This window comes from Coptis chinensis, chromosome 3 (assembly GCF_015680905.1).
Source record: "Coptis chinensis isolate HL-2020 chromosome 3, ASM1568090v1, whole genome shotgun sequence".
Taxonomy (NCBI): Eukaryota; Viridiplantae; Streptophyta; class Magnoliopsida; order Ranunculales; family Ranunculaceae; genus Coptis; species Coptis chinensis.
The window spans coordinates 70,587,762-70,659,850 of NC_141458.1; the positions used below are offsets into that span (position 1 = coordinate 70,587,762).

The 72,089-nt window shown below is 37.0% G+C and overlaps 3 protein-coding genes and 1 long non-coding RNA gene across 5 annotated transcripts; 1 reads left to right on the top strand and 3 right to left on the bottom strand.

The window, feature by feature from the left end:
- Positions 1–17,322: 17,322 nt before the first annotated feature.
- On the bottom strand, positions 17,323–22,643 carry LOC147510618 (uncharacterized). Of its 2 annotated transcripts, none has more exons than XM_086602548.1 (8): positions 22,175–22,643; positions 19,762–19,899; positions 19,582–19,650; positions 19,147–19,218; positions 18,849–18,931; positions 18,626–18,757; positions 18,111–18,324; positions 17,323–17,512 (listed from the first exon to the last, which is right to left on the bottom strand). In XM_086602548.1, the coding sequence occupies exons 1-8, from the start codon at positions 22,577–22,579 to the stop codon at positions 17,468–17,470; spliced, it is 1,158 nt and encodes a 385-aa protein (XP_086458674.1). In that variant the 5' UTR covers positions 22,580–22,643; the 3' UTR covers positions 17,323–17,467. The 2 variants fall into 2 exon arrangements, with proteins under 2 accessions (XP_086458674.1, XP_086458675.1); XM_086602549.1 differs by lacking the exon at positions 22,175–22,643 and adding an exon at positions 20,570–21,022.
- Positions 22,644–23,928: 1,285 nt separating this feature from the next.
- Positions 23,929–29,852, bottom strand: LOC147510619 (uncharacterized). Its single transcript, XM_086602547.1, has 7 exons — positions 29,375–29,852; positions 28,986–29,284; positions 27,691–28,431; positions 26,569–26,697; positions 26,191–26,394; positions 25,080–25,280; positions 23,929–24,386 (listed from the first exon to the last, which is right to left on the bottom strand). The coding sequence occupies exons 1-7, from the start codon at positions 29,643–29,645 to the stop codon at positions 24,252–24,254; spliced, it is 1,980 nt and encodes a 659-aa protein (XP_086458673.1). The 5' UTR covers positions 29,646–29,852; the 3' UTR covers positions 23,929–24,251.
- A 2,604-nt stretch (positions 29,853–32,456) lies between these two features.
- LOC147510620 (uncharacterized) lies at positions 32,457–34,665 on the bottom strand. Its single transcript, XR_015216821.1, has 2 exons — positions 34,474–34,665; positions 32,457–34,381 (listed from the first exon to the last, which is right to left on the bottom strand). It is a non-coding gene; the product is annotated as an uncharacterized LOC147510620 (long non-coding RNA).
- Positions 34,666–57,744: 23,079 nt separating this feature from the next.
- LOC147510621 (uncharacterized) lies at positions 57,745–60,943 on the top strand. The gene is made up of 6 exons (XM_086598198.1): positions 57,745–57,994; positions 58,332–58,891; positions 59,054–59,209; positions 59,341–59,439; positions 59,938–60,109; positions 60,369–60,943. Exons 1-6 carry the CDS (start codon positions 57,745–57,747, stop codon positions 60,941–60,943), a joined length of 1,812 nt encoding a protein of 603 aa, XP_086454324.1.
- Positions 60,944–72,089: the final 11,146 nt, after the last annotated feature.

The following is a 72,089-nucleotide window of genomic DNA, read 5'->3' on the forward strand; positions in this document are numbered from 1 at the left end:
TAAAATTGAAATTCTCGACTCGTTACTAGTCCGTTTTTTGTGAATGAGCTATGAAAACGATTAGGAGAGAATTTCCAATCCAATGATCCATAAAATACTTTATTCTAACTGTGGTTGACATATAAAAAGATGAAAAATGCCTCGAAGTGCGTGATTGACGTAAGTTATGTGAACAAATAAAATCTAAATTCACAGATAATGTTAACCCCAATTAAAATATGATTAAACGGCATAAGTAACAAAAAATGTAAAGTTGAGCAATCAAAGATGGAAAGACCAACACCCCACCCCCAAACAAATTTTATAGAACAGAGTTTAGAAAATTTGTTTTAACTGTGGGTCTTTTAAAGTCAGATTCCTGAAACTTCCTAGATTACTATTTTTATAGTTTTAATATTTTTTTACTCTTTATGAATAAGATTTAATATAAAGGAAAACAATAAGCAATAAAGACATAATTCACACCATAGAGAAACATGACTCAAAATCCGAAAAAACATGCAAGAGTGGAAAATGTGAATTATGTTAAACGTGGACTTAAGATCCGGTACTTACAACTACACACTCCAATAGGAAGGCCCGGTTACCTAAATGGTGCACTTATCAAAATATAAGAGTGGAATGGAGTACACCGAAGAATAAAATGAGCCGTTTATAGTCAGATACTCGAGACTTTAACAAATAACTAAATGTATATACATACCCTGCAGTTTGCCATATATCAACAACCGAAATAGTTGTGGATCTTGCCATAAATAATTTTTAGATAAAACACATCCAAACACCATCAAGCACCATGATTTCCCATGACATGGCATAACGGAATGAGAGAGAATAGTGATGAATGTAAAATCTAACCTAGCATGTAACGTCTTCTTATTTTTCCAACGAAAGGGTGGGAAAGTGAATGATTGTGAGAAAATGGATGGTTGTGAAAGATATGGTGGATATGGATGAATTGTAAAAGTAAGAAATGGAAGAAATAAGAGAGTGGGTTTATCATAACATGCATTGGTGAAGTGGGTTGGTATAATCACACAACTGAAAATGAAAGTATCTGGTTGCTTTATAGGTAGTAATTTTGTACTAGGAGAATTTAGAAAATCATGAAGCACAGGAGAAACAAGAGGGTTAAGTGCAAACTCAAGGTTCCTTTGAAAAGGTAGAGGGCAAGGAACATTGATGGAAGTTGAATGAGTGACAGGATAATGTGAGGTGGGTGAATGGTGTTCAGCTAAAGCTCGTAGGTCTATATCATCAGAAGTTTTTAGATATGCAAGACATCTTTCAATAGGTGGGTTAGAAGAATCACTGGGATATTGTGTGAAAAATTCTTCTTCTGTCATGGCATCAATGTTTGAACTTCTGAAGGAAAGAAATTGGTGCATCTGATTATCAGGAAACGTGTTGTCGAAATAATCTTGAGCTAAACTCTCGATCATGCTAACCTATCCATCGACAGTCATATTTGGGAACTGTTGCATCATTTTAAAAATATTTACCTCAACAGAAAGATGGCTGAAGGACAAGGACATCGAACCATCGCGGCAGTTTATGAGCGCATTGGCAGTAACCAAGAAGGGACGTCCTAAAATGATAGGAATAGAGTCGTTAGTGACTTCTGTGTCGAGGATCACGAAGTCGGCTGGATAGTAAAAATCCTGAACCTTAACAAGCACGTTTTCAACAATACCCTTAGGATACTTAATAGACCGATCAACTAATTGCAATGTCATTTTAGTAGGTTGCATCTCTTGTACACCTATTTGTTTATAGATATAATAAGGGAGTAAGTTAACACTCGCCCCCAAATCTAATAGAGCAGTTGTCATGTGAGTATGCCCTAAGGTGCATTGTACAGTAGGACGCCCAGGGTTCTTGTACTTAACAATTCCATTATGTTCAGATAACGTGGGAAACTGTTCAGTTAAAAAGGCGTCTTTAGGAATATTTGTTTTACACCTAGTAGTGCACAACTCTTTTAGAAACTTAGCATATTGTGGTAACTTTTTAATAGCTTCAAGAAAAGGTAGGTTTATCGTTAGATTTTTGAAAACTTCTCTAATCTCATCGAAATTCGTATCTTTGGTTAACATGGCTAATCTTTGGGGAAACGGTGGTTTTTCTCTATATTTAGCATATGGATCAACAGGATGTTTAACCTTAGCCTTTTGTTTCTTAGGTTGTGGTTTAACTAGTACCTCTACAAGGGTAGGATTTTCAGTTACTACGTCGGTATCTAGTAAAATATCCGGTGTAGGGACTACTGGTGGGGTAACTATAGGCGTAGTTACGGCGTTATCAACCACTCTGCTAGAACAAAGAGTGGTGATGGCATTTAGCTCACCTACGTTTCCATTTTCATTACTAGTATTACCATTTACCTCAAAGGCTGTGTTTGTTATTTTAGAATTAGGAATCACTTGACCTGGAAACACACCTTTTGGTTGTACTTTCTCTTGGATTAACTAATGTAAGGAAAGTTTGATGGACTGTAAAATATGTTGTTAGGTTTGCATAAAGGCGTCGAAACGTCCGGTTGTGGAGGAGTGTTTGTTACAGGTGGTGTGACAGGAACTATCTCACGTTGATTATTAACAGGTGGGTTGTGATAGTTATGATTAACCAGAACGATACCTCTATTAACATTATAATTATTATTGTTATAATTATTATAATTACCTTGTCCTTGTCTCAGTGGAGCTTGATTGTAATTGTTTGCTGGCCTAACATTTTGATTATTATACGCTAGAGGTGTAACTTGTTGAGTATTTCTCCAACTGAAGTTGGGATTTTGTCTCCAAGGTGCGTTAGGTTCGCTATTAATGGAACAAACATTGTCCTGTTGAGTGGATAGATTTTCATAGACTAAAGGACAATAGGAGTCGGGATGCGCAGGACTCAAACATAAATTACAGGGAATAAAGTTAACATTCATGACAGGGATTTGCCTTTGTTGAATAGAAATAGCTTCTACCTTTTTAGTGAAGGATTCAATAAGAGTTTTAAGCTTAGGATTGGATTTAACCTCAAACATACTGGTAGCCTTAACCTCAAACATACTGTTGAATAAGAACTAGCGGAGCAAGGGATATCGTCGCTACCCCCCCCCCCCCAGTTATTATTACGCTTTGTTTGATCTTCTAAAAACCTATAAGCCTCTGAGGCTCCTTTACTGAGGAAACTACCCTCATTCATTATATCAAGGACCTCTTTATGGTGGTGTAAAAATCCCTTGAAAAAGGCACGAACTAACGTGTCTTTCACAAGGTTATAATGTGGACACTCTATAAGAAGATCAGTGAAACGATTCCAGGCCTCTGAAAAGGATTCATGAGGATTCTAGCAGAAAAAATGAATTTTGGAAAGCATTTCATCTGTCTTCAGTGGTGGGTAAAAATATTCAATAAACAATTGAACAAGTTTGGCCCATGAGTCCATTGCAATTAGCGCAGGCTTTAACCAAGACGCCGCCTTATCAGCTAGGGTGAAAGGAAACACCCTCAGTTTAATTTGTTTCGCACCTACCGTAGGATGATGAAATGTGGTAAGAACTTGTTCAATCCTACGCATATGCTGATAAGGTTTTTCATGGTCTAACCCATGAAAAACTGGTAACAAATTAAATATATTCGAGGGGATTCGAAAATCCCCCACTAGGTCTGCAAGAACGATGCAAGATTTTGGGTTATCGTTTAGGGATTTGTAAAAGTCAAAGAGAGGAGTCTCTCTTTCTTCAGCCATTATTTCAGGTGTAGTGTGTGGTATACTAGATAGGTGTGTGTGTTGACGTTCACGATAAATTACGTTAGTCGTTTTTTCTCAACCTAACCTTAATCTCATGCAATGCTAAGTTCAATATTAAAGAAACACGACAACTTAACAGTTAAAACAACCTTGATATGCTAATATCAGGAGATGCGAGGAGTGGAAGAAAGAAGTACCTGAATGCCTCCTTGCTTTGCTTATGAATAGCGTCTTGTATACACGAGCTCAGTGTATTTAACAAGTTAGAAACACTGAATAACTTGAAGAAATAAAAGTTTGTACTAACCTGTTAAAATTGAGCTGTTCAGAAGAGGGCGTGAGGTGCGCTCGGAATTAGCCTAGGAAGGGCACCAGGTGCGCTCTTTTCTGACTCGATGTCTAGGCACTTCAGCGCGAGGTGCGCTCTGAATTTGCCTTGGGAAGGCACGTGTTGCGCTCTGGCTTTTTCTACGGAAAAAAAAAAAAAAAAAAAAAAAAAAAAAAAAAAAAAAAAAATCTGAACCAACAATCACAGTTAGAACCAAACAAGGGTAGGCGGGTGTAATGGGACTTTGGGAGGACTAACAATACGAATGAAAACAATTCTAAACAGAACTAAGATGGCAGCGACACCATTTGATAACTGTAAAAATGATAGTTTTTCCTACGAATAAGTAATTAAACTCAAATATAAGTAAAACTAAATGGATTTTTATTCTAATGTATCAAAGATTCTACTCTCGGTTATCAATGCAATATATGGAGTAGAAAATTCGTTCTACTCCTAGTTCTTTAGAATTAATGTTAACTACGTTTATCAGTTCCATCAAAGTTGATGAGAGTAATGATGGAAATTATACTACGATGGTGAATTAAACAATCAAGATGTTATAAATCAACTACGCCAATTCAATACTAAATTGACAATATGAGAAGGAATTAGGAGAATTTGATTCCACCTTGATTCGACTTAATAAACTAACATAAAATTGTTGTAATCCAAATTGCAATGTTTTCACATAACAATTGGGTCTTCTTAATCCCTAATTATTCATGGTAATCTCTACCAACTAACAATCAACATATGAAGCAATCAAACCCATTCTCATGGTGAACTAATTACTTTCTAGAATAGAATAGATTATTACAATCATTTCTACGCTAATACAATAAAGTTTTCATCAAGGCTTCCTTAAACCCCTCTAATTGAGGTTTTAGCCTTGATTCATTAAACTATCATTTTTAGAACAAGAACAATAAAAACAAGACATTATTTAATGAATAACAATTACTTTATTAATCTAATGGAATGATTCTAAGAATTAAACTGAATTTATGAATTGAAATTAAGACAAAACTAAAACTAAGTACTGAATTAGAAACTAAGTATTTGATAATTAACTTAGTAGAAATGTAAAGCTAATTCTTTATTATAAAACTAAATCTGATTCTAAAAACTCATTTTCTTGTTCTAAAACTAATTACTTGGATATAAAAACTAATTCCTTTATCTAAAAACTAATTTTTGGAATGTCAAACCAATTCTTAAGAGTTAAGTCTTAGTCCTCTTTATATAGAAGAGGCTAGATCCACAATTTCGTGCATGGGCTTAGGAGCCATGTTTTGGGTCGGAAAAATCGAGCCTAAAACCTCTTTACTTCAGTCCACAAAGGGGTTTTCAGCTAAAAATGACTTCAATAGCCTTTTCATCCACTTTTGCTCCTCTAATTTGGTCAAGGCTTGGACCATTAGAAAGCTCTTTCCGATCCGGTCGTTTTGACATATGGTAGGCCCAATTCCAAGGTCTGAGTCCAAATATATGGCCTATAGAAGTCCTGTTGATTTTTGTGTGCTATTTCTGCCCGCGTTGACTTTGACTTTTCAACTTTGACCGGGCATTAAAAAGGCTTTTTCTCCTTGAATCTTGGCCTTTAATCATAGAACTTCTTATCAACCAACATTTGCTCCTTTATCTCGCAAAAAAGACGCATTTATGCACATAATTGACTCCAATGCCTGAAATACACAAGAGCACGATAACAGTACTAACTCTTACTTATTAATCACATAAAAAGTAATATTGTTAAAAGGTTAAAACTACAATTTTGGGCTCTTATCATGTACTTGGAAGCCAAAGAACTGCAAGTGTGGAAGGGAACCAAATTCATGCAGAGGTGGATGGGAGCCAAGGACCTATAAGAGGGAGGAGGAAGAGCAGGAAGAGGAGCTCGTAGGGGTAGGGGTAGAACCAATGTTGAATATGAGCCTATGTCTTCAATGGAAGAGCCACTATTTGGAAATTCACAGGGTCCCCCATAGCCCAACCAGTCTACACCAATTCAAACTCAAGAAAGTGTGAGGCTAGTGTTGAATATACCTCCAATATGCCACTAATGGCACCTCCAAGAAAGAGATCAAGGTGGTCTTTCCAGGTTTCTTCTGTTGCAAAGTCTTGAATGCAGTTATTCTTGTCAGACTTAAGTTAGATTTTGTCATGTCAGATGATATTAGCTTTTTTTACTACGTTAGAGATTTGACTCTCTAATTTGGCGAAAGAGCGAATTCAAAGTTTTCCTTACTCACGATCTTTGTGTTCGTAAAATTGAAGTAAGGATTCGATCTAACCTAAAGTCTAGGGCAACTACAATTTGGTTTTTACTCTTAGGGAACTAGTGAGTAAGTTAATACAAATACTAAGTTTCTTTTTACACAAACATTAAAGAAAAACATTAAGATTAGAAATCATGAAACTAAGACAAAATACAAATTGCTAAAGAAAAGGTGGAGAGCCAATCCTCCTCATGTGAAACTAACTTTTTGATGTTGATTTGAACAAGTTTATTTGATTCTTCTTAGACTCATAGACAAGCCATAATGGAAGAAAACTTGATCCCTAGCATGTATGGCTCATCTCTAAGCTCATACATGTTAGCAAGTGGAACCAAGCAATGACTTATCTCTAAGCTCATCACTTTGATTCCTAACTAGACACTACACCAACTATCATTTTGGGATAGGATGTAGGTCTAGTTGTTCTTCTTAAACAACTTACCAACCCAACAACAAATATTTTCCCTCACATGAGTTGGATTAACTCCCCTAAGGGAAGTTAACTCATGATCCTTGGGACAAAAGATTACTTGTTAGAAATACAAGAAGAGAGAGAGAAAGAGGAAAAAGAAAACTAACTATCTAAACTCACTTGATTTTTATTTATTTCCTAGAAGAAAACCAAAGTTTCCTCCATTAAAACTATTACAAGCTTTTCTTCCAAAACTAAAACTAAATTATAAAAATGGCTAAGGAACTAAAATAATACAAGGTAAGGAAAATAAGTCAAGGGAGTAAATGGAGTGTCCCCCCCCCCCCTTGTTTTGTTTTCTTCTCCATTTGAGAGACATCTCATTTCCTCCCATGTGAAACATCAAACCACATTTACTTCATTTTTATCCACCACATTAAAACAAAGTGACACCTTGCCTTTTTTTTCACTATTAACACCTAATCTAATTAATTACATGCAAGGTGTCAACTTTGCACCAATAATTTGTCATTTTTGTCTTGACATGCTCCATGATTGATGACTCATCCAATCTTGTGGGCCCGTATAGTGGGTCCTATGTGTAGTCCAGTGGCGGTCCGGTCTTTGGGCAATTTTACAACTTCCCGCCTATGCGTAGAGTTCATCGCCCGACGATTGTCCGAGCGCAGCTCACTTGTCGATTCGAGTCCCGGTTTAAGAGGTAGGAGCTTCGGAAGTTTGATGCTTCGTAATGCGGTTTGGAAGAGTTCATATATATGTCGCTTCCTCGTGCTTTATCGCGAGGTTTAAACCATATTTCCATGTTTCATCTCGAATACACCGCAAAAAGTATGAAAACATATTTATTTCATGATTATTAAACACATAGTTTACCAAATTTATATGTCTCAACGGGGTTTCATAATACACTTTTGGGTGCTTATCATCAGACTTGAAGTGTTATGTTGCTATATATACTTAACTTGAAGTGTTATGCTTTGCTATGTCATGTGCTCTGTTATGTTGTTTTGTTAATTCATTTGGCTTCATATACTATGTTTTGTTGCAAATTTGTGAATTTCTATTAAATGTAGACTTGAATACAACAGGTAGAACATAACAACCACTCTAATTGTCATAAATCACATACTCAGTTTCCTTATAAGCTCAGCTACATCAGATACATTGCCTTCAATGTGCGTCTTTATAGGACCATCAATACATAACTTAAGTTTACTTTTCCCTTTTCTCTCATCCTCTTTTGGTTGATCTTTTTCTTTCACATCAACTTCCAAATCCATCCATTTGAAACCGCCACATCTTGGTACTCCTTTACATCTAATTAAGAAATCTCTGTCCAAAATTGCATTCTTTGGAACTCCAGCGAACAATCATAGTATCTCCACATCCCTTAAGATAAGGAAAGTCAAGCCAAGGGCATTCAAACTTCTAATGATGTTAGTATCGCTGAAGTGGATAATTGCACTAGTCTACAGCTGGCTTCCCCTATCACTGATGCAAAGATAAAAGAAGCTCTTTTTGATATGAATGATAATAAAGCTCCGGGGCCTGATGGGTTTAACGCTTTCTTTTTCAAGAAGTGTTGGGATGTTGTTGGCAATGATGTAATAAGAGCCATCCAGCACATTTTCCAACATAAGCAGATGCCTAGAGGTATAAACTCCACAATCCTCGGTCTTCTTCCGAAGAAGAGAATGTCTTCTAGTGTTGAGTCATTTAGACCTATAGCATGTTGCAACATTATTTACAAATGTGTATCTAAAGTTCTCACTAACAGAATGAAATTATGTATTTCTTCTTTGATTTCTTGTGCACAATCGGCTTTTGTGCCTGGGAGGACTATACAGGATAACTTGTTGCTTGCTCATGAACTTTTGCGAGGTTATGGCCGGAAGAGAGGACCAAAGAGGTGTGCAATAAAGCTGGACATCAAGAAGGCCTACGACTCTATAAGCTGGAATTCCCTCTTGGTGATCCTACAGAGATTTAAGTTCCCCCCGTTGTTTGTCGAATGGCTGAAGATGTGCTTCTCATCTCCGTTTTACTCCGTTCTAGTTAATGGGACACCTGAAGGATATTTTGAAGGAAAGAGAGGGCTAAGGCAAGGTGACCCGGTCTCTCCGTATCTTTTTGTTCTTGTGATGGAGGTGTTAAGTGCTATGCTGCAAAAAGGGCTTAGGTCTAAGTCTATCCATGTTCACTCCAAGTGTAGAAAGATTGGTATCTCGCGACCTTTGTTTTGCCGATGATGTTATGCTCTTACCTCAGAAGGTGATATGGAGTCACTTCGGTGATAAAAGAAATTTTGGCGCATTTTTCTAATGCAACAGCGGGACTCTACAGCTTCGATGTCGCAAAACTACCCTCCTCACGGGTAGTATGTCCGAGGAAAGAAGGGCTACAACTTGCGAAGTTCTAGGAATCTCCACGGTTACTCCTCCGGTCTCCTACCTCGGCTTACCTCTCCACGGCCACCGATTGGGTATTAAGGAATGCCTCCCACTCATTGAGAAAATAACGGGGGAGAATTTCAAATTGGAAAAATGCAGCTCTTAGCCGCGTCGAAGAAGGGTGCGGCTTGTTGGTCGGTCCTCTCCTCTTTCCAAACGTATTGGCTTAAAACCTTTGTTTTGCAAAAAACGGTCTTTGGATAAGGTAGCAAAACTATGTAACATGTTTATCCGGGTGGACCTTCCATGGAGAGGAAGATGCATCATCGCGAGTCATGAAACCATGAGAGTGGCCAAAGACCAAGGTGGGCTTGGGCTGCTAGATCCTAGAACTTGGAACAAAGCGCATACCGTGGACTCGTTGTCAAGATTGCTTTCGAAAATATGACTTGTGGGTGAAATGGACATGGGAGCATCATATAAAGGGGGACATTTCGGACTATGAAAGAACCCAAGGATGTTCACGGGTGTGGATAGGCATCCTTAGGCAATGCGGAGGCTGCCCGAAAGAGTGTGAGATCTGATATTGGCGATGGTTTAAAAACGAGCCTCGGCATGATCCGTGGTGTTCGGCCCTTTGATCTTCAACGCCTGAGCTAAGGAACCGCTAGCGACTTCTATTCCCGATGATGCTTGTGTTGGATCGATTATTGAAAATGGGAGTTGGTCAAATACCATTTGTCAATTACCAAGCTACTTAAACTGAAAAAAGTGTATCATGGAAACGGAGGTAAACGACTTTTTTTGCGGAGGATCGAAATCATCCGGACTCCAACAAGCACCGGTCGCGCTTCTCCCTTGCATCGGCTTATCTCTCGCTCAAGAATATTCGAGGAAAAGTGAAATGGTTCAAGCTTGTTTGGGGTAAGTTATCGGTGCCCAAACACTCTTTTATCTTGTATGGCAGCTCTTCTCGGATCCCCGCCCACCCAAAATCGACTTATGTTCAAGAAAGTCATAAATGTATCCAGCTGTTGCTTATGCACTGGTCACGCGGAATGTTCTTCGCATCTTTTTTTTTACTGTGTGTTCTCAACGCAAGTTTGGGCGAGGATAAAGCTAGCTTTGGGCTTGTCTGGGCAGGTGAAGAGATCGCATGAAGAGTGGTACTTCTTAATGAGACTATGTAGAGCGAACTCAATGCAAAATGAAATTCTGCGGGCCTTCACGTGTGCAACAGTCCATGCGATTTGGAATGAGAGGAACTGGCGTCTAAAGAAAGGCAGGAAAAGATTACCGAGTTTCTTGAGCATGCAGATTCTAAATGATATGAAGGTTTATCTTGGCAAAACACTGCAGTCTATAAAGGAGAGCTATGCGCTGCGGGTGCTGCTAGAAAGACTAGGCATAGAAGGAAACTACCAGCCAGTTGAGGAACAGTGGGTGCGCTGGTCAAAGCCGAATGATCAGGTACCGGTGCTGAATACCGATGGGTCGCTGAAACTCGGCAAGGCAGGGCATGGGGGGCTAATGCGAAACGCAGATGGCGTGGTCCTCTTTGGGTTTATCGATCGTCCCACATCTCCTCGCTTTCGGCGAACCGCTAGGAGTTATGAGAGTACTACAAGGAGCTGCCCAGCTGAGAGTAAAGTGACTGCATGTACATTCTGACTCCATGAGGGCTGTACGTATTCTAAACTTGAAGAAGGAGCCACCTTGGACGGAGAGGAATAGCGTAGCCCAGATAAAGCGCATTATGGACGAGTTTGAATTGGTGGACTTTGTACATGTTTACAGAGAAGGGAATCAGGCTGCAGATTATTTATCTAAGCTTAGTGATTCTATAGACGATAGTGTTTTGTATTTCATTCCCCCTTTAGACCAAAGTCTGCATGTTTTGGTCAAAGAGGATGAAGAGGGTAAGTTGTACTTGAGATCATGATCAAATAAAGGTTGGGGCATCCTTAACCCCTAGCTTTTTCCAAAAAAAAAAAAAAAAAAAAAACTTCTAATGATCAGCATCCCCACACAGAAAGCATGATCATCCTTTGTTAGTTGATGACATTGTAGTTGGTACCTGAAAAAACAACGGAAAACTTAAAACATCTGCTTTGTATAAACCTCATTTTTCAACACATGTTTTGTATAAACCCCCATTGTTTGCATAAGTCTTTGATCATTAAACATACTTATTTACGCTAGTGAAACAAATTAGATGAAGGCATGGAGGGAAGATGAATTAGAAGGACCAAACCTTTTCAGAGCCCGAACTACCACCCATGAGAGCAAAAAAATTGGTTTAGGGAAGAATCGCGTTGGAGAAGACAAGTTTTTCGCGAGTCCAAGTTTGGTCTTAAATAAGCCAGGAAAATGAAAAATACAAAAAAATACAACGACTATTTTGTAAGGGTAAAATGGCCAATATGGAAAATAGCAATTGGCAATACTCACAAAACAGACAAAGTGGGGGGGCAATCAGTAATGATTTCCAAAATAAGGGGTTATCTCAAAAGGAGGGTCTACTTTTGGGGGGTTAAGTCAAAAAACCCTTTTTTCTTATGAGTTGATAAGAAGTCACGAGTAGAGATTAATATTAATAATGCACAATGGTTAGTGGTAAGAGGAATGTCACAATATAGGGCTTCTACAAGCAATGAGAGGTCTAGGTCTAAGTGAAAGAAGTCGTTGAAACATGTGAAGTACTACAATTGTAGTGAAAATGGACATTACGCAAGTGATTGTCCTAAACCGAAAAAAAGTAATAAGAAGAATGACAAAAATAAAGGTAAGGGTAATGATGAGGCAAGTTTTGCTTTGAGCTCTGAAGTGGAAGATGTAAATCTTTGTGTGTTCACACAAGAAGACTATATGGCCAATTGGTGGATTCTTGATTCCGGGTGTTCCTACCATGTGATACCCGAATAGAAAGTGCAGTGGTTTACTTTTTATGAAAGCATCAATGACAGTTTCGTTTTGATGGGTAATGACCATGCGTGTAAGTCGGTTGGGGTAGGAACTATAAGGGTCAAGATGCATGATGGTATTATGAGGACTCTAAATGATGTGAAATATGTTCCCAAGCTAAAGAACAAATTTATTTATCTTGGTACTTTGGATTCCAAATGCCACAAGTTTATGAAATTAAGTAGAGTCCTAAAGATTGTTACTAGCTCTTTAGTTGTTATGAAAGGCCAAAGACATGGAACCTTGTATACTTTGATAGGTAATACAGTGACAGGCAATGTAGTCATGATTCTGAGCGCACTAATATGTGACATATGTGTCTAAGGCATATGAGTAAGAGTGGTTTGTCTAAGTTGTGCAAGCGAGGGTTATTGAAGGAATTGAAGAAGCCAAGCATGAGATTTTGTGAGTGATAAGCATCCAAAACTGTAATATAAAACCCCATAGAGAAATAACATTTTGGTTAATTATGTGTTTAATAATCATGAAATAATCGTATTTTTGTGCTTTTGCAGGTTTAAACAATCAACATGAAAATGAGTATAAAAGCTAGTATTTAAGCACGGAATAGGGTGTCCACATGAAGTTTCCAATTTAGTCCACGTGAAGCCCAACTAAAGCCCAGGAAAGCAAAAATAACAAATTCAAGTCAGTACAAGATGAACGTGTCGAAAAGCTTCAAACTCCAGAATCCCATATCTTCTGAACCCAGACTCCAATGACTGAAAATGAACCATCAGAACGATCAGTGCGGCGAGCTCTACACATAGGCAGGACTTTGTAAAAAGTCAACTTTTGGACCCGCCACTGGTCGAAACATGAGGGACCCACTATGCAGACCCACAGAAATTGGTGATCAAGCTCACACGTCAAGCTTTAGCATAAGTCAATTTGCATGAAAGATTTTTGTGCACTTTGGCATAAAAGTCTTAATTGGTGGCATGATTAGGTGGCAAATAAAAGTTATTAAAGGCACAAAAGTCTTGATTAGTTGGAAAACAAATCAAGATTAAATTAAGATGGCACAAAAGTCTTGTTGGATTAGGTGGAAATTGATTTGGTAGCACAAAGTCTTTATGGATGTAAAGTTTTGACACAAAACTTTGATTAGGTGGCACACAAAGAAAAAAATCTTGATCAAGAAAATCAAATGGAACAGTAAATGATCCAGTTGAGTGGTGGAAATTCACGTGATGGATGAAGAAAAAGAGCATTCTCATTTGCTTTAAAAGGATGTCTTCACAGGCAAGACACAACTTTTGCTCCGTAGTTTAGTTTTGTTCTGGAGTTTAAAAGTTTCCATGTATTGTTAGTTTTAGGTAAGCTTGTAATATGTTTTCAATTCTATGTAGTTAATTAAAAATCTTTTCTAAGTCATAAGTAGAATTTCCTTTGTTATTGTATTTTCTTTATAATCAAGTTAAGTTGTTGTAATTTGTAGAATTTAAGGATCATAAGAAAATTGGTTTTTACTTTTGTAAGTTTTAATAATTTAAATTCCAAACACCATAGAGTAGTTCGATTAATTAACCACAAATCCTTCTCACGAATTCCCTAGGTAGAAATTCTAGTGAAGTAACTACAAACAAGTGCCTTAGACTTTAGGTATGGAACTATTTCCTTACTCGAAATGTATTCCAACGTACACGTGAGCAGGTGTTTGAACAAGTGTACTCGAGTGTGTGTGAGATTCGGTTTCTTACACGTGCAAAAGTGCAGATATCAGTGAACATCGTGTCCATGTGAAACAGTGTAGAGTCAAGTTTAGTTCAAACAAGCACACAACTTCAGGCATCCTGGATTATGTGCATACATACGGATGTGTGGGGACCCTCCAAAGGGGCTTCTAAAGGAGGTAACCGTTATTATGTCTCATTCATTGATGATCGTAATGTGGGTATATATGCAAGACACCTTATGAGGTGTGATCAAGAAAACCAGTTGATTATAGTATTTTACGTGTGTTTGGATCTACAACTTACTACAATGTAATTATGTAATTAAGGGAAAACAAGCTTGATCTAAGAGCTAAGAAAACAATATTCATGGGCTTCGCAAATGGGTAGGGATACAGATTGTGGTGTTTTGAAGACAACAAGTTTCTGGTCAGCAGGGATGTTACCTTTGTTGAGACTTCGGTGCTATCTTTTAGCAAGTTGGATAGAGTGGTGATTCTATAGAATCTCAAGCTACTGAGCTTGAGACGTCTAATGTAGTAGACGGTTGGTTGGTTCATGATGATGTATAAGATCATGGAACTTCAAAGAAACATGAAGAAGAGCATGAGTATCCACAACTTGATTTGGCTAGCACTAGGCAAAAGAGACAAGTTAAGGAAGTGCACAAGTATGGAAACAATAAGCTGGTGAAACATTGTAATCAGGTGGATTTAATAGCATATGTACTTAATATTGAGGGTGACGAGCCAGATAGTTTCAAAGAAACTGTTAGAGATGCACACACAGAGATTGGTTGGTTCGTAGTTATGCAAGAAGAGATGGAATCTCTTGATAAAAATCACACATGGGACCTTGTTTTGTTGCCTAAGGGCAAGAAGACTATTGGTAGCAAATGGGTGTTCAGAAAGAAAGAGATCATTCTTGAGTCGAGTGGTACTGGGTATAAGACAAGAGTGGTAGTAAAGGGTTTCTCACAAAAAGGAGTTGACTACAATGAGGTTTTCTCACCGTTGGTCAAGCATACTTCTATTTGTGTGTTATTGAGTTTGGTAGCTCACTTCGATTTGGAGTTAGAGCAACATGATGTGAAAACCGCTTTCTTGCATGGAGACTTGGAGGAAGAGATCTATATGAGACAACCAGAATATTTTGTCGTTGTTGAGAAAGAAGATCATGTGTGCAAGCTCAACAGGTCATTGTATGATTTAAAGCAATCACCCAGACAATAGTACAAGTGTTTTGACACGTTCATGATAAAACATAAATATACTAAAAATAAGCATGATTGTTGTGTTTACTTTTGTAGGCTTCGTGGTGATGACTTTGTTTATCTCTTGCTTTATGTGGATGACATACTTACTGCTTCCAAAAACATAGTGGAGATAGAAAAGTTGAAATCTCAACTTAGCTCTGAGTTTGAGATGAAAGATTTGGGTGGAGCCAAGAATATATTGGGCATGGAGATTGAGAGAGATAAGAAGAAGCGAAGGCTAGTTGTATCTCAAAAGAAATACCTTCAAAAGTGATTTCTAGATTTGGTATAGAGAATGCAAAGTCAATTTCTATTCCTTTGGCTGACTAGGCATTTTAGGTTTTCAGCTAGGTTATCTCCTAGCTAGGTGGAGGAGCAAAAACATATGACTCGAGTTCCTTATGTTGGTGCAGTGGGCAGTTTGGTGTATGTTATGGTGTGCACACGCCCAAACATTTCACCGTCAGTCAGTGTTGTGAGTAGGTAAATGACAAATCCTGGGAAGCAGCATTGGGAGGCAATGAAATGGGTCTTGAGGTACTTGAAGCTAAGGATACCTTGGATGACGGAATTAGTTTATGGTGGAGATACATGTCATATCAGTAGTTATGTGGACTCATATTATGCAATTGATTTACACATACGAGTATTTACTATTGGTTATGTGTTTATGATATATGGTGCACCGGTTAGTTGGAGGTCTATGCTACATGCTACAGTGGTGCTATTTACTACAATGACAGAGTATATGGTAGTGGCAGAGGCAGTGAAAGAAGCTTTGTGGCTTTGAGGTCTTCTAGATAACATGGGTATTGAGCAGGACAGTGTTGATTTGTATTGTGATAGTCAGAGTGCTATTCATTTGGCAAAGAATCAAGTCCATCATGCTAGAACTAAATATATTGATGTCCATTATCACTTTGTGTGAGATGTGGTTCAGGATGGTGATGTAGCACTTGAGAAAGTGCACCAAGGACAACCCGGCTGATATGTTGACAAAGGTTGTCCCCAGAGTTAAGTTCCAACATTGTTTGGATTTACTCCAAATCCTACATGTTTGATGATAGCCCTTTGTGGGCATGGCCCTTCAGGGCGGTTGACGACGAGTTCGAGATATGGTTTAAAGACTAGTTTTTTGGTGGATAGTGTTGATGTATTCGGCTTGGTTCTATGTGTTAAAACCTCGCCGAGGTGGAGAATGTTGAGAAATGGGTTGATTTGGCACTAAGAATGACATAGTGGAAATATGTCAAGATAATAATGTATTATTGATCCGTAAGTTAAGTTTGTACTTACTATATAAATGATTATTGAAAGAGAGTGAAATAACTTTTCATTTGTGAGAGAGTGAGATAACTTTTTATAGGGTTTATTTGAGAGAGAACTTGAGAGTGCATTCTTTGTGAGTGTTGAGAGATTCACTCTTTATGAGTGACTGAGAGCTCCTCTTATAATCTTTTTGTTCATCTAGTAAAACTATCGATCTCACCATGTGTGGACATATACATCAAAATCCGAACCACCTTAAATCACTGTGATGTGTGTTATTTATTTTCTCTTTACTTGTTTTATGTTTTGCTAATTGATATTGTTATTTGGGTTGTACATGGTTATTGTTGACACACTTGACCAACTAGGTCACACACATTTGTAGTTTATGTGTACACCTTTGTTGAAACCACCTTTGTGTTGTTTGACCACGTTTCTGCATGTAGTCACGCAACATGTTATTTCACCTCCGAGTCTCACACAAGTCAGTCCCATTGGTGCAACATTCAGGAAAAGCGTCATCGTTTGCCATGATGCAGATTTTCACATAAAACAATGTAAGAAACCCTAGACAATGTAAATCTGAAAAAGAAAATGTGAATGTGCAAAGGAGGGCATTGTGCAGGTGCCACAAGTTCAGTTGGTAAAGGACTGAGTTCTGACCACTGACCTGCACCATTGCACGCGCTAGAGAGAGTGAGAGAGTACACTTTTAACTTGGGGACTTTTAAGCTTGTAATTGCAAATAATTACATTTGTGCCCGATTAGGATAGTCAAATGACTAACAAAATCTTGGGTTAACCAGTATTACCCTCCACTAGATGAGCCAATTAGGATTTCCCCCCATAGATGGGAAATTGGGGTCTCCCCCCCAATACACACAAAAAAATCCCGAATTTCCCATCTAGGGGGGAATCCTAATTGGCTCATCTAGTGGGGGGTTAATACTCGTTAACCCCAAAATCTTCAAAAACACATTTACTTGTTCTGAGATCTGAATTATACTTACATACATAATTACATTTGTGCACAATCCGGATACTCAGACAACTCACAAAATCTTCGAACATACATGTACTTTTTTAGGTAAAGAAACATACATGTACTTGTTCTGAATTATCACTACTCCAATGTGAAGTCTTCAAGCCATACGAGCACCTCGTTCCTCTTCAAGAGCAACAAATACATGAAAATTAAGCCAGATAATAATTTCAGATGACAGAATTTGGTTTCCAAAACTAGATACAAAGAATCTACATTTGTTGAGACATGTAGTCCTAATTCGATCATTTGAGGGTCGCTCCAAATTGGATTTGGACTTTTAGTTGGATGCTCAAAATAACTGAGTTCTAGTTTACTCTACCTACTCACTTTGGTTGAGCTCATAAGTCCATGAATTCTTGGGTACAACTCTCTGGAAATTGCAACTTCTACATTTCTTGAGAACTATGACATTTAACCATTTTTTTCCCCGGAAGTTCCAAATTTGTTAAAATGTTGAAGTTGAACCTAATGGTGGAGCTGTAAGCACGAAAAACTCCAGTACCAGAAGACGCCAGCTTCCCACACCAATTGTTGAGTTGGTTCCACCGTTAAAGACACACACACAAACACAGACAGACACATAGACAGTGTTCACACTATGCATCACGCACTGCTATCTGGCTGTATACTCTATTTTTGAGTCACTTGACATCTATTCTTCCAGCTTTTGTCCACATCCACCAACACTAAATAAATCAAGGAAAGAATCAGATCAACGTACCATTATGAAACTCCATGTCCTGCCTGGATCATTGTAACGAGCAAGCATGCATCCTTCTTTAGGCTTGAGACCATCTCTAATAAGTGCAGAGCGCAATGCCCTTTCTTTCTGCCGAACAACATCCTCAAGCGGTTTTCCACTGAATTTTGATACTGCAGCAATGCCTCCTTCCATCTTCCTTAAGCCAAGTGTATCTTGATTGGGATTTGGTAAACTGATCCACATGCATAACTAAAGGTTAAAAAGACAAACTATGTATGAAGCTGAAGAACTCAGTTATATTTTCTGACATTTATAATCCTTTTTGTCTCCCATTCAAATTAAATTAGTGACAAAAATAAACCATTCCTTTTTTTTATTCAATCTGATTTCTCCTTACAACTACTTCTATTTTCTGACATGTCCCTCACATTAAAAACTTGGTATTGCAAAATGCAAATTCTAGTCTTTTGTCATGACTAAGCCACATTAGATGAAGTTGTATTGTTAGACCAAATCAATATAGAAAACCTCACCTGTTCATGTTTTTCTCCATTGGTAAAACTATTTGGATGGCTATTTTGGATTTTTCAGCGTCAAATGCCTGGGTGAAGACCGGAGTGGTCATTGGGATTTTCTCTGCCCCCGAGTTCTTGCCAAATATATATCTAGATATACACAGATAACAATCGTAATTACCCTTGTAGCCATATGCGCATGAAACCATGAAACATCAACTGAACTAGGAAAGGAACTTACCCAGCAACATCATTAAATCCAGTTGACCCAGATAGCTTGTCTCCTGTTGTTTCTACAACCACGAAGGGATGGTATTTCCGAACCTGTGATTTTTTGTAAATCTAGTAAAGGCTGATGATCTCTTTCAAATAGACTTTTGAGTCTTTGACACCAATACACCTCTACACCATCTGATATAATCTCTACATTACCAATTTTATGAAAAAGATACTAGACCTTCATTCAACATAATGTTTAAGATGATATCATAGGGCAAGTTTGAGTAGTGTTGCTACAATCGTTTCGGAAAAGAATGTACCTCATAATTTGCAGTTCTTTTCAGTATTTGATACTTTGGTGATTCCAATTCTGGAGTCTTGTAAAATCTCAGCTACAAGAAACCAGGACAACACAATTTAGAAGGCAAAAGGACTATAAAGAGACAACTTCAACATCTTAATGGAGTCATTTTGTAAATGTGAACCCTTAAAAACATTTTCGATAGTGTGGCTGCACATTAAGGGGAATTGTTATGTCTCGGTAACTTGCACAAGTAGATAACACAGCAAGATGAAGGCAGAATGTTGTCAACTGTTCGGCATCACAAAATAAGGTGCGGAAATTTAGATTTTATGTATATCTGTTTTCTCTCTCCCTCTCTTGCTCCTATGCATATATCCTAAAGTTTGTGCCTGTAAGAGGTTTGCAGTCCATATTATTTTTCATTGAACCAAATGGCTCTAAATGTCAGTACCTGCCGCACAACATCCAACAAACCTTCCAGAGAAAAATAATCATTTTTCTCAATGGAATCCCAGAAATCCTACAACAGAATAAGAGAAGTCCAGTGTTATATATTCACCATCAAATTCAAAGATGCAACACATTATGTATGCATGAAAATAGAAGTGTACACTTTCAACTATAATCTTACAACATGGCTGCAGAACTTTTGAGTCTTTGGGTTGATGCCCATGACTGAGGTTCCGGTGAAGACCAACTCTGGTTTCCATGGTAGAAGGACGAACTTCATCACCATTGTCCACCTCGTTGTAATTTCATAAGGTCCTGTCTATACATCAATTAATTACAGTTGATTGTAAGCGTGTAAGTAAAGAACATACGTAACTCGTTATGATAACTAAATTAAAGTTTATATGAAGAAAACAGACTCTGTGTTCCGAAAATTGAGCAATCCATGGAGCTTATGAAAACATCTTTTATCAAGAATATGATGTCATTATGTACAATATAATTAGCTATATCCACGAAGGAAATGGAAGCAATGGTTATAAGCATTTTCAGTATTCTCGTAACCTTCTTGATCTTCAAGAGCTTGATAATCACTGTCTATAATATAAGAAACATGATACCAAATGCATGAACACAATTCTAAGTGGGGCAACATAATATTTACCCTGTAGTCAACAAAATTCAACAATTGAAGTGACACAAATGATTGCAAGAAAGGAACAATTCTTATTCTGAACTGTTCAGCATAAAAGTTTTTTCTTTTTCTTGTTTTTCAATCAACCAATTATGAGATTTAGGGATCTATGTAAGGCATCTCCACTGACATATCTGTTATATACTTCTTGCTAGACCATGTTACTATACACCAAGTAAATGATCATAAATACTCTTCTACATTATGTAACTAACGAAAGCCTAATAACGTTATTTTCTTACAGAATAATGAAGACTAAGAGAACAAGATGGCACTAGAAATTGAAAACATGTACCTCTTTCACATAATGCAACTGCATATTGTTTTGACATAATAGCCTAAGGGTATCAAAGTAGAGCACCAACCCCCGTAAAGAAGTAACTCTAGTAACAGGATCGCTAAACTTGACACACTTATCATACAGTATTGAAATGATTCCTCGCTCTTCAAGTACACGAGGAATAAATTGAAGCAGATTATGTGAAATCACATTTGCATCAATTATAGGCATTTCTTGTTTTTTCTCTTTGTTATGCAGTCTTAAATTGCATCTTAATCTAGAACTGGTTCTTCTTAAAGTGATGTTGGATTTGTCAGTTCCCAACGGAACGCAAGGAAATGTAATGGTTTTTGTTTTGAATGAACATTGGGAAGAAACAATGGACACCATGTTCTGTTGAGAAAATGAAACAGTGAAATTAACTCATATAAGAATATCTGTAACATAAGCTACCAGTATCATTGCCACTATATATGCCTGTATCACATGTTATTAATAAATTAGGTGTAGGTGTTTAACTATTAAACAAGAAAGATGAAAACTGCAAGACTAGGTAAGAGCATTTTTTCTAAATGCAACAACTCGAAATAAACTAAAGTCAACAGGGTACATTACAAAAAAGACAAAGAGAGGATGCATTTTTTTTCACGATGAAAGTTATAGAAAATGTCCATACCGTTTGTTAGATGCAAGCCCTCGTTTGAGGCTTTTGTGCCCAACTAAGCGAGACGCTAGAAATACTCCTTTTACAATTAGATATCGCACAAGCGATTATATTATTTCATTTTTCACATTGATCACACTGCAAATTGCATTCATGCTTTGTTTTTTTCTGTAAGGATATATCTGTACACCTTATTCAATCCTATCTATAAATAGCTGAAATTATACTAAAACTAATAACCTATTTATGACACTTAAATTTAAGCTTTAAAATAATTAACAAAGTATCTTATGATGTGTTGCAAACATCTTGATACTTAGTTTTGCCAAAATTTCAACGTTGAAACAATTGCCCCTAAGAAAGAAAATGAGTGAGGATGACATATGATTGTGAGATTGTACCTGACTTCCTGTCCCAGTCAAAAGGATTGAAAAGTTTCTATACCTACTAAGCCGAAAAAAGGGGACCGGGACTTGGTTTCTATCCACTCATAATATAACCCCCACCGTGCCACCACTTCTGCAGCATGCCATGGTGACCACCACCTCTTAGTTTACGCTTCACATAGATTTTATACACTCTTCAGTCCTCAGAGCGATAAAAACATGTGAGGATACATCATTGGCCAGTACTTTTGCATTCGTCATATCAAAGTTTAGATGAAATCGTACGACAAAAAGTGCATTCTCATGGGGCGGTTTTTGTGAGAAATCCTTATTCAACTCTTGTTCATTTTATAGTACAGATGTCATTCATTTTTAAACTCTCACAACATTATTTAATCCTCGACTCATGTACCTATAATCTATTTGTACAATAGTAGTATAGTGCACGACAAACTTTAAGAGAGACATGGAATGCTCTTCTACACCAGAAGTGTTTTGAAAAAGACTGGAGAATTAACAAGTTACAGTCAACCACTAGAATGGTAGTGGTTAAAAAAATAGTAATAGTACCTGTTTCACGTGGTGCAACACAAAATCTGGGTTGAACAGTTTCTTCAAAAGGTTAATGTTGAAGAGATACCCACTTATCGTATCATGTTTAGTTATTGGGTCCAGAAACTTGACTTGATCATCATACATGGTTCGATCAATCCCTTGATCATCAAATAAATGTGGAAGGTCTTCATACAAGAAATCTACCATTTGCTTCAGTTCAACCTTTGAACTTTGTTGGCTTTGGTCCACTACACTCAACTTAACACCCCAGTTGAATTTTTGGTTAGTTTTATGGACTACACTTCCTTTTCTGAAGGGACGGAAAGAAGCTCCGGTAGGCTTTTGGGGCAGTGAACGTTTGGAACTGACACATAGGTGGGAAATGGACCGCAAGTTCTGGTCAGAAAGATGTCTGGCCATTTTGGTGTTTGTATTTGCGCTATTGGTGAAAGTATGGTTGGACTTCAGAGTTTATAAACCTTAGCCAGATATGAATGGCTCGTGTTTATTTATTTTAAATGTGGATCCTGTAGTCCCAGACTCCCAGGGATGTGTTCTATTTGTTCTAAGATATTTTGAGCTCACTGTGATTTGTCAGATTCAATGCCTCAAAATTTCAAAATAGTACTTTGGGGAATTTGGATGCCTATGATATGACCGCAAGTGGGGAATTTGCTCCCCACCCCACCCAGACCGAGCATCCCGATGGCAGCATACTATCATCCATGTGGTTGCCACACCATAGCGATATGGGTATAAAAATTACCCGAGCTCTTTTAAGTGTTTTTTTCCAATCGGATTGCTCCCTCCAGTACTCTAAGCCATGGCCTTTAAATGAGACGTGCGATGAACACCAAACTCCCATAAATCGAATAAGGATATATTCTATGCTTCTCGAGTGTGCGGCACATCGAATCGTGCAAAACAAAATTGCGTTCAAGCGCGCATTGGAAGTTCATCTGGCCGTGTGAAGTCGCACACCACAATATGACCACTTTGTCCAATCTCATCATGTGTGTGTGTGTGGTGTGGGGGGTGGTTGGCATCTTCGGATCAACTTTTCTGTTGCTGTAGAAAAATTGGGTGTTGTTATGTAGCTATGGGGCTGACGAGTAAAAGGGTTTTCGAATTGGGTTTTTTGGCGAATAGAAGCTAGATGAGCTCTCTACTTGTATCAGAGTTGACAAAAAACACCAATCATCAAGAATTCAAGAGTAAAGGTTTGCCATGTCAGAGTTTTGCTGCTGTATATTTTGCAGGAGGGGTTAACGGAAGGACAGAGAAGGGAAGCCAAGAGAATAGTAACTTGTTGGTTATAGTGCCCCAAACTAGGGCTGTCAATGAGCAAAACAAAGTCCAAGCCCCGCCCTAAATGACAATCACAGAGTCGTAGGAATTCCTTGATCTTGAGTCAAGATCACTATACTTTTTAACTGTTGACTTTGAACCTCTTAGATTGAGTTTGGGTGTTGACTTGCAAATCTTGATTTTCAAAACTTGCCGTCTTTTTATTTGTTTTTAAAAGGCTAGGTAACCTCATTGAAAAAACACTATGCAACAGTGTCTCCTAAAACGTCCTAAATGACTCTTTCTGAAACATTGAGCAAATCCTTTAAAAAAAAGAACAGAGAAAAAAAGCTTTCCCATGCCACCCAATATTTGATAAACGTAAGAATGTATATACGCACTGTGTAATCGGAGAACCTAAAAGAAAATCTGTATATTGGAGAACCTAAAAGAAAATCTGTATATTTGAACGGCAAAGGAGCTTGGCAAACTTAGGTCAAATCAAACAAGCATGACATGAATGCACACATTATCATTCTGCAAATGTACAAATATATGGCCCTTCCACCCCCTCGGTGGAAACTACCACTATCAAAGCAAACATAAAACGAAATAAATCTAAGAACAGATAAAAATAGAAAAATACACGAGGGAGCTCTAAACCCTGAGAGAATTAGGGTCTGGCTCCATTCTAACACTCAAAACTACCCAGGAGAGAGATATTGCCCCAACTCCCGAAGTAAATTAAACAAGAGGAAAAAAAGGGATAACTTACAACCCTAGTATAACTGATTAGAGAATGTCTCTATTGTCTTTGTAAGATATGGTGATGGTGGGGCAATGATACGATTTTAGCTAAGAAGGGCAATAAAGCTGCGAGTAATGCATTTGGACACTCCTCATGTGGAAGATGACCACACCCTGATACTGCAACTAGTCTCTGCACAAAAGTAAAGAATAAAAGATATATTACATAAATCATTAATCAATTTGTGCTATTATTCCATCAATTGTAGAAATAAAATGGTCAGGAAAATTGTATTTATTTGGAATGTAAGGAGCTCAAAAGTCAAACGACTTCAAAAGGTGCGTGTGGTTGTTCTGGGTACTTAGAACTAAAATCAACTGAATAGAACTTAGTGAAGCATCGACTTAAAGCATAAATCCCACTTGAAAGTATCAGATCTTAATCAAATCCTAGATTGTCAACCGTAGGCTCCAGTTGCCATGACCCAAAGATCCTAACCAATCCTAGAATATTGCATAACTTTTGATTCATTATCGTCGTCTTCGTCGATATGACTATAATTATTGCTATTTCTCTTAATGTCATTTTACTTACTATATATCCTCCTAGTCACAAATGTGAACCAAAAAGAACAGGACTGTGAACTGTGAACTGTGAACTGTGAACTGTGAACTGTGAACTGTGTCTAACCCTAACAGACAATTTACGGATTCACTTGTTAGACAATTTATCCTATGCTTCAGAAACTCTAGTTTAATTTTTAACCCAATATTTTTAGGTCTTTTAAGACTGAAAGAAAACAGGAAAGTCAGTAAATCAGTTCTGGTCGCATCATAACTTTCAGAGAGAGAACTAGAACAAGAAAAGTAACCAAAGAAGACTTACAGAATTTACAAGCTTTGAAGCCATAACTTGAGCTGATTTTAATGAGACAAGCCCATCTTCAGCACCTGCAATGACCAAAACCGGAAGCTCTTTCATCGACTTCAATAAAGCTTCTGCAGTTTGTGACGAGAGGATAGTTTCATACGACAGCCTGCCTATTTCGTGAAGTGCTTCATCCCAACCTTCAACACAAAGTGGTGCCTGATTTCAAGCGAAAGACTTCAGTAACCCAACAGAGTAGGACACTCTCGCAAACCAAAAATTACAAAATTTCTTAACATTAAGTGATAACTGTTACAATGCGGTACCACAATTCAGCAAGTAGGTCACAGATCTAAGAAAAAGAATTAAATTCTCCCTCTCTCAATTGGAAAATTGAAAATTCCTTCCATAATTATTTTATGTCATCACTAACAGCGGTGCAATGTAAAAACTGGATTAAATACACCAATTAAACAATCCCAATCATTTCAAAACCTTTGATTTTTAAATTACTAGTCTGAGAACATCCAAGCATGGAGTCCCCCTTTCTTTTTAAATCAAAACTTTTATCAATGTGGAAATTCAAGTACTGGCCAATACAAATGTAAGTACTGCACCTTTTAAGAAGTCGGTAAGGGAAAAAGATTAAAACAATCACAAAGGTATGCAATTATAGAATCCAAGTCACATATAAGCTCCCCAAAATGAAGGCAAACCCTTGACAAATGAAAAAGAATCTTTCACATTGAAAATGAAGTTTTCATGTAAGCACTATTGCTTAAATCTCAACTTCCCACACAAATAATTGTGTGCTAGAAGTTGCCGAATAAAGCAATGTCAACCTTACTGAAGTTGAGATCTCCATGTCTCTATTTTGAAACTAAACCACTTGTTTTAAGAAATTCAGATTACTTATTATACCAAGAAACAAAGCTTTGTATGCTAGAGGTTGCTGAATACACGAAATGCCAAGCTTAATGAGGTTAAGATTTCGATGAGCCTATTTTGAGAATAAATTACTTGTTTTGTTAATTGCAGATTACTTTATATACTCATGAAACAAAGTAATGCACTTCTGTTCATCAACAAAACAGTTAAGCAACTGAGAGTGGTGTGGAGTGTGGGCTACCTTGTACAGGTTCAAAACCTCTGTCGTTAGCTTGGTAGCATCATGCCACGCTCTTCTATTTACCACTTGGGTAATCTCAGTCCGCAGCAGAGGGCGAACCAAGTGCTTCTTTCCCAGCGAAGTCCGTAGGAGGATCCTAGCAAAGGCAGGTACTACTTCTCTTGACAAGCTGACACTGAGCAATACCACCCCCTTGATATCAACCTAAAATTACATCAGATTCTAGAGTCAGCACTGTATGACCACAAATTTTACACTCCAATAAACTAATTTGACATTATTAAGCCATAAATTTCAACATATTTGAACAAATAAATTCATTCTATACTAAAGATCCAAACATGAGTTATTAACACATAATAATAGCAAACTACTTACATGTACAGGATTTACAGATTCCTGTGCTCTTTGTGCAGCCTTCAAAGCAAGCACACCTCCATCATCATGGCCAACGAGGACTACTGAAGAAAACCCCATTTCCAAACAGAAAGAAAGGAGAAGATCAACCTGGGTATAGAGCATAACGATCGTATGTTACAATCTTAGACAAGTCCCAAAATAATAGCAACAAAAAACTATCTGAATAAAGAATGTGTAATCATCACATTGCTATTTAGGTCGGACTTGCTTTTCCTCAAACCTCAAAATCATGCATAACGCAAAAATATAGGACATTTCTGACATTTGTTGATCAACTTCAGAATGCTAGGTAACCCCAGAAGAGAGTTTAATTTGTATCATTCCAAGTATGCTTTACACAACCGGCTAAATTCCACACATAGATCCTAGAAGAAAACTTTTCTTTGATAATTAGACCTTATTCCCTAAAGCGGATTAATTTCCCTCTTCCCCAAAATCTTGACCATACCATCAATGTGTTGTCCCAAAAATGATGTCAATTTAGTTTTTTATATCATAATCTTCAGTCAATGAATTACCGCTAGTATTCTACACATCATTTTTAGTACTTCTACATGTCTATATGTTCAGTTGTTATCTTTACCTCAACGTCTACAATCTTTTCCCCTTTATTATTGGAATTTCAAATGTTAGATGTAAAACCATAAACACTGTCACCAAATCACTTAGTAGGAATTGAACTTTTCACTTCCGCTTTCGAAGGATAGTAGGAACACATAGTTCATGGAACTCGTACAAGAATAATAAACTACAAATATTACAGTAGTGATTATAATTATCCTAAATCACAGGATCAATGATCGCAAACCATATTTTGGAAGTATGACCGACTTCTTAAGACCCCTCTCCCCACCTTCCTTACAGTTGTACAATAGTCAAGCAGCACATTCCAAACTTGTTTATTTCTTTTAATTAGTAAAGTGTAAAATTTACACATTTGAACATTTGATTTTTAATCTTAACCCACCGGTGAAGACACTCTCTCTCTCAATAAAACAGGTATCGTGTCTCGTCATAAAACAGGTGACAGACAAACAGGGGAAATAAGAATATTGAATGAATAAAAAAAATGACAACCACCTGAGTCTCAAGCTTATAAGGATTAGGCATTTGGCTATCTTCCCAATCCTTTCTCTGTGGTCGAGAAGTTAAACCCCAACCTGGACGATCAAAAGCAGCAACTGAGCACCCAAACTGTCGTGCCAACACTCCCATCACATGCCTCCAAGAGAACACTCCACCTCCAAATCCATGGACCAGAACGATACCGAAATTTCCAGTTCCATTTACATCTCCAATCAAACTTTCTGAATTCATCATATCGATTTTACTATCTCCACCCTCTAGACTCAAAACAGGGATCTCATCAGAAAAATAGACAGGGGGTGTTGCAGAAGACTCCAATAGTGGAGCATATAGAGAGGAACTATGAAACTGATTACTAAAGCTCCTGTGAAGATGATTAAAGTGGGTTTTGGATTGAACAGTCGCAAGCGGCCTCTCAAGTGCAAACCTTCCGCCTGAGGTCATTCGTGGTGAGCTACAACTGTGATTGTGTTCATAAAAGGCAGTGGAGGCTAGAGACCGAGCAGGAGGTGATTCAGAGGGACTGAGCTTATAATGGATAGTAAGGCCTTGGCAAGAAATGAACAAGCTGTCACTATCTGTAAGTAGTCTAATTGGAAGTTCCCCTTCATCACGAACAGTAGCAGAAGGTTTTCGCCTTGTTTCACTATCACTTTTTGGGGTTTTCCCTGCAGAAGGTGTGGGAGATCGTGGAACCTTCTGGTAGCTAGAAAATACATTCTTGCAAGATAGAACCTGAGATACACAAATAAAGAGAAATATAAGAGAACAATGTGTAGGTCTACCATTTGATATGTGAACTTCTGGAGCTCTGAATCAGAAAAATGCAAGCAAGATGAAAAGAGCATCCCAGAATCTGATAAATGTTTTACCAATTCAAATGGTAAATATTGTCTTCTGGAGTCTATAAAGGACTTACAATATACTGCTGAATATCCAAAGGTTTCTTATTAAGCTACCATCTTATTAAAAAGATGAGCAAAGCATTACATGGGGTCTCTTCAACTAAAAGTCTGATACAAACATCGCCGAAAAAGATAGGAGGGAGTCTCTGCTTTGGAGGCCTCTAATGTCCCACCAAAATTCGTACAATAAAATTTACTACTAAAAGTTCTTCTCCACTAAAACTGTGATACAGACATTCCCCAAAACTATAAAATGGTAGTCTCCCAATTCAGATCCAACAAAATACAATTAAACGACTTCTAGTGCACCTAGGGAAACAAGCAAACATATAATAATTCCTTCTAATGGATAAAAAGTAAAGTCTAAAGTTCAAATAACCTTACAGCTTCAGGGTCGACGCGGTGAAACATGAGCTTCCTCCGAGCTCTACAGCTAGTTCTATAAGCAATAACAATATGTCCAAGGGCAAACACAAGAGAAGACAAAAACAAAACAGGCATCCCCCATGACTTGTTCAAATGAAGCTTCTGTCTAGCCAAAGAAGTTGCTTCGGCATTCCCATTGGCCGAAAACAAACAAGCCTTCACCGACAATATCAAAATGGAAACAAAAGAACAGAAACTCGTCGTCCCCAAATACGGTCCATGAGATAACCCAGGTCCATCACACAAAGAATAAACACCTACCAAAAGCATAACCCAATACAAATAAATGAACAGTACAAGTAGAAGAATAGAATGCAAGATACAAGATAACATATAAACATACATACATGTAATGACAAGAGATCTGATAAGTGAAACAAGTGGAATATCCATGAACGAAGTTCGAAACCCATATCTTCTCAAATGTTGTTTAAATCCATGACAACTAACACAAGTAAAATGAGGTAGTAAAACAAAGGGGACCATTATATCACCAATAGCAACAATAACAGGTGCTGATAATATCAATAATGATGCTACCATTGTTAACATAAAAAATACTGTTCTTATAAATCTTTTCACTCTCTCTAAATTCCCTTTCCCTCCTCCTGATGCCATTATATTAAACCACTAGCCCACTTCAAATTAAACTCTTGTTATATGCCTGCTACTTTTAGGGACTTGTTTGTAACGATGCTTGTCATTTTTTAAGCTGAACGATTCAATGAGGAGGAGGAGATTTTTTTTTATGAATTTTTTGAGTTTGGGAATGGACGGTTATTGAAGAAGTTGTGTGTGTTTATTTTATTTTATTTTGAAAAACCTAATATTTTATTCTTTGGAGTCATCGTTAATAATTAATTAATTAACTATCTGAACGGTGTGCTTATAAATTACACCTGTTATGTCTCTGGCAACCTTTTTGAATTCATTATGACAATTTTACCCATATGATGTTGGCCTACCAAGGCAACGTTTTCAAGTTATTTTGATTTGAAGTTTGAACAAGTTTATAGTTGACATTTAGGGTGTGTTTGTTAAATTTTAACTCATGGAAAAGAAATGAAATAAAATGGGTGGTTCGCTATAAAATGGAATGGAAATAAAATAATTTTAAATGGTATGGAGAAAAAAATAATCACGTTTATTTGCAAAAGCTATGGAAATGAATAATTGTATTGTTGGGTGGGGTGTATTAGTAGTAAGTCCGTATCTATCTATTTCATTTCCTTTCCACAAAATTTGCAGAAATTAATTTGGACATGAAACGCTTTTCCATTTGTTTAGTATGGAAAAGCGTTTTTTTCATTGGGTAAAAAACAAACGCCTTAAAAACTATAGAAAAGGTGGACCACTCTTATTTTTCTTTCATTTTCATAGTGTTTCCATCATAACAAACACACATTTAGAATCGTGAGTGTAATGCAACTCCAATTTAACATACAATAAGCCTGTGCTCATGAAAATACAAATGAAACGCAGTCCTTGGACTGGAAATGACTCAAGAAAGCAGCGAGTAATATATCATGTGTTTCGTGATTCGTGAAATTTATTATTGGTTCTTCCTGAATATTAGACGTGTACTTTTGAATTGAGACCAATATGACTTGCATTTTTTCGGATTGAGAAGACTTTAACACACCAATACCTTGCCCAACAGTATCCATAAACAAAAAAAATTCTCAATTTTGACATGATGTTGTTATCTTTGAGGAAGATCAACTAGAATTATCGAAAAAATAAAGTAGGAAAATCAAATAGTGGGTCGCATGACATTTAGGACCTCTTCGTGGTTTGTTTTTCAAATATTCTACTGAAAGCGGCCCAGTCACTCATATCACGGGACAAAGTGAGTGTGTAATTTATTCGACCATGGTTCATTGAATCCAAGTGTGTTATCCGGGGGATATTTTGGGAAACCATCACAAAATAGGGTAAACATGGGCGGTGAGAACTGAAAATGGTTAATTGGAGCAGTTCCCAAGAACGTGACCGTTAGATGAGAGAGAGTGAAAAATGAAGAGCAGAGTATCGTGGTCGGGACCAATGCTCCAAAACCACGAACTGTCACGCTTGGTTATTATACATGGGTCCCACATTCGGCCACCTCAATAATCAACTCATTATTTGCCACGTGGAGTGTATGCAGGGAACCTAACATGCATGAAAGGGATGGTGCGAAGTAACGGTCAGATTTTCAAGATTCGTACGGCGATTCTTGATTCTTTTTGCAGACGCCCGTATCGGTTTGCTCGTGCATCCAATACGTATCGGTATCGGACTTTAGTGTTTGTTTAATATAAACATTCTCTGGCTTTCACGGACGCTGCTAAAGTCCATTTCTAGTGTACGTCCAAAGTTAATTTTTTTTTTTTTTAAATGATTCTGATTCCTTAAATTTGTATAATAACACTGGTAATATATATTTATATGAGAAGTCAAAGTAGGAATCAAACTTTTCTACCAAAGTATAAGACAAAATGAAAGGTATGTATGCAAGGGGGGACCTAAAAAGGGAGTATGGGATACTCAGTCACCTTGTCATTCCAATTCAGATGCTGAGGTGTTGTGGGCCTTTTCAGTTTCTTCTGAAATAGATAATATCAGGACCCAAATTGTCAAATGGGATACTATTGGACGTGATCACACTCATTCCAATGCTTTTATTTGTTGGAAAGTAGAGCATGACACCTACTTACTGCTTGCATGAAATAATGTGTCTGATTTTAGTCCCCATTTTTTCAAGTGGAAAAGAGCATTTTACACTTAAAATTATAGCAACTTAGCTACCAAATATTCTTCCTTTTCTAATTGTTTCCCTTAAAGGGGTTTTAAGGACCATCAATATGTCTTCTCCAACTTTTTATTAGTTTGGTAGCAAATAACATTCTGAATTTGTGATAAAAGAAGGATTTGGTTGAGAAGGAATGGTAGAATTGGGTTTCACATGGTTACACTATTCACGGCATAACATGATGCGAAGTGCTATGTTTATATGTTTGTACATTGACTTGCATTATCACCCTTTATAATACAAGCCGGTTATATTAACTCCACTTTATATAAATTTCAAATGAATTTCACCACTAAAAGTGAATTTATAAGATGAATTAAGGACTGATTTTTGGTGAAGATAGTATTTTCATAATGGAAAATTTTCTTACAAAAAATCAGCCATCCTAAAATAATAATTGTAAGTGTTTTTTCATTTTGTCCAAATTTTATCCGAGCATTTACCACATTTTAACTTCGAAAAGTAAAATTTCCGATTCCAATACCACATTCAAACTATATATATATATAGTCCTGCTCTCAAACGGATGTAGGTATACGGACTTAATTTTAAAAACAAAATATCACGTGAGAAAGAAAAAAAAAACCCATCGCACTGCAACTTAAAACTATGAAAAGAGAAAAAAAAAAGGAAATAACCAAATAAGTGAATAACTCACTTTAATATTCTCTCGATTCTCTCCCACTCTCTCTTCCGTTATTTTTTCTCTTACCCTGTTCTCTGTCTCTCTCTTTAGTTTAAAAAACAAATGAACAATTCAAGGCCAGTTGTTGATTTGTTCTATAGTCCTGTTACTCCTGATGGATTCTTTCTCATCAGTGCCAGCAAAGATTCAAGTCCGATGCTGAGGAATGGAGAGACGGGAGATTGGATTTTACTGCGAAAATATGGGATGCATTGATTGGTGATGAGAATCGTCCAGATGCAACTCCAAGAGAAGTCGATTATTCTGCTGGGTCAATTGCGTGCGTTTTTCTCCTGGAAGGGAATCTTATGCTTCAGGATCAGAAGATGGTACCATTAGAATATGGCAGACAGGTCCTATGAAGTATGAACCATGATGATGGCGAGATTCCAGCAAATGGGTCAGTTGGGAAATTAAAGATTGCTGTGGATGAGGTGACACGGAAGATTGAGGGTTTTCAGGTTGCCAAGGACAAAAAGGCCGAAGAAAAAGAAGAGTCATCAGATGTCTGAAGATTTAGTTTATGCAGTGTGAGCTGCGATAATACCTTGTGTGTATGGGTATGCACATCTTCTTCCTGATATTGCAACACCCTTTTGTTATTTAGTCTTGACCCATACATTTTTTGTAAGCTTTACTCTACCTTTTTCTGCATTAGTGAATACCAAACGTAAAGATCCCCAACGTGTCGAATTTTTTTTTAGTTCAAGGTATCTGGCAAAAGTCAACTATTCTTCAAAAAAAAAACTTACCAAAGCTCTAATCTGGATCCAGTACTGCGTGCAGTTAAGTAGCTATAATCCGCCATGGAGGTGTAAATGGTCTAACAATCCTTTCAAGATCCTATCATATAGTCTCAACTGTTGGCGTATTAGACCATTTTGCGGTCCTATTAACCTTACTCTATAGTATGCACCATTATGGGTCGATCCAAGGATTTTTTTTGATGATCTATGTATTTGGTTCTTCATCTGAACAAGAGAATTGTGCTTTTCTTATGGTTGGCATGACAACTTTGAAAAAATGATTCTAGCCTCTAATAGTGTTAAATATGATAAGTGTAGTTCAAGTGGTCATTTCCACGCAGTATGAGAACGAAAAGTTGTTGTAGGGCATCTCACCAAAAAACAAGACAAAGTGACCATGCAGTCCAGTAAAGAATTCAGGTGGATGACTGTTAGCCTTACATGTAACCCCAAATTAAATGCAAAGAGGAAAAACTGGAGGAAGACTGGTGATGTTAGGCAGGCATGAGGACAATAGAATACTGCCAAGTAGGATGAACATGATCTCTGCAACTGAGCTTCAATCTCGTTCTTCAACTAAAAAGGATGAAAGAGCTCCTCAATAGAGTAATGTACTATTCAACCAAGGACGAAAGACCTCCTCAACAGAGTAATGTACTACTGTGCAGTGCAACAATTGTGCTGATCACATTACTGCAGTTATTAACAAGGTCTACAAATTTCAAACACAAGTTTCCCTATTGACAATAATAGGAATTCTTCATTTCATACAAGATAACAAATCTTACGACAAGGATAAATCATACAGGCACACACAGCTTTATATCCATATGTTCACAACCATATCTATTACAACGGGCATTCGTTTATGACCCTCCTTGAAGCCCTTGTAACGAGTCAGCCATTCTTCCTGAACATGGTTATTCCAGCTTGCGATGTCCAAGCAACAAGCACAATAAAAAAGAAACAAAATACTTAAAAGAAGATCTATGCACTCTTCAAAATACACCCCTCCCAGTATCCTTTAACATGTAAACTTCAAAACTCATCCACTAATTGTTCACCCAAAGAATCATCATCTGTTGCATCCTCATCTATTGCATCATCGTTGTATAAGGAAGATTGTTCACTGGTAGTCAATTAACACTATAATAAGTATGTGGTTGCTTTACAAAACAATAACAACAACATCCAGCGAATAATGCAAATTTAATTTCTTACTGATTTATGAGCTTTGGACAATTCCTTGCATCTTTGTCGCATAAGGAAGACTGTGCATTGCAAGTCAATTACCACTATAATTATAAGCATTTGGTTGCTTTACTAAAAAAACAAACAAATAATGCGAATTTCTTACCGATTTATGAACTCTGGACAATTTCTTTTATCATGAGTCACTCCAACCTGGTTACAACCATTGCATCATCTGGCTTTATTTGTTTCCCCTTCTTGAGTGCTTTCTCTTTTCCCCTCTTAAGCCTTTTTCCGCACCCTTTTGTCCTCGCTTGACTTGGTTCACAGTAATTATTTTTTTCAGGTACTCCTAAACATGTACCAGAACCAAAATTATGACTACTTTTATCCAGCGGTGCTGTTGCACTTGTACCACAACTAACCAAGCTGTTAATATTTTTAAGTGCACTACTTAAAGTATCAGTAAATACTTTAGTTGCTTCCTTACTTCTAAGGGCTTTATCAACTACAAGTGTAGACATGTGAATTAATTCACTCCGCTTCATAAGATACGATTTATCGTCTGTTATCTCAGTTCCACCCTCATTAATGACTATCCCTGTCTTTGTTGTTTTACACCAACGCGTTAAAATGTACTGGTCCGGCAACTTATCAAAATCATGCATCCTGTTCAAATATGATAAAATGTGCCTGCAAGGGATCCCTGAGCTCTCAAAAATTTTGCAAGTACATGAAGCAAAATCCAAATCCTTTTTATACATAATTTCCCGCACCCTAGACTTTTCTGCCATTTTTCTTTGAACTTTATAAACTCGACAACTTTCATTCTCACTAAGAAGCTCAAATCTATAACTCAAACTCTCCCACAACTCGTCTTGAAATTTTAAAAACATCTTATGTGTATAAACTTCAACCATGTGTACCAAAAAATTGTGGAGCATTTTCATTTTTGGTTTTTCAACCATATCTTTATTATCCGCCATTAGCTCTTCATGGCGTTGGCGCACAAGTCCCCTACCAAACTGAACCATAAAATCTACCAATGAATTTTCTTTTGAAACATACCTTTTGAATAATGAATGGGCACTTTCTGCTTTCGTTAGCTCTTGGACATGCCAAAGAAAAAATATGATTCACATATCACGGGCACCCATTTGGATCGGATATCATACATTGAAAGTAGCCACTTATTTTCATGTAAGCCACTCCTCTTAACTAGATCCGTCCCACTTCAAATCAAACACTTCCTTCGTCCTCGGATCCCCATATGCAGTTTGAGAACCCCCATAGTACTCAATCGTATTTAGGCGTATCTATTTAATTTCTCTGAAAACTTCATTAGTATGTGCCAACTACAATACCTGTGATAGAATATACAAAGGCTTTCAGATAATGCGAGTTTCAAAGCATTCAGATATTTAAACAAAATGCATGCATAGTCTATATATACTCTCCACAAGATTCAAATATCACAATATCAACAATTCTTACAAAATGGTTCAAACTAATGCAAAATACAAAATGCATGCATATTCCTTCGTCTTGAACTTTTTGTTCATTTTCTTTGAAGTATCAGATCATGGAGTAGCATGTTGTTTTGTTCAAATTGTTTAACGAGTGCACGCTTCTCTTCCCAAAAACTGAGTCCTTTACTCGATCTTTGCAGTTGTTGCATTAAAATAAATGTAGTCGCTTATCTCAAATTAATAAAGCTCAGTTAGGGAATCAGTTTTTGGAAGTCGGCATATAATTGTTGTTCTTTAAAATTGCTGGAAGCGGCAGCATCAATGGTACCGTCATCTGTGAATTTCAATGCAGAAGTCTCAAAAACCCAATCAAGATCAGTGTTTGAACTTTAAAGGGCAATTTAAATGACTTCTAACTAAAGATCAATGTAGAAATGTCAGAGCATTATACATCCCCAAATCAGACATTGTGTCCAAGCAAGATCTTGAAGCGAAAATAGGGAGAATATAGAAATCAAAACAAACTTAAATAACAAAGTGCAAGGACGAGGAAGTTTACATCATCAAATTGTTTTATTTCATTGACGCAAAAAGCTACCGCAGAAAGCTTATTTCAATAACTCTGCTGGTATACAAATTGTTGGAATCAATTTGTTATAAAGCAAAATTCATTTACTGGTCTGATCAGTAGCATAGTTCTTGAAATTTATTAGAACTTTAATAGGGTAGGCTGGCCTAGCCATCCTGCTTTCAATGTCTTGATCACGATCTGCCTTCAGATTTCGGGGTGCATTTTGTATCTTAGTAATTAGTTTCCACCAAGCAAAAAAAAAAAAAAACAAGAGAAAGTCACACGCTTTTGTTTTACGGTATATGTTGTCATCACTATTTATTGCTTCACCTATTTGCACTAATGATCAATTGAGATAAATGAAAACTGGATCATCTTATGATCATGTAGCAATGGTCACCTAAGCTAAATGACTCAAAAAGTCATGGGACATAAAATCTTGTTGGCAAACACACAATCGGTCAAAAAGTTCATCAAGAAAGGTTGTATATCTTAGCGCCAAGACCGATAGTTTTACTTCTTATCTTGTTCCTTGCTTCCTTTATTATACTTCAAAAGATTATTGCAGCATATGTTTTAATCTTTAAGAAGAACAAACATTTTGCTAGTAGATACTGAACTTTCATAAAAAATAAATGCATACAAATAAGTTTCCATGTTATACCTCCTTCTAACCTCATATCTACCTAATACTTTATTTGCAATTTCATCCAAACAGTAGGTAACTCACAAGAAGTAACTATACATAGATACACCACAACGTCACAAACACATAGGAAAGAGGGAGAAAGACAGTATACCCTACATCAATGAATCCCAAGATCAATGAATTCCAAGATCCCAAGTTCCACAAGATACAAAATGCATGCATAGTCTATAGATATGACCTAGATGGACATGCTTTAACACGTGAATAACTATAAGCATGTACCAGTACAGTTATGAAATTCTGAATATCAAAACCCTATAACATGAATCCAATGACTTCACATCATTCAAAATACTAATTTAAACTTGCTAACAACATAACTTTATAATACCTGTGAAAAGTAGTTTGACGCGTCTGAGAAATTGCTTTTGTCATTGCTGGATCTTGATCTGTTATAATCATCTTCGGGGCCTCACCGGGAATAGCTTCTAAAAATTTGTTGAATAACCAAACAAAAGATTCCGTAGTCTCATCGCAGAGAAAAGAGCAAGCAAAAAGAATGGTCTGACCGTGATTATTAACCCCGAATAATGGTGCAAGTATCAACCCATACCGATTGGTATTGTACGTAGTATCAAAGATGACAACATCACCATAAAATTGGTATGCTCGTCTAGAGGTCGCATCTGCCAAAAAACAATGAGTAATTCTCTGTTCATCATCTGCCTCAATTTTATAAGTGAAAGAAGGATTCTTTCCATGCTCCAATTTCATATACTCATGAAACATATCTCCATCATGGCCCTTCTTCTTCTTACGCCTATCCCTTTTCTTATTGTTTAAATATTTTTGCGTGAAACCGATATGTTCTATCCCTCCAGATTGCACTCCAAGAAGGCTAAATTGTTGATGCTGCGGTATATTTACCATGTCAAACTGTTGTGTTAAGCACTTTTGGGCATCAGAAACACCACGATGAGATCTTAGAAATTGTACTCTACTAGGGGTTGACAACGAGTGAGTATGCCCCTCAAAGAATACACTAACTGCAAATAGACCAGAATTTAATTTCACCACTGCAATTCTTGCTTTACAGTCTTCTTTTATAATGCCCCGACGCCTTTTTGCCGCAATGTCTGCTATCACTGTACTTTTTCCTTCTTTAAAACAAACATACTCCTTCCTTACGATTTCGTCATTCGTTTTTCTCTAAGACCAACTTTGAATACTAAACCCAGCTACTTTTGCATATGTATTGTAAAAATTCTTAACAGCATCAAGTGATTCAAACTTTTGACCCTTTTTAGGCTTGAGATCATGTGGGACTTCAGGACAGTAAATCTCAACACATTCCGCAGGCGCACTAATAGTCTCCATATCAAAATCTTCATTCTCCATTTCAATATCGTCTGACAAAATTCTACCAACATCAACATCAACATTAACATTAGAAGCTTACAAACAATTAAAGCACAAAATAGAACTGCACATAGTCCATTTTTACGTGAAATTTATATGGCGGAATCCTCTATTCAAATTATTGAATATGATATGACCGTGATATTAGTTTTGTGAAATCAGTTGTATGTCACAATGTTCACGGGTCAAAAGAAAATTAACGGTTAATGACTATTTTATTTGAACTTGGCACAATGTAGCGCCAAATATTACGTGTAATGAGAACACAAAAGAAAATAACTAGAAAGTTTATAGATACTTACAATTGAAATAAGTCCTTAAAACTAATTTAGTAAAGGCTGTAAAGCGGTAGTAACATGCCAAGTTCTTCGGCAACTCGGCAAGTAACAGTAATTTTTTTTTTTTTTTTTTTTTAAAAGGATGTGAAGAAAAAAATAAATAAAATGGAGGTAAGAGAACCATGAGAGGACGTGAGGGAAAAGAGAGAAAATTGGAGGGAGAGAAAAGCGTGGGAAAGAGAGTCACATATGAGTTGAGGAAATATAGGATATTTATTATCTTTTTGGTTATTTCATTTTTTTTCTCTTTTCATTTATGGGGTTTTAAGTTGTAGTGCGATGGGGGTTTTTTTTTTCTTTCTCATGTGATATTTTGTTTTTAAAATTAAGTCCGTATACGTACGTATGTGCCTACAATGCATATATATATCATGCTTGGCATATATACATGTAGTTATAATAAAACACAATAGATCATAATGCTATCATTGTAGGCGTGTGCCTCTAACTCCTATTAGTGTCTGCTGGTATCTAATATAAATATGCATTGTTCTTCAAAAAATGTTGAATGTTGGGGAGCCATAAGAAAAAAGAGTTAGCATGCATAGAGCTAATAGATAGCCTAATAATACCATCTGCCGTTAAGGGCATCTCCAATGGAGCAAGGGTGTAAAATTGCACCTCCACATAGGTGCCACTAAGATTTTACAACTCTAATTACACACTAATGTATAGACTATAAATATCCACACTTCAATGTGGCATCATTTCTAGAATTAAAGAGGGACCTCACTTGGAGTGACGCCCGAGTTTCAAAATTACAAATGATAACTTATATATTTAAGAACTAAATAGGGACGTCTGGACAATTTTTAAACTCATATATGGGTCATTCCAAGTGACACCCTAGCCTTTTACCAATAGGTTGAGAATTTCCCACTCCTTCGGCTCCATTATTTATTAGCTATTATCTACAGTTTACAACCCCCATTGAAAGGGGGTTTTTTTTTTTTTGCATTGGGGGTGTAAACTTTACCTCGGCTCTTATATAGTTTATACCCCCATTGGAGATGCCCTAGGAGTTGAGACTCCAAAACTAATGAAATGAACAGGAAGAGATCGACTCGCTAGATGCAAAGTTCTATATATCCATTAATATTAAAGGAAGCTCCGTGCACAGGCTTATTGAGAGTAGACGTAGAAACCTGTTCTCATTCAAAAAGAAGTCTATCCAAGTTACTTAAATGTTCAATTTCCATTAGTTTGAACCCGTACCTTGATCTCTTTTGCTTTCATGTCCCTTGTACTTTGAAACCTATGCATTGGCCTAGCTAGGAATCGGACGTACATATTATCCCAAACCAACTACTCGTTAAGAAAATAACTCACATTGAAGTGTATTTATACACACATGATTCTAAACAAAATGTTCATGGACCAAAAAGTGGAGTACACTGAAGCTAATGATAGTTAGATATTGCAACACTGCCAACTTGCTTATGCCTTGGGTTTGCTCCCCATTGGTCACTAGTTCGATTCCCCTCAAGGCCACCGGCAAGGCAGTAAGTACCCAGTCGAATTTCCAACCATAGCCCCCGGATTAGTCGAGGTGCGCATAAGCTGGGCCAAAGCCTTATGCTAGTTAACAAACATTTACTCAGAATCAGAGAAATATGCAAGTCGATCACTTATCTCCAAACGATCTGTATATATAGCATATTTGCTGTCATTATTAAGTTATGCTTGTCTCAATCATAGGTAGAAGTTAAATGAATAAGGAATTTACCCTTTTTAAAAGGGTTATTTAGCTTTAGGTCCTCCCAATAATAAGGGTATTTCCGTTGGATTCAAAGTTTTTCGTTTATTAGCTTTAGGTCTCCCTACTGTTAGTTGACCGTTGTTGACCAGGTTTGACCATCTATTGTTGTGTGTCTGGCATCGTGTATTTTCAAAATGGCAAAACTACCCCTCGCATGTTTTGCTCGTGCCCACACCAAAAAACTCAAAATACAAATTTCAATTTACCCGACACATGTTGATATCCTGGCTCCCCAATCCAACAACTGTTGTAAGATAGTCATTGAGCACCCCATCCCCAACGGTCATATGCTACTTCTATGAGAATGTACTTGATTTCTCCATTTATACACACAAGTTTTGTTAAATTTCTTCCTTTTGAGCATCAACATGGGTGGAAGTGAAGCTCTTATTGTTGTTGCACAAAAGGTGTTATTGTTTATGAAGTTTCCATGTTATGTTCATTAATGGCGGTAGAAAGACCTGAAGCAAAACTAATGTGTATATGGAAGGACCATATGCTAATATTTTCAATTATAGTTTTTCTTTATTATTTTAATTTTTTTTCCAGATTTGATTTGGTTTTGACCATTTGTTTTATTTTCTCTCATTATATTGATTATAGGTTTGTCAACTTTGTTATGACGAAGGTCACTATGCTTCAATATGTCCATATCTTAGCGTGCACTGCCCTCGTTCTTGGTGTTGTGGATTTATGAGAGTGGTACTAGGTCATATGAAAGAAGGCATTTTGCAGTTCAAGTACTTCAAGTGTTCTATGGAAGGTTGTAATGCAGTGGAATAGATTTACTTTGACAAGAAGGTTGACTTAGAAGTGTGTAACCTGTGTAAGGAAGAAGATGAACTCTGTGAAGTTTGTAAGTTATGTAAAGGTTGTCATGTCCCTAATTCTTGTATAAAGAGCAATTGAGTTGCTATGTATGGAGTTTAGTTCTCTAATATCATAATGTCAGTTATCTAGTGATCAAGAAAGTGTTATGGAGCAACAATAAACAAGGGTCCCAATAAACAATTTGTACACTTTAACTGGCCAAAATAACATATTCATTCCCCAAATCAGAGTCATACCTACATAGTCATTCCCATTGTCAACTACATACCACAAAATACAAAATGAACCACACACAAAAGGGTAAACAAAACACATAATGACATCTGACATCCCAGAAGAACAACTTCAACACAAAAACTATAACACCCAATATCTAAGTATACAATGATTTCTGACATCCTATAAGCAAAAGTTGATAGGGTTATATACTAAAAACATTACTTTTGTATTAACTCTAATTCTTTATATTTTGAATAAGAATTATATGGGCAAATATTATGCATATTATATATGTTATTAGTTATATACATGTGTCTAATACTTTATGTTGTAGATGATATGGTGTGAACACACAGAATATCATATCATCAGTACCTTATAAAGTATAAGTAATCGTTCACAACCTAGATGGATTTGGACAAACCATTAGTACGGTTGTAGTATAATCTGGTTTTAGTCTATCTTGACTATAGGATTACACTAGTACACTTTGTGTGTATTGAACAAGACCAAGTGAGGTTGTTTCTCCTTATACTGACTATATAAGAGAACAAACGCCTCTGTTATTATGGATGCTTGTCCTCTTAATTCGGATATAATAACTGGCACTTACATGCATTGTATATTACTTTAAATCATCAATGAGTGAGATTCATTTGTGACTCAACAAACTCGATTGATTGGGTAATGACATTGTATGTAAGGCGTGCTGTTGATTATAGAAGGAATCCGTGTCCTGCAAGACGTCAGGTTGATGATGTCCTCTTGAGGAGCTCAAAAAGATTGTCATGTAAACCCTGCAGGTGGATTTATTCCGACATGACAATAAGGTTGAGTGGTACTACTCAAGGACATAAGAAGTTGATTAATGTAGTTGTCAGTAACTTGACTTAATTAACGGACATTCGATATCTTAAACACGGGGAGATCAACGAGCATATAATATGGAACCCATAAACGTTGACACGTAATTTGGGATTAGGGCGGTAGTGCAACAATGACCTTTAGTAAAATAAGCCATTTGTTGACGGACTTGGGCCGTGTGTTCGGGGCGAACATGGGAAGCCCAAGCCTGTTAGGAGGCCCAACCCTAATTTTTCCTCATGGTCCCTGTTGTAGCCTATAAATAAAATACTCTTTTTCTCTGGCCGAAATTCACCATTCACTGGTTCTGAAAAAGAGGCAAGAAAAGTAGATCTGAATTCGTTTCTGATCTTGAGAGAAAGAAGGGGATTGGTAGATCGTTGTCCACACAACATCCAATCTATTCTAAAGGAATACAACAGAAGATCAAGGGGTTGATTGTTGATTTCGGATTTGATAAAGCTTGGATTCTCAGAGTTATCTAAATCAGATTCAAAGGTATGTTTTCCAATCACAAATCGTGGACACCCATTAATTCTGCTGCGTGTGGTGTTCGCAATTTGTAGAAATAGTCATTCTGAAATAACGGTTCCTACAAAAGCAGTATTCTTCAATCTGTCATAGGTTAACTACTGAAACAAGAAAAATAATGACATTAATTTACATAATCTTAGCAAGATAAATAAAGACAGATACATAAAGAAAATAAAATCCAAAGAAATAAAGACCAACTAACATCATTTTTTTTTTCTTCATCGAATTCTTAAAATCTTCATAGCTATGAGGACACATCAAAGCTTGCACCACTGGCCAGTCTAGGTTGAGTTGAACATTGGCTTCCCTCCCCAGCTTGCCTTTCCTCCCCAACATAACCTCTCTCCCTAGCTAACCTAGCTTGTTCAAGTTTCCAACACTCCTGCATAAGCTCCTCTTCCTCAATTTCTTCTGGATATGTAGTAGGAATTGAAGTCCCCTAGCCACCAAAGCAGCATCTCTTGCATCTCTCCATTTCATCACATGAGTAAGTACTACATCATGTGAAACTTCATCACGATGCTCATCAACATACGCTCTAGCAACTATCACTTTTTCCCGAGCCATATTGTTATATCCAAATCTTACACAAGACATTAGATGATCTGGATATTCCTTACCCCTTCTAGAATTCTCACCTTTATTCACTTGCTCCTTATCTTTACATTTGTTCTTCCCCGACCATTTGAGATTATGTGTGAGAAAGTTGAGAGATGTCAAAGAGATATTTTTATAGTATTGTTGAAGGTAATAATAAGTCAATTTCTTGAAAAAGTAAATTGTGATATGCTAAATTGTGTCCCAATACATTAAGTATTGGGAAGAGAAGTTCATACCTGACTTTGACCAGTTACAAAAGACTCATTTGTATCCCTTAAAGCAGGTTGATGTGTATATGAAGTTGGATTCCCAAAATAGTTGTACATATGTCTTCTGCTTTGACCACCTCTAAAGCCTTTAGTGTACCTCTACCCCTTGTAGGTGGTCTTCCAAATGCTTGACTTTCGTTCAATGGTCCTTCAGATGCTTGACTTGCATTGACTTGTTGATCGAGAAACTTGGCTTTCACTGACTTCTGCTAATCCAACTGTACTACTTCTTCCACCTCGATCTACTACCCCTGCCACAGCCTCTTCCACCTCTAGTACCACTTGTAGTTGGCACTTGGACTTCATTAACAGCTTGAGGTGGCACTTGGATTCAGGTGCTTGAGGTGGCACTTAGCCTTGAGCTGCTTGACCTTCATTCTCAGCTACATCCCCTATAATACAACAATTAAGATGATTAAGACAATGAAATTAAAAATTCATTAAACATGACTAAAATAATAGTACCTGTATCTTTTGATTTTGATTTCCTTTTCCTCTTCTTGCTCTGTTTGTCAGGTTTCTCAGGGCAAGTCCTCTAATTATGTCATGGCTTATTACACAATGTGTATTTCCTTATATTACTAGCTCTCTCCTCATCTTCATCTCTGATTATCTGTTTTTTTTTTGTCTCCCAGCTTTTCTTTCAATAGGTGGTGGTAGATATTGATCTTCATAACTTAATTGTAACAAAAAAACATGATCACATTAGTGTCACATTAAAATATAATCTAATAAAACATAATACAACATAACTAACCTTTCCCCATTCTTCCTCATTATTAAAGGGATAGATATTACCGGCCATCATAAGTGGCTTTGAATGTCTCAGCATGAAAGTAAGAGATGCACCATCTATAAACCCAAATATATATATATGAAATGAGTTAATTATTACATATTTATAATATATTATATAGACTTAAGTATCAAATTTGTACTTATTTGCTCCAAGATTCTCTACTTGGCCTCAAAGGTCTGATGACTGCAATAACATGAATACATGGTATGCCACCCAATTGCTATACCGTACAAGAGCATGCATGCCTTGGCAATTAAATCAACTACAAAATATTTCCCAGATTTTGGATTGGGAGCACAATATTTGTCAGTATCATTATATCTATTATGTTTCTTCTCTAGCTTGGTAATGACCTTAATATGTAGCAGATGTTACAAGGTCACCCTCTTTCATCTCCTTGGAAAGTACTCATTCTCTCATGTATAAGAGACATTATAACTTTGGTATATTTATATATAAACTGTAACATCAAGTGGTCACCCTTAAATTCTTTCTTAAAATTCTTGTACATATGTCTAAAACAAAACCTGTAAAAAATACATGTAAATATATAAAGTAAACGTTAAAGTAAATTAGGAAAATTAGAGAAATTAGTGAATACACAAACAACTTATACTTGTGGTCGGCATCTAGAAATCTAGTCTCCACAACATGAACAAGTCTTTTCTGTCTGTCAGATAAGTGAGTTGTTCTGGGTGCTTGTTAAGATATTGTTGAAACAGTCCTAATATCATGCACCAAGATTTTGTGTTCTCACCCCTACACATATAGATTGCAAGTGGAAACAATCCATTCATTGTAACTAGCCCCATAACACTTAAAACATAACCACCATATTTACCCTTCAGAAAAGCACCATCTAAACCCATAACAGGCCTACACCCATTAATAAAACCATCTAATGAAGTAAGCAAGGAAAAATTCGATCATTTGAATTGAATTTTTTTGTCCCTAACACATTTCACTCTACTCCCTTCATTTCTTTTCAAAATTTGTCTTTTTAACTCCTTCACAATGTTGTAGTTATGCTCATAATTGCTATTATTTCTCTAAGATAAATCTCAATGTAGATATCAACAGACTTACTATTTGGATGATCTCTAACATATTTTTCCAGCTTATTATCAACAACCCAAGGAGCTCTAGCCTGCCTATACTTATCATCTTTGTCAGCTTCACAGGGGTGAATGTCATTGAACTTCCTCAATTTCACAATGTGGTGATCCAAGCATACCAAACCGACACTCCTCTCCCATTGTTCCTTCATTACAACACCAAATTATGTACCTCTTTTTGTCATTTTTGTTATGCTTAAAACTAAATCTATTCTCAATTTCATATGCTTTGAAGAACTTCCCACACTCTTCCATGGTTCTCCACTCCATTTTTTTCACCAGCTGCCCAACTTTGGAAATATTATCTTCATCTTCATTTTGTTCATTTTCAAACAAATTTGAACCTATTTTCCCCAAACTGTCAATAAGGTCTCCCTCATCAATTTCATTGAAGTGCTTCTCTTCATCAACCAAACCAGTTACAAAACCTTCAGAGTCCTTATCCATGACATTTTCTTCAGGGTAAAAATCCTTATCTTCTTTATCAGATGAATCATAAATGTTGTACCCTACATTAGTGATAAAACATAAAATGTAGTATAGTTTACCTATGAAATGAACGATAAAACTCAAAACGTAAGTAAACTACAACTAATCTTATGGTCGTGTATGTTTATCAAAGTTTCTACTCTCAATTCTATCGAAATAGAGTGGAGTAACAAATTCGTTCCACTCCTAGTTCTCTAGCATGTGATATTTTCTAGTTAACTAATCGGTCTTAAGTCTAATGAGAGGTTTACGAGGGAGAATTATACTACGATGCAATATGAAATTGATTATGTTGAATTTAAACTACGAATGCTATGGAAATATGATTGTTTTTGAATCTAGAATAAGGATTAGAGGGGGATTGAATCCACCTCGAATCCAACTTAATAACCTAGTATAGATTCTTGTATCTCAATTCTTACGTTCTTACGGCGAGAATTTCGAGTTCTAATCCCTAGTGTTCATGACATTTCTACCAAATACTAACTAGCATGTGAGGTCGTCCACCCATTCTCATGGCGAATCACGACCTTCTAGAGTGGAATTGATTCTACAATGCTTCTACACTATACCACTAAGTTTTCATCAAGCTTCATCAACCCCTCTAATGGAGGTTTTAGCCTTGAGTCATCAACCCATCATTTCCCATTGAATTATAACTACACATCATATTAAAATTCTAACTTAACTAATTTAACTAACAATAATTAAAATCTAATTAACAACTAAGAAATGGTAACCAACAATAATTAAAACTAGATCTAATAGATTGAAATAACAAAAATCGAAATGACAAGAATAATAACTATTTTATTTATCTAATGAATGATATTCAATGATTCAAGAAATTAATCTAAAACAAGAAATGAAATTCTAAAAATAAGTTCTAAAACTCATTAATGGAGGCTAACTAATCTAATTCTAATCTAGGTCTAACTATCTACCATTAACAAAGAGTCAAGCTTTTGTTTTTATACTTTCAGATCCAAAATTCGTGCATGGGCTTGGAGCCATGTTTTGGGCCAGAGAATCAGGTCCAAAACCCAATTCTTTCAGTCCAAAAAGGTCTTTTCAGCTGCAGTTGGCTTCAACAGACTTTTCATCCACTTCTGCTCCTCTGATTGGGTCAAGGCTTAGACCATTGGAAAACTCTTTCCGAGCCGGTCGTTTTGACATAAGGTAGGCCCAATTCTGAGGTCTGAGTCCAAAGATACGGTCTTCGGAAGTTCTGCTGACTTTATGTGCTGCTTCTGCCCGCGTCGACTTTTCAGCTTTTGACCAGGTTTTAGAAAGGCTTTGTCTTCTTGAATCTTGACCTTTAATCACAGAACTCCTTAGCAACCGACCTTTGCTCCTTTATCTCGCTAAAGTGGCACATTTCTGCACATAATGGACTTTGAAGCCTGAAATGCATAAAACACGTGTCGATATTAACTCTTAATTATTACTCACATAATTGGTCTAAAAGTATGATGGTTAAGGGGTTAAAACTACAGTTTTGGGCTCTTATAAATTAGTATCAACTGTAGGACCAAACCAATCACCAGTATAAAAAACCCTATCAACTTCATCACCATAACTTGCTTCCTATGTCTCCTACATCAACTCCCACATACATCAGATCCAACTCCCATATTAGCTCCTTCAATTCATCAAAAACTTCAGCAGTAGCAATAAGATCAGCCCAATCAGTTAGCACATAGTCTACAACTTCTTTTAATTTTTGAGAAGCCTCATCATTCAAACTAGCACTAGCTTCCTGACCTTGCCTTCTTTTTGTGTATGTAGATGGTGTATGGTCGTTGAACAAAACAGAAGCGTATCAAAACCTAATTATCCCTCAATAAGTAAAGGATGAGTAGGATATCGTTCCACTTTTAAGTGTATGTTATGTGAAGGACAGGACTGGAGAGGGGGTTTAATGGATTAAAAACTATGATTGTAGAGATTTTAGATTCTAATGCTAAACTAAACTAAATTAACTAAACTATTGAGAATTTATAAGATAGGGAATTCAAGAAATTAGAATCCACCAATACTTTTAATCTATGACCTTCTGCTTCATGGTTGTTCTTACAAGTAGACTACAATTAGGCAATTGAGCGAGTGCCGATGCCCTCTTGGACGAAACATCGTTAACAATTAACTCTACTTAAGGTTGTTCATATGTTTATGCTATTAATATCTTCTTTCCTTTTATGTAAGCTCGGGCAGCCATTCAATGTATTACCGAGAGCAACATCAAGGAGTACTTCTTAATAGGGCGACCATTCAATGAATCACCACTTAAGGCAAACACAAAAAATACTTCCCCTAGGCAGCCACTCCCTGAGCTACCCCTTCTAAGGCAATACAAAGAATACTTCCCTAACTCTAAAGAACTATACTACTAGAAGAAAAGTAAAGAACACTAGCATGATATTAATATTGCAAAACATAAAACCCTATTCTATACTTTCATCCCCTGGTGTGGGCAATGGAACTAATAACTAAAAACATAAAGAACTAACCTGATTGAAGAACACCATGAACCAGAATAATCATTAAACCTTAAGCATCGGCTTCATCTCCTCCCTTGAAGGAGAAGATTAGCCTTCCATAAAGAAGGAAGAACACGAAGAACGAGAAGAAGAAGAGTCAAAGAACATAAGACTAGAAAGACTAATTTATTAAGACTCAGCTAGTTAAAACCGATGTTTTATTATTAATCTCTCTCTGCCTCAAGTTCTGGAGACAAGAGTATAAGTGAATTGGCAAATTACATGAGGCACTTAGGTCATCTATTTATAGAGGTTACAATGAGCTCTAGAAGCATTCCAAACCGTCATTTGTTTCCTAATACAAATAGACTTATTTCAGAGTCCAACTTCGTCTCCAAAACTGAGAAAGAATTGGCTACAATGTCGATTCATGCGTCTGGACGCACTATTCATGAGTCTCAGACGCAAGCAATGCGTCTGGACGCTCGATCCATACGTCCCAGACGCGTTAGCCGATTTTGTCTCTTCTGCTCTATCGTTCTATCCTCTTTTGCGGGCTTTGGTCCAAGCAACGAATTCTTTGGACTTGGGCTTCCAAATAGGCTTTAAAATAGGTCCAAGTCGCATATTTAATAGCTCCAATTCCTTGCCCTTCTCCATGATTATCCACAGGCATCCCATGTGATCCTTAATGCTCTGAATTGCTCCGTTTTACCCATTTTTCTCTAATATTCCACAAAACTCTCTTTTTGACCTGTAGAATCATAAAACATAACTTACAAATATTATTAGTCCACTAAGATGGCTAAACAAGAAGCATAATCGAGGGTTAAATAGAACTTTTTGAGCACTTATCACTTCCCCACTTGGCTCTACTTCACCATCAGAATCAACACTAATAACTCTTGGTTTCTTGCACAACAACAACTTTTGGACACCATCTACCTCCACTAAAACTCTTTTAGCTTTAAGGTTGACAACTTTATGTTTTGAATGATCAAGGTCTATTTCAATGACTTTGAATAATAGGCTGACACAACTCTCCGAAGTAGATTGGACAGTTGGATTGGGGTTATCATGTTTATTAGATGTGGCTTGAACATGTATATTGGATATGGGCTCAACATGTACATTGGATATGGACTCAATATGTACATTGGAAGTGGACTCAACAGGTATATTGGATCGGACTTGTATTGAACACCCAAAATTGACCTAAAAGAGGGCTCATATTTTCTTTGTTTTACCCCCATCACACTTGAATTGGGTTCTCCTCCCATTTTTCAATTAGGCCCACAACATCATCATAAGCTACAAACCAATGATTTTTGTAGTCATTTTCTACCATGATGTTTTCCCACATATGCATGAGTTGTTTGTCAGTCTCAAGTACGTGGGTACAAAAATCCTGCCAAGATATGATACAAGTCATAGATGACACTTTCTTTCCTTTAGGTATAAAGCCCTGAATATCCTTCATAAAATCCATATACATCAACTCATCTCCATCTAATGTTAAATTTATCCTCCTACCAGCCACCACTATGGTCAATCACAGTTACCCCAAACACCACCTAAATGAACTACAAAAGTTATTTTACCCCACCACATGACTATATATCACATAAACTAACCAAACAAACAAAGCCACATATGAATGACACATCATATTCAACACTTAAAGTATGAGTAAAATTAAGTTACATCACATAAATCTAATAAACAATGGCCCATATGATCAAAGTAATTAACTTTAATAACAATTGGACCCACTAAAGTCAAAATTCCTAATTTTAATTCATAAATCGTAAAATATTTCATCAATTGCACATGAAAATGATAAATCCCCAATTTTTAATTGGTAAAACAGTTGCGAAAGGAAAAAGAAAACCCTAATTTTTAATTACACAGTGCCCATTAAACAACACATAAAGAGAATTTTAACCTTAACTATTATTAAACAAATCATAATCTAATTATTAAACTGTAACTATTATTAAACAAATCAAAATCTAAATATTAAACCCTAAATACAAAACATAAACATTCAATGACTTCATTCAAAACATAAACACAAGAAAAAATAAATTATACATACATATAACAAAAACTCCAAAGACCACGATCCTACGACCACACTCTAACCTCCACCAAACTCCAACAACTTTAATGAAGTGACAAAGATAAGAGAATAAGAGAAACGGGTGAATAAGAGAGATAACATGAAGTGAGAGTAAGAATGAAACAATGAGAGAGAACGAAAACTGACAAAGTGAATAAGAGGGGGAATATGAGATTGATCGTCAACTTTCCCGTTTTTTTTAGTCGAGCTACCTCTTATCCTTTACAGCAGCCGTCGTTGGATTGGGGAGCCAAAATGTCAACATGTGTCGGGTAAATTGAAATTTGGATTTTGAGTTTTTTGGTGTGGGCATGAGCAAAACATGCGAGGGGTAGTTTTGCCATTTTGAAAGTGTGCGACACCATACACACAACAATAGATGGTCAAAGCTAATCAACGACGGTCAACTAACGGTAGGGGACCTAAAGCTAATAAACAAAAAACTTTGGATCCAAAGCAAATACCCTTATTATTGGAAGGACCTAAAGCTAAATCACCCTTTTTAAAACCTGGGCAGGGATTAAGGCCATATGGTATTAGTAACCAAGCAACCACGGTCTATACATTTTTCTGTTTTTTTGGGCAGTAAGACTAAGAATGATTAAATGTTGTAACATTTCTTTTCCAGAAGGATTGCACGTAAAAGAAGAAAGAGAAGCTACAAGTAAGTTAGGGATCCACTAGTAATCTTTTATAGCTTGCATTATATTATTCAAATCTCAAATAGATCGACGTGATGAGGGACCTCCCATTTACAGTGTCATGGACTCATGGTGGTCAGCTAGCCATCAAGGAAAATATCACCGCCATACTGCCATTTGCTAGTCTGGAGCCTTGTTTTGAAGCAATATCTACTGCAAAATTTGTTTCTCGATCTCCAACTGTGCAAGAGCAAACAAGTTTGGTCTTCTTGCACATTATTGTTGCCATCTTTCCTTATTACTGAACCATGGTAATTCTGAAAAAATATATAGCCCTACTATATATACCAGCCTGCTGCAGATGAATCAGACTCCGCCCAGTACACAGCAATGATATCTTCTCTAATTGCCACCTCCAGACCTTCATTAAATGGCATGCATTCTGCCAAGTAGTCGGCAGCCTGGTGATTCCATGATCCCTATACTGCACACCTTCAGAATCTATTACTTTTTAGGATAGGATTACCCCCACCCCAGCAAACCCTGGAATGGCCGTAGCAGTTCCATCTGTTGTTATGGTTATAATGGACCCACTAGGTGCAAACCATTTGCATTCGTTGCTCATGTGTCTTTATTACTTGTTTCATTCTTGCATTAACACGTACAGCCCCTAATTACTGATCTATCCTAAGAGCAGTCCCAAGTATTCCCTCTAGGAAGGTTTGCAGCTACTAGCACACCCCGTTCTATATACAGTTCGACATTTTTATTTGTTCTCGTACTTCTTTTAGGAGGCGCCTGCAAGCGGTATACCGTATAATTGACTTGACTTGACGCTGATTTACTTCTTATATAATGATGATACACAGACACGCAGACACAATTTCTGTGGCAGCCTACCTACCTTGCAACGTTGGGTCGTTGACAGACTTGAATGATCCAAGCATCTTTGTAGAAATTTATTTATGAACCAGCAGGTTAGTATCTATACGTTTATTTTGAAATTTTTTTAATCCAAATGCGCAGGTTAATTTTAAGTCAGAATTAAACTTTGACAGGTACGGTTTATGCTCTCTTGATTAACAGTGTATAACGTGCAGTTAAGCCAACTCCACACTAATTCATCGTCGACATCATCACTCTACATCAGTGTTAGAATTGAAAACCCTAATTTAGCATCTACATACCACGAGAATAGCGGATTATGAGTCCGCGGTGCATTTGTATTAGGGAATCAAATCTCTATTATGCTTCCAGCACGAAGCTTATCTATAAAATTCCTATGATATGATACACTCACGTCATCCAAAACTTCCTATCGCCACCACACTCTGAAGGTCCGACAGAAAAGCATAAATGGATAAGTAGCAACTTTTTCATGAATTGACATTGTACAAAGACTTGACTGGCTTTCTTTGCGACAGAGTAGAGTGGAATCTCAGGTGGCATACACCTTATTGATCCCACGTTGCAAACTACGCAGCTCACACGCCCTGCATCCACCAGTTCATGCTCAATGCATGGAATAAGCAAGTCGATGAGTTCTGCCCTATCTATATATACAAACCATTTGCATTCAGAACTAATTCAAAAAAACTCATTTGGTTCCAATTAGATTACTAGTCTCCATTATCAAGAGAAGAATAGGTGACAAATAAGACATGCCTACTCATGCAAGGTTGTGTCATATGTGGCGCAAGATACATGGTGAGGGAGATAACAAAAGCGATGATGTGTATAGTTATGCACCACCAACATCCATGGAAGGTGATGGTGATGATGATGATGATGGTGGTTATGATTATGCTCCAGCTGCATGAATGAATAACAATGGGACTATATGAATGATGAAGCTAATGATCAAATTGTTAGGAATTAGAATAATTAAGAGATTTTGGGCTGTTTAAATTTTACAATAAACTTTTCAAACTTGCTATGAGGTTAGAGAAAAGTTTGGCTGATCGAGTTACGAAGACGTCATGAGGTCTTGTATTTAAAGTATATATGTTTGATATATAAATGTATAATCTGGATACAACGATATGTTATTTGATTTAAAGTAATCATTTGTATCATTCTTTTACTCTGGAGCTGCTGTACCATCATTCCAAAAATGATTCTAGCTACCTGATCATTTTTTATAAGAAAATGGGTAAATGGGAAAAGTCTCATACATATGGGATTTAGCATTCGCCTGATGATGAATTGCCATATCACAAAAAACATACTTCAAGTTTTCCTATTTGGAATAAAATCTGGAATCCTAAATTGGACTCTAGATTAGAAGAAACAGATTGTTTTATTGTAGCTGTTAGCCTGTTAGACTCTGAAAATATGGTTAATAGGGAAGAACATTTGATGATGCTTCTAAATGTTGATCTTTAGGTGGGCGGTGAATAAGGTGCACAAATAGGAGGTTCTTAGCAGAGGTTTGACTTCCTTGAGACAAAGAAATTAAACATCTTGAATTGAAGCCTATGGTAGTGGTGGGTGGACGCTCTAGTCCTTGCCATTTATTGTTTGCTGACGATATCATGCATGATTTTTGCTAACGGTGAAGTGAGGGGTTTGAAGAAAGTGGCCAAGTTGCTACAGAAATACAAGGAGGCCGCTGGACAAGATACGAACAAAAGCAAGTGTAACCTTTTCATGGGAGGGATCACACTAGGTAGGAGGAGAGCAATCACACAGGAACTGGGTGTAGAAGAAGGTGCTTTGCCAGAAACATATCTTGGAGTTCCTATCTTTATGGGTAAAGTCACAAGAGCCGGAGTGTGTAGTGTACTTGATAAGATAAGGGAGAAAATGTCTAGTTAATTGGAGGGGTAGATTACTATCGTTTCAGGGAAGATGTGTTCTCATCAAGTCTGTACTGTCGAGTATCTCCATACATAACATGGCAGTATATAAGTGGCCTATGAGCCTGATCGAGGAAGCAGAAAAAGCTATGAGGAATTTATTGTGGACAGGGAATCCGGCAGAAAGGAAGAAGACCACAGTGAGTTGGGACAAGGTGTGTAAACCAGTGGAAGAGGGAGGCTTAGGAATCAGAAAACTAAAAGATATTAACATTGCAATGTTAATGAAATTGGCATGGAGATGTAAAACTGGCGACGATGAATTCTCAGTGTTCATCAGAAGTAAATTCTTGAATAAGGATGCAGCGGTAATTCAATATTACAAATGCTCTTCTGCTTGGCCAGGAATCATGCTTGGATTAAAAGAAGTGAACTCAAGAAGCCAGTGGGCCATTGGGAATGGGGCAAAAGTGGACATTTGGAGGGACAACTGGGCTGGCACATGCTCAATCCAAGAAGGTCTCAAACTATCTGATGGTATGCTCAAAGGATGCAGATCGAAAGTAATGGCCATTATAACTGAACACGTAGTGGACTGCCCAGATCAATTACAAACTCTTGTGCTTAACGCTGGGGTAGATTTAACTGACATGGTAAGAACAGATGAAGAGGATACTCTTGTGCGGTGTCCGGACATCACTGGTGAATTTTCAACTAAGTCTGCCTTTTGTGAAGTTAGGAGAAAAAGAAACACTATCAGTTGGCACAAGAATGTTTGGCATAGGGCTGTGCATCCAAAGTTCTCTGGGACGGCCTGGAAACTTTTTCACAACTCGGCTGCTACAGAAGCTTCTGCTAAGGGAAAAGGGATTAAATTGGCATCTAGATGCCCTATTTGTTGCTGTCATGAGGAATCATTGAAACACTTGTTGTTTGAGTGTCCAAGGGCAATACAAGTGTGGGGATGGCTAATGGGGAAATTCAAGTTTAGAGGGGAATGCAATGACAGACAGGAGGCGTTGAAGAAAGCAGTAAATAGAAGCACCATTGTGCAACAGCTTTGGAATGCGTCTTGCATTGCTGTCATGGTCGATCACTCTTTGGAAACAAAGAAACAAGGCAGTGTTTGAAGAAATCAGACCGTCGTTTCTTAGGTGCCAGTCTCTCATTCGAATACAGATGCACCACGCATTCCAGTTGTCTGATGGTCATATGTATAACTCGATGGAGGATATGCTAGTTCTTAAAGGATGGGGCCTTGCACTAAAATATGGACCAGCACCAAAATGCAATCAATGCATTTGGCTTCCACCAACGTTTAACCAAGTTAAGATCAATACGGATGGTGCATCCAGAGGAAATCCTGGTATGTCAGGCTATGGATCTGCCTTTAGAGATAGAGATGGGAATTTTCTACTTGTGGCAGGTAAAGGATTGGGTGTCAAGACCAACTATTGGGCAGAATGTACTGCAATAGTTGAGAGTGTAGAACTAGCATTGGCAAGAGGTTGGAAGAATTTGTGGGTGGAGTCAGACGCTGCTGCTGCTGCCGTGACTGCATTCAAGAGTCTCTCACCTCCATGGCAGCTCAAGGGAAGGTGGAAGGAATGTCTCAAAAGAGCCGAGTGTGTACTGGTCTTGCATATTTGGAGAGAAGCTAATGTTGTTGCTGACAAGGCCGGTGGCAAGGGTAGCTTCTACAAAAAATGAAAATGAGTTCTTTGAATGTAGAGGGAAGCCCCCATGGGTGTATAAATGGGAGGCTCCCTATCAATGCTTTCTGAGGTTTGCGTGATCTAAGAACAACCATTATGGTTGAACAAGACCTTGTATTGTTTTAAACTTTTTTAATATATTATTAACTTAGTGAGCAAAAAAAAAAGGTGCACAAATAGGAAAACACCTATTTGGAAAGCTCCCCCACACGGTTTTGGATTTGGGTGTTTTCCATCTAAATTGTAAACATTAGTCGTTACTAATGCGGCTTTGGAAATAGTTTCCTAATTCTTTTAGGAAATCCATTGTAAACTTGGAAATGGTTAGCAAGAGAGAAGAGCCAAAATTGTAGAAAATTTTAGAGAGAGAATTCGTGAGTTCCATTAGTACTGTTGGTATAGGTGAGTATTTGTAATTTGTTCTCTTTATTGGTAATTGATTCTCCCTTTGTTGGTGGAGTAGGCATTGCCGAACTACATAAAACTTTTGGTCTTTTCTTCTCTTCTTATTGTGGATGATTGCCTTGGTAAATAGTTTAATCTTATTTACTACTTTTAGTTAGGAGTTTAGTTGTTTTCGATTTCATATACAGCTATTGTTGGTTACACACTTCCACCACACTCGTTGTTGATTTATCGTTTCCGTTGCATTGGTGTTTGCATGCCTCACTCGTAGTCTTGGGGTACAACACAAACACATTGGATACATGCATGGTCTGATGGATGGGCAGCAGTTTCTGTTGTTTTGGACTAATTTTCAAAGATTTTGTTTTTAGGCGATAAGATCAATCATTCTTTACTTATGAATACTGTTAAAAATTACTTCAACATTGGAGTGTTGTTGCACAAAGTGAAACTGTGAAAGATTCTTGTCACTTATTCATGAGTTCAGTAAACTCTCATGCTTATCATCCTTTTGAATCCATCTTCTGTAGAATAATTGACATTTGAAACACTAGGTTATATACTTCTTTAGCATGTGTAAGGATTATATTCCATCTTTAATTGCTTGGTGTTTATTCTCATTTTGTCCCGAATCCTTTGGCCGGCTTTTGTGTGGTTGGTTCGTGTTGAAGTATGTAGAGTCGATCTCACACATTCTATAAGTGTGAGACCGTATCTTATTTAAGTAGTTGCTATTTTGGTGAAGTCAATTACCTCAGTATAAATATATGAATTGTAGGTTAGAGTAAATATACTCTAAACCCTACCTTCTTCTTGTGCCTCCATCCTTTATTCTTCTTCTTCTCCACTCCATTTATGTAATCTAACCAACTAACCACTATATGTATCTCCTAGCATAATTTAACATGGTATCAGGAGCCGACTCTGTTTAGAGAATGCTAAGAGAGAGATCCACAGTTTCAAGGTTCCAGTTTTAGTATTAGTTGCTGTCTTAGTATTGTTTCGCTTACGCAATCTCTCGGTATTGATAAAGAGGAGTACGCCAGTTCTTCAAAAGGGGAAGGCGTTGTATCGTCATCTCGCTGTATCTCTCAATTTCTACGTACAGGCGTACATGCGCTCAGTTAAAGAGTATTCGAAGCGCACACAAGCTCGGAGTACTGTATCTCATAGTTTCTTATTCTTTCCATCAAGTGAGTTTTTCTTCTCTTTACAATGACTGATGTTGTTCCAAAATCCGATGAATTCGGTAATACGTCTATTTTCTCTGTTGGTATGACCTCTGTCAAATTGGAGGGTGTTGCCAATTACCTTCAATGGGCAGAGTCAGTTACTGTTTATCTTACTGGAAAAGGTAAGGAAAATCATTTGATAGATCCCCCAGATGATAAAGGAAAGACAACCTGGATGAAAGATGATGCCTTGGTTAAGAATTTTCTGTGGAATACTATGGAGAAGTATGTTTGTAATACTGTGAGGTTTTTCAAAAACCTCTAAGGAGATTTGGGAGTATCTACAAGAATCATACTCTCAATCTCAGAATACTTCTCGTATCTTTCAGTTGTATGAGAACATCTTTGATCTCACTCAAGGTGATATGTCTATCTCTGAATATTACAATTATCTTCGTAGCAAGTGGGAAGAACTGAATATTTATCACCCACTTACTACAGACATAAATCAGTTGAAGAAACAAAGAGAGGAATTTTGAGTTTCAAAATTCCTATCTGGGCTACGTCCCGAGTTTGCTAATGTGAAAGCCCAAGTTCAAGTTGAATCTAAGCTCCCTACTCTGTCTGAAGCTTATTCTCGTCTTTCTCGTATTATTGTACCTCCTCCAAGGCACAATGACAGTGCGGCTTTATTTATCCCTCCAAGTAGCAATAACAACCCCTCCTCTGGTTGTGGTAATGGAGGTAGAGGGGGTAGAGCCAGTCGTGGACGTGGAGGTGGTCGTAACCAAGGGAGTGGCCGTGGCCGTGGTATTGGTAGTTTTGATCCTTGTGAGCATTGTGGGCGCACAAATCATAGTTCTAATTTTTGTTGGGATATAACAGGACGCCCACCTTTGCACAAAGCCAACAATGCCACAGTAGTTGATCAGAAAGTGACCGATTTTCACCAAGTTCAAGAAGACCTTGTAGCCCTAATAAAGAGGATACAAGCTATTCTAGTCAGTTCATCCAACCATCCCACTGCAACCCTAGCCGATTCAAGTAAAACATGTCTTCATACTAGTGATAACAACTCTTGGGTCATTGACTCAGGAGCTTCTGATCATATGACATGTAATCCCCAGTTGTTTTCTAATCTTAAGTATACTCACACACCATCATATGTCACATTAGCAAATGGGGCTAAGGTTAGTATTCTTGGTAGGAGTACTATTCAATTAACTCGTAATATATCTCTTGTCTCTATCATGCTTATTCAAAATTTCCCCTTTAATCTATTGTCTGTTCATCATCTCATCCAATCTCTTCACTGTAATGTCATGTTTTCTTCCACTCATGTTGTGTTTCAGGATCTACAGACAAAGATACTAGTTGGTGGGGGTATGAGCACGGGGGCATCTATTATTTTCAAGATGGTTATGGGCACTCTCACCAGAAGCAGGCTCTCACAGTCTCAGTCTCTCCTGTTCAGTGGCATAGATGTCTTGGTCATCTTCCTCTGGCTAGTTTGTGAAGTTTAGTTCGTAGTATTTCTTCTAGTATTCAGTCTTTAAGTTGTGAGGTTTGTGAGTTAGCTAAACATCATCGTGCTACTTACAAAAATAGGTTAAATAAGTGTTCTAGTGCTCCTTTTCAGTTAGTTCATTCAGATGTCTGGGGTCCTTGTAGAACCACTGACCTTTTTGGAGCCAAGTATTTTATTACATTTATAGATGATTTCTCTCATGTTTTTTGGGTATATATATTATGGAAAATCATTCTAAAGTATTCTCTATTTTTCAAAAATTCTATGCTGAGATTATTCTGCACACATGCATGTTTTTCGAACTGATAATGCCAAAGACTATACCTTTGCAATATTCAAGTGTTGTTTAGATGACCATGACATTACGTATCAAACCTCCTGTGTGGATACACCTCAACAAAATGGGGTTGTTGAGAGAAAGAACATACCCATTCTGGAAGTCGCTCAATGCTTAATGTTTCAAACAAATCTCCCAAAATTTTATTGGGCAGAAACAGTCCTTATTGCCACATACTTGATTAATCGTATGCCCTTCTTAGTGTTAGGCAGAAAAACACCACACTATCTTCTTTTTCCTGGTCAACCTTCTTTCCATCTTCCCCATCGTATTTTTGGTTGTGTATGCTTTGTTCATAATCTTCAACCGAGTCGTGATAAGTTGGACTCTCGTGCTATTAAGTGTGTTTCCTTGGGTATTCACGTACACAGAAAGGGTACAAGTGTTATAGTCCTCATCTGTGCAAATCATTTGTCTGTGCTGATGTTACTTTTTTTGAAGATGCCCCGTTTTACTCTTCAGAAGGGAAGATGTCCTCTGAACCATTTGAGGATTATATTCTGGCATATGGTGTTGTTGAATTTGATCTTCCTACAGCTATTGGTGTTAATGAGGGAGCTAATAATTAGGTTACTGCTATTGATGTTGGCGCTAAAGAAGACGGAGTGCATGCGCGCCCACTAGTTGGCCTTACAGAAGCGTGCGCGCCCCTTGATGTTCGAGTTCCAGTAGATGGAGCGCGTGCGCACCCACCAGTTGGCCTTCTACGTACACGCCGCGCCCCCTGTTTAAAGTTCCAGTAGATGGAGCACGTGCGCACTCACCAGTTGGCCTTACAGAAGCGCACACCCCTTACCTACAGCTGCTATTCGAGAGTTTGAGGCCGAAAGTTCAACTGCTCCGCTGCCCTCACCTTTTCCCACTGTGTCTGTGGATCCTATTGCCTTTGCGTCTGACCTCGATGTTCCTATTGCCCAACGAAAACTTGAACGTCTACCTGCCAGTATGCGTATTCCTAGTAAGTATGCCCAATATTCTATTTCTCAGTATGTTTCCACTAATTATTTACCACCATCTGTCAAGTCTTTTGCTAGGTCCTTGTTGTCTGTCTCTGTCCCTTCTGACTACAGGGATGCTCTATCCTATCCTGGCTGGAAGCAAGCAATGGACGAGGAGTTGAGTGCCTTATACTCTAATGACATTTGGGTCCTTACAGATCTTCCTTCTGGGAAGAAAGCGGTTGCTTGTAAGTGGGTTTTCACTATTAAGCATAATCCGGATGGTACTATTTCTCGTTTAAAGGCTCGCCTAGTTGCAAAAGGCTTTATCCAGACTTATGGTATTGATTACTCCGAGACGTTCTCTCCGGTTGCAAAGTTAGCCTCTATGCGTATTGTTATTTCTCTTGCTGTTCATCATCACTGGACTCTATTTTAGTTAGATGTGAAGAATGCCTTTTTACATGGAGATCTCTTGGAGGAAATCTATATGGTCTAACCTCCTAGTTTTGTTGCTCAAGGGGGGAAAGTCTGTCGATTAAAGAAGTCTCTTTATGGGCTCAAGTAGTCTCCTAGAGCTTGGTTTGCAAAGTTTAGTCAGGTTTTGATGGCTAATGGAATGACTAGGTGTGAATATGATTATTCCGTGTTTTACCGGAAGACCCAGCAAGGGATTATTGTCTTAGTTGTGTATGTTGATGATATCATTGTCACAGGGTCTGACAAATAGGGTATTAATCGACTTAAAGTCAATCTCTCAAGACAGTTCCAGACCAAAGATCTAGGAGAACTGAAGTATTTCTTAGGCATTGAAGTTACAAGGTTCCCTGGTGAAATTCATCTTTCACAGAGAAAGTATGTATTAGACCCGCGGTGAAGGAGATGTAATTTAGGAGCTCGCCCAGTAGAGACTCCTATGGATTCGAACGACAAACTCCAGTCAGATGTTGGAGAGTTGTATGCTGATATTGAGGGATACCGTAGACTGGTGGGAAGGTTGATCTATGCTACTATCACTCGCCTAGATATCTCATTTGCAGTCAGTGTAGTATCTCAGTATATGCATGCACCATGGATTCCTCACTACCAGGCAGTTATTCGTATTGTGCGGTATTTGAAAGGTTCTCTTAGTCGTGGATTGGTATATCGTTCTAATGGAAAGTTTGATGTTGTTGGATATTCATATGCTGATTATGCAGGATTAGTTTCAGATAGATGATCCACCACTGGGTATTGTACCTTCCTTTGTGGAAATTTGGTGACATGGAAAAGTAAAAAGCAAATAGTTGTGTCAAAGTCTAGTGTAGAGGCTGAGTATAGAGCTATAGCTCAAGGGACTGGTGAGTTAATGTGGATTCATAATCTACTACATGAGTTAGGTTTCCAGGTACATCTACCAATCCCTCTTCATTGTGACAATTAGGCAGCCATTTATATCGCTTCTAATCCAGTATTTCATGAGCGAACTAAGCACATAGAGGTAGAGTGTCATTATGTCAGACATAAGGTTGAAACAAAGGAGATAAATACTCCTTATGTGGCATCTTGAGATCAGTTAGCTGATATCTTCACCAAACCAGTGATTCGTCTAGTTTTGAATTATATTGGTAACAAGCTGGGCATGAGCGATATCTATGCTCCAGTTTGAAGGGGGTGCTGAAGTATGTAGAGTCAGTTTCACACATTCTATAAGTGTGAGACCGTATCTTATTTAAGTAGTTGCTATTTTGGTGAAGTCAATCACCTCAGTATAAATATATGAATTGTAGGTTAGAGTAAATATACTCTAAACCCTACCTTCTTCTTGTGCCTCCATTCTTTCTTCTTCTTCTTCTTCTCCACTCCATCTCTGTAATCTAACCAACTAACCACTATATGTATCTCCTAGCATAATTTAACAGTTCGTTTTAGCGAGCATTTGCTATTCATCTATTCTTAAAACACACAAGAAGATATGAATGTGAGAATGTCCTACGCTCATGCAGCTCTAAGCACCTAGATCATTTAAAATACCTATTATACATGACTGGAAAATCAGTTAACCATGAATCCGAGGTGAACAATCATTTGAAATTTAGGAATCAAATCTATATCCTTTTCTTTTCACACAAACACATATGGACGATATTCTACTAATTAAAGTTCTACAATGAAAACCCCAGTAATCACAACCTCACACTAAAGGTCAAACCAAAATGTATACGCAAAATTTCTTCATGAAACCCTAGATGGAGACTTGATGTGTTATCAACGGAGTATAGGGGAGTGGATTCTAATTGAAGTGGCATATCCCTGGCCTGTTGATTTGTTGATACATTCTCAACGGGGCAGTTCACATGCCTTACATCCATATATAGGTTTCTGCTCCCAGCTCCCTGCATTACAATTTTTTTTTTAAGATTAAGCTGAGATTAAGGCAGACCCCCACATGTTATTATTGCAAAAGGTTAAACCTTACAAGCCTCCCTAAGAGTTAGATCATTAAAAGGAGGAACACAAAGACTCTATACCGACAGGCTTCAAGCCTAATATACATAATAATATACTAGTCGTCCTGCAATCGAACCTAAGAAAGTAGAGATAGTAGTCTTACTTCCTAGTCATGATTTCTTTAACAATCTTAGGATGATCCTTCCTAAGATGAGTCTGCGCTTTCTCATAGTTGCAAAAGAAACCTTCACAAACATAACACACATAAGTGAGTCCCAAAGTATCATCCAAATTTTTTTTGGTGTAGTCCTCAAGATTTCTCATCTTTTTGTTTTTCAGTAACGACTTTACTTTCTTCATCATTGCCAGCGTAGGCTCTACTTCTCCTAAATCACGCTCTTGGATTCGCTTGCTTCTTTTTGGCTTCACAGTAGTCTATTGATTTTGATCCTTAGAAGGCGCTACATACTTTGATGAGCTTTTTTGCAAAATAAGTGTTGGGGATATTGCATCCGTAAATAACAGTCTCATTCTTTGAGAGATCATCATTTTCATCCTTATTTTCAGCAACTAGCCCTTCATACATGTTTCGTTCTCTACTACATGGCAGTTGGTTAATCGGAATAACTCTAGGCTGACTCTGGATTGGTGTAACCGTACCATATTACTCTTATCTCTCTGGTTACTTGAAATTCCTCTTTGCGAAAAAGTGTTCACATGAGGAATATCCATAGTTTCACCAATTATATTTACTATAGGAGTTGTTATCTCAGCAGGCACATAAAGTACTAGCTGAAGTCCAATGGAAGGATCGGTTCCAGTTTCATGTACACTAGTATTGAGCTCTTCAATATCTGTTCCATTCCCCTGAGCACCACTACTTTGGCTATATAACAACCCCAATTTTTAAACAACATACATTACATTATTTGAATTGAAAATAACTATTATATTATGAAGTCTAGCTTGTTCTAGAATTTGTTTAGTTGTTGTTGATTTTTCAAAATTGTTTTTACATGAATTGTTTGTTAGAACTTGTGTGGGTATTTTAGAATCATTTTTGGGCTTGAAAACATTGATAAAAGGGGAATTTTGACTTAACCCCCCAAAGTTTGGTAGCGTTTTGACTAAACCTCCCATTTTTAAAATCATTTGAGTTTTCCCTCCACTTGGTCAATTTTGTGTGTAACAGACGTTGGTATTTTTCATATTGCCCTTAAAAGATTTCTTAACACCCTTTTGTTTTGACTCATCTTCTTCCTCTCGTCCATTTCTTTTCCACTAACTTGAACCCCCTTTGCCCCTCCAACCACCATCACTATACTACCTATCATCGATAAAAAAATTAGCATATCTCAGTCTCACCTCATATTCACCACTTCTCTATCCTGCATAAACCTACCACGACTGTCTATCTTCTAAAAATTAGCATCCATAAAAATCCAATCCATCAACATGCATAAATTGAGGTGAACAATTCAAAAGAAGATATAAATGCTCAAGCTCGATACAATTTTGAATTAGAAAGCAAAGCTTTGTCATTCGTTAGCATTTCCACATAGCAAAAATTAGCGATATCTCTGGCGGTGTGCATCAAATTTGTTGATTCAAAATCAAGTGACAAATGTTTTGGCTGAATAGCATGAGAAGTGAAAGGACCCAATAGAGATGAAATTGAAGAAATCACACATTCATCTACAAGTATCTTCTTTGAAAGTTTGAAGAACATTAAAATTGGGAACTTACAAGTTGGTTGGACTTCAATTACAATACAGAAAATACTTATTTTGCTTCAATATTTGTTTCAATCATCTCTAATTAGTTCGTCATCTCGAATATTTGCATCAATCAATTCGATAAGAATCAATTAAGATTGGATTTCACATGGATATTTTATGGGAGGGTTGATGCGTGTTGTTTTTGTGTTGTGGGGTTGACTAAAGGGTGTGTTGATTTTGGTAAACCAAATTCGAGCTTGAAGAATGGGCCTTATAGATCTCTTTCCTCGTGGACAGAAAACCACTGGGTCAGTCCATTTTCTTCTTCGTCTTCTTATTTACCCGCTTATTAGAAAAGATTTTAAAAAAAAATAAATAAATAACGAGCACAAATCTGAAAGCTCGAATTTGAACCATTCTTCAAGCTAAATTTTGGTTTGTATGTTAACACAACCAAATCTTGCAGTGCAGCCCAATCGAGAGAGAGAATGAAGTGGACTGTTGGAGAAGAGATGGGATACTGATTTTCCTTTGATTTTGATTTTGATTTCTTTTTTCTTTTGAAATAAAATAGCTGACTTGGACAAATGGTTGAGGTGGACCAAAAGAGTATTACGTGTTTGTGTGGGGGAAACCCAAAATATTCCCGCCTTTATCATAAAGGCAAAATGGGCAATATGCAAAATACCAACGTCTGTTACACACAAAATTGACGGAGTGGGGGGCAAAATCAAATGATTTTAAAAATAGAGGGTTTAGTCAAAATGCTACCAAACTTTGGGGGGTTAAGTAAAAAAACCCCTTGTTAAAATGTACCCATTCATATAGGTATGAACCTTGGGTGTTTTTAGACCCATTTGAGGCCCATAGGTTAACTTAAACAGACTTAAAACATTGAATAAACAATACCTGCGAATTTCCTCTGTAAAAATCTCATTATTCAAAAACAAAACCCTAGCCTCCATTAAAAAGAATATTTTTGATTGAAAGAAATAAAAAGAAGGGGAAGAAGAAGAAAATGGATTGGAGAAAAGGAAGCATATATGGGTATTCTTTTGCAAGGGTGAGTAGTCTTAACCTTATTTTCATATAATTGATTTATTACTATGGTTTAAATTAGTTGTGTATTTAATTCTCTATAATGATATAGAACTTTGAGATCGAAATTATTTGTTTAATCAGAGACTTTCGGTATATTGAGTTACTAACACCAAAAGTTTAGCTTTGATATATAGGTGTTGTTGTGTTCAGGAGTACTTGTATACGGTAGTGAGTAAACCATGTGTTTATTGATTGATTGGTAGTATTATATAGGCCTGCAACTATTTTGAATGATGTGAAGTCATTGGATTCATGTTATAAGATTTTGATTTTCAGAATTTCAGAACTATTCTTAATAATTTAAGCATAGAAAATTCGTTTTTGATTTTTTTGATATGAATTCAACGCCTGTCTACTGTAGACATACATATCTACAACTTTCGTGTTTTGTAAAATTTCATATCTAGTCGTTTTGCATACTGAAATTTAAGTTGAAGTCTGACGCAGAAACTGGGACTTACATATAAAATCATATAATATAAAATAATTGTATGACGCAGTCTGCAGTAATAAAATTATATAAAATAAAATATTTACTCTTTTATGTTGATTCCAAAACCATTAGAATCTAGACTTACAGAGGTACAACCTCATACTTTGACCCGAGTTCATACTCGTGTTTAAGATTATGAAAACTGACTTCAATATATGATAATTGTTTGTGCACATATTCTGGATATGTTGTATTGTAGGAAGTGTATAAGACACTATACTTTGTAGATTTGTGCGAAACCAAAACCTAATGAAACCTTAGAGAGTCGTTTATCCGACGTAGTGAGCCTCACTTAATTTGGATGAGTGACGGAAAAGATATGACCTCGACAATTCTATGCGCCATAAATTCTATTCGTCATAAAATAGTATTCTGCGTAGGGTTTGATCACAAATTGCATAAAGCTAGGAGGAGAGTTAGAGTTTTTGTAAAACATGAAAAGGTGAGTTTTATAAGTATTCTTTCTAACTCAATTGGCCTCGTCATATTCCGAGGTCTGTAGAGGTAGATATGATGTCTGGAGGTTTGACTGGCAGAAAACAGTGTGTCAGAAATCAGTTTCTGTGCACTGTGTTAATTGTGTTCTAACCTAGTTTTCGTATACTTAGAATGAGATTAAGTATATTTGTAAAACATAAAAAAGTTAGTTTTGTGTGTTATCTTTTCAACACAAAAAGCCTCGATGTATTTGGATACCTGTGGAAAGAGTTGTTCCATTCAGAAGATAGTCCGTTAGAAATCCAATTTGCTGAAATTATGATTTTTACCGTTTTCAACCTAAGTTTTCTTTTAGATGGGCTGAGGTTGGGACTTCAAGTTATACATGAAAAAGTATGTTTACATACCCTAGTTTCTAAATAATTAAGTTATATGTCATTTGGATGAATGTAGGAAAAACTATAGCATTGACAAGTTGGCTAGAAAACCTACCGTGTTATCCTTTGTGTATGAACCTATTTTGGGAAATATGTCTAGTAATGAACTAAGAGTCTCTTAAACTCTTCTTGGGTGTTTTATATAGTGTTTGTAGCAAACTTTTAGACTGTGGTTTGGAACCGACATGGTTCATAAGATCATTTTTTTTAGAATCAAAAGTAGAGAAATATCCATTTGTGAGTTTTTGGATTTAAAGGTTCATAGTGTATCTCTGGGTATGAAACTTTACGTATATGGTTGTGAGAGTATTTTAAACTTATTGTATGTGATTCTATATAGTATAAAGTGTTGTTTTCCTTAAAGGTACATACAATGATGTTGATATTTATTGGTTAAGAGCTACGTAAGGCTTGATTCTAATCTTCAAAGATTGGATACGTAGGCAGCCTTATGTACAGGTGCAGTCACTATATTATATATTATACATTAGTTTTTGTGATAACTTTATATGTACAATGTTAGTACTTAATTGTGTACGTGATTGTGGTTGTTTAAAATGTATTCACGAGACATTTAACTAATGTGTTATTTCTGATTGAACTTTTTGATATCTAAAATTTATATAATTGATAATGAGGTGAGTGGATTAGTTATTGTGTTTGGAATCTTTAGTAAAGAATTATTGTTTGAGATGATGTTTGTTTTGTAATGAAAATATTATAATAACTGAGAACTCTTGATCGAGTGTTAAAATCCGGTGTAAAAGTATCCGTTGAAAATTTAATGTGTCGCCCACATCTTTAGATCTCTTCACGCCTCTTTGATGAAAAGAAAAGAAATGAAATGTTTATGACTAATGATGTCATGTGGAAAGCCGCCTTAGAGAGGAACTAAGACATTCGCCTTGTGGGTTGGCTGTATTCCTTGAATGTACGGGGATGTAGGTGGGTATTCCTTGAATGTGGCGGGAATGACCCAAGATATTCATTGAATGTGCCATGAATGACCTGTTAGTGTTATGATGGGTATTCCTTGAATGTTACGAGAATGACCCAAGGTATTCATTGAATGTGCCATGAATGACCTGATATTTTGTTATACCCAAAAGAGGCTTTGTGATTGTGTATATAGGAAGCTTAGAGATGGCTGTGACTCACAAGTTACGAGTTTACAAGATGAAAATATATTTTCTGGAGGCGATATCCCCGCTTGGGACATATGTCTTGTAGTGGTACTCGGTGTGAGTGAGGCACACAGATATGTGTGATTTGGCAAATGTGTCTAGTGCAAATCGTGGAGTAGGAACTAAAGGTTGGGCTGTGTCTTTTAATAAATGAGTCAACGAGATAATTAATAAGCAAAGTAAAATATTGATTTTTACATGTGACTGAGTTATTGCATATGAATATTTATGTATTATGATGTACATGATATCTTATGAGAAATGTATACGTGGTTTGTGTGAATTAATACTCACGAGGGATGAATATATTCCCTAGTTGTGATATATTTCCTCGTTCTCATAAGTAGACAAGTGGTTTTTAAGAAAAATATTGGCTTTAAGTATGAGCGAGTTGTTGGACATGATTGGTGATATATTATGATATGATGCATATAATTTCTTACGAAGGAATGTGAATATGGTTAGCATGATATGATGGATATGGTAGTGTGATATGAATGTTAGTTAATATTGGTGATATATTATGATATGATGGATATGGTGGTGTGATGTAAATGTTAGTTAATATTGGTGATATATTATGATATAATGGATATGGTGGTGTGACATGACTGTTAATATTGGCGATATATTATGCCAGATTATATATACCTATGATGGTTGCAGTGAGAGTGAAATAGATGCATATTATAAATAATTACGTTTGGGAAATCTAACTTTGTTTTGTAGGAGGGTAGGACTTATTAACTTTTTATGCAGAGATGTTGTCCTTCCCTAAGAAGATGTGCTGGCTTAAAGATAAGGTGTATCAAACTCATATTTAATTAGGTTATCATATGTGCATTTACTAAGTGGAATGTAAGTGGTATTTATGTTGTGAGTTATTTTGGAAAGTGGAAATGATGAGTACTATTATATGAGATTCTTGGAATTGCATATTGGGGGTTGAAATCTTACTTGGGAAGAAATTACATGCCGTTTTGAGAATACGGAACTAAATTGTCTTCCAAGTTGAAATGATTGTATTAATATATTTCTTGATTTGAAAGATTGAACATACTGCTATACTATTTTATATTTTTAGTCTTACTCATACTAGCAAATTCAATTTGCTGACCCATGTTTGCTTTGTTTTGCAACGTGGGTGTGTTTTTGGAAACATAAATGGTGGAGTGCAGTGGATGAGGACACGTGATTTGGATTTGCTCTTGAAGTCTTATGGCTTAAGTTTTTCTGAAGTGTATAATTTTGTTTTGAGATAGATGTAATAGAGTTGGTTAGTTTTTCTTTGTAGTTTAATAATGTGATTGAAGGATTGTCCTTTTTGGTTTTAAATTTTATCTTAGTTTTTTTTTATATTGTGGTTGATAATATGTTATTCGGGTTTCATTTCACCATGGGTTTTCAGATGATTGAATAGGGTGACAATTAAGATATTTATATCTTGAAAAAAACTCCCTATTTTAATTTTCTGGAAATATGGGGTGTGACAGGCTATTTGGTTCATGCTGGGCAGTTGTACCAGTGGGCTGCTCCCTGATCTCTTTGCATCTATCATTTCTTATGCAACTTGTTCCTGCACCTTCAGAGAGGGCACTAGGACGACTCCTAACTCTCCATATTCTTCTATTCACATCTTCTCCACTTCCATTGCCAGCATACGTTACAGTATTCCTCATAACATTCTCATAGCTTACATTGGCATTAAGAGTCATTCTTTCATTTTGCCTTCCTTCCTGTGAATTGGTTACATTGTTAGCATCCAATCCAGTAGATTGTACAGTATTGAGTCTACTCATTTTTCCACTTCTGTTAGTGGTATTCAGCCTCCTTGAATTTGTATCACCCAAACATTTTTCAATTTCATGCCCAAACTTTTGACACTTCTCACATCTTTTTGGGATCCAAGGGTACTGTTTCGACCCCCACAAATGTGGCCCAATAAAAGCCTAATACAAGTCCATACTCAGAGCTTATCTTCAATACAAGTCTACGGTCAGAGCCCATGTTCAGCAAAAATCAATCAATGCATTTGGCTTCCACCAACGTTTAACCAAGTTAAGATCAATATGGATGATGGTGCATCAAGAGGAAATCCTGGTATGTCAGGCTATGGATCTGCCTTTAGAAATAGAGATGGGAATTTTCTACTTGTGGCAGGTAAAGGATTGGGTGTCAAGACCAACTATTGGGCAGAATGTATTGCAATAGTTGATAGTGTAGAACTAGCATTGGCAAGAGGTTGGAAGAATTTGTGGGTGGAGTCAGACGCTGCCCAAATTCCATTACGTTATCATTATACTTTGGGGGCGGCGACACCCCAAATTTAATTACGTTATCATTATATTATGGGGGCGCGACACCCCAATTTTAATTACGTTATCAATACATTATGGGGGCGGCGACACCCCAAATTTCATTACGTTATCATTACACTTTGGGGGTGGTGACAGTACACCCAAATTTAATTACGTTATCAATACATTATGGGGGCGACGACATCCCAAATTCCATTACGTTATCATTACATTTTGGGAGTGGCGACACCCCAAATTTCATTACGTTATCATTATATTATGGGGGCGGCGACACCCTAATTTTAATTACGTTATCAATACATTATGGGGGTGGCGACACCCCAAATTTCATTACGTTATTATTACATTTTGGGGGCGGCGACACTCAAATTTAATTACGTTATCAATACATTATGGGGGTGGCAACACCCCAAATTTCAATACGTTATCATTGCAATATGAGGGCGGCGACACCTCAAATTTCTTATAATATGGGGGTGGCGACACCTCAAACTTCAATACATTATTATTATTCTGGGGCGGCGACACTCAAAATTTCATTATATTATCACTACACAATGGGGGTGGCGATACCCCGAATTTCATTTCGTGATCAATGCACTATGGGGGCGGCGACACCCCAAATTTTAATATGATATTTTTTCATTATGGGGGCTGCGACACCCCAAATTTAATTACGTTATCAATACATTATAGGGGCGGCGACACCCAAGTTTCATTGCACTATATTTACACTACACAGGATTTTGAGTTTCGAAAACTTATAATTCAAATTAATTTTGAGTTTGGGTCTCTTTAAAAATTAGATCTTCCTATTAGCTTAGAAAGATCTCTTCGTTGGAAAAATTAATCGTTTGGAAAACTTATTTTTTTGATCGATCCAAAATATTTTTTGACCGACCCTTGTTGGTTCGGTCACCAAAAAATTAAAATCACTTCTTTTGATAACAGATCTTTGATTGGCTACCATTTTCGAAATATTTTTCAATATTCAAAATTGAGCACCCGACCCTTTTTTAATCTGTTGGAAGTTTTATTTATTAATCCATATTGATTTGAATACCCAACAAACTACCAATTTATTTCATTTTAATTACCTATCAAACTAATTCAATTACCTGTCGAATTAAATAACTTATCAAGTTACCGATCTGTGCAAAGTTCAAACTTACAATTGAACTTGCCGATCAATTCGAATAACTGTTGCTCACCTAAACTGATCAGCCATACTAATCAAACTAAAAATTCTATCAAGTTGCCAATCATTGCACCCAAAACCGATCAATCCTTTTTGTCGATAACAATACAATCAAAATTGAGTATATAACACAACTCCTAACTTTACAACCTGAGTTATCCCTTTTTGATAACCAATCTCCACGGAATGTGAACAGTCTAGCAAACCAACCTCTCTTTTTGTCGATCTGATTTGTCCAGTTTGCCGATTCTCTGTATCCAGCAAAAAC

Bases quoted from the DNA above. Each gene is read 5' to 3' on its own strand.
- LOC147510621 (XM_086598198.1), top strand. From the start codon at position 57,745: ATGACTGATGTTGTTCCAAAATCCGATGAATTCGGTAATACGTCTATT. The intron at 59,440-59,937 runs GTATATATATTA...TCACGTACACAG, and splicing joins ATTTCTCTCATGTTTTTTGG to AAAGGGTACAAGTGTTATAG. The intron at 60,110-60,368 runs GTGTTAATGAGG...CCTTACCTACAG, and splicing joins TGATCTTCCTACAGCTATTG to CTGCTATTCGAGAGTTTGAG.
- LOC147510619 (XM_086602547.1), bottom strand. From the start codon at position 29,645: ATGGCATCAGGAGGAGGGAAAGGGAATTTAGAGAGAGTGAAAAGATTT. The intron at 26,698-27,690 runs GTGGTTGTCATT...CTCTATACCCAG, and splicing joins CTTATAAGCTTGAGACTCAG to GTTGATCTTCTCCTTTCTTT. The intron at 24,387-25,079 runs GTAAGTCTTCTT...ACTTTTGTGCAG, and splicing joins CTTCAAAGCTTGTAAATTCT to AGACTAGTTGCAGTATCAGG.
- LOC147510618 (XM_086602548.1), bottom strand. From the start codon at position 22,579: ATGGCCAGACATCTTTCTGACCAGAACTTGCGGTCCATTTCCCACCTA. The intron at 18,932-19,146 runs GTACATTCTTTT...AAAAAATCACAG, and splicing joins AAAGAACTGCAAATTATGAG to GTTCGGAAATACCATCCCTT. The intron at 18,325-18,625 runs GTGAGGTTTTCT...CATGTGGATCAG, and splicing joins ATGGAGAAAAACATGAACAG to TTTACCAAATCCCAATCAAG.